This window comes from Ostrea edulis, chromosome 1, assembly GCF_947568905.1.
Source record: "Ostrea edulis chromosome 1, xbOstEdul1.1, whole genome shotgun sequence".
Lineage (NCBI taxonomy): Eukaryota > Metazoa > Mollusca > Bivalvia > Ostreida > Ostreidae > Ostrea > Ostrea edulis.
This window is the reverse complement of record NC_079164.1, coordinates 76,208,163-76,260,085: the sequence shown is the minus strand read 5'-3', so window position 1 is coordinate 76,260,085 and position 51,923 is coordinate 76,208,163. Positions and strand designations below refer to the sequence as shown.

At 35.4% G+C, this 51,923-nt stretch overlaps 3 protein-coding genes and 1 long non-coding RNA gene across 4 annotated transcripts in view; 1 reads left to right on the top strand and 3 right to left on the bottom strand.

The window, feature by feature from the left end:
• LOC130053726 (uncharacterized) overlaps positions 1–1,954 on the bottom strand; it is a 3,866-nt gene extending 1,912 nt beyond the window's left edge. Inside the window, exons 1-3 of the mRNA XM_056161168.1 lie at positions 1,817–1,954; positions 1,583–1,669; positions 1,206–1,253 (exon numbers count right to left, since the gene is read on the bottom strand). The gene's annotated coding sequence lies outside the window, so the exon portion shown is untranslated. The remainder of the gene's footprint in view (positions 1–1,205; positions 1,254–1,582; positions 1,670–1,816) is intronic.
• Positions 1–7,427, bottom strand: part of LOC125676242 (uncharacterized) — a 7,918-nt gene extending 491 nt beyond the window's left edge. Inside the window, exons 1-3 of the mRNA XM_056144456.1 lie at positions 7,346–7,427; positions 1,206–1,253; positions 1–493 (exon numbers count right to left, since the gene is read on the bottom strand). The exon at positions 1–493 is cut by the window's left edge and continues 491 nt beyond it. Coding sequence (XP_056000431.1) covers positions 1–493; positions 1,206–1,253; positions 7,346–7,427 — 623 coding nt within the window. The remainder of the gene's footprint in view (positions 494–1,205; positions 1,254–7,345) is intronic.
• Positions 7,428–10,821: 3,394 nt separating this feature from the next.
• Positions 10,822–24,587, bottom strand: LOC125681618 (beta-1,3-galactosyl-O-glycosyl-glycoprotein beta-1,6-N-acetylglucosaminyltransferase 3-like). Its single transcript, XM_048921779.2, has 5 exons — positions 24,255–24,587; positions 19,768–19,881; positions 12,369–13,475; positions 11,490–11,617; positions 10,822–10,935 (listed from the first exon to the last, which is right to left on the bottom strand). The coding sequence occupies exons 2-4, from the start codon at positions 19,778–19,780 to the stop codon at positions 11,529–11,531; spliced, it is 1,209 nt and encodes a 402-aa protein (XP_048777736.2). The 5' UTR covers positions 19,781–19,881; positions 24,255–24,587; the 3' UTR covers positions 10,822–10,935; positions 11,490–11,528.
• Positions 22,402–25,484, top strand: LOC130053753 (uncharacterized). The gene is made up of 2 exons (XR_008802110.1): positions 22,402–23,237; positions 23,977–25,484. It is a non-coding gene; the product is annotated as an uncharacterized LOC130053753 (long non-coding RNA).
• Positions 25,485–51,923: the final 26,439 nt, after the last annotated feature.

Sequence of the window (51,923 nt, the reverse complement as noted above, 5' to 3'; positions counted from 1 at the left end):
CCTAACTCTGTTTCACAAAAGTCATTAATAATGTTGACACAGTTTTCTCTTCCATGACCTCTATACTCTGCGAGTCCAAAAAAGAGCAAGTTGTCCCTCATGCTACGTGCCTGGAGATCTGTAATTTTACTTTGTAACTGTTCGTTAACAAGTCTCAATTCTTTAACCTCTTTCATTGTATCTTTCATATCAACTTTTAGGTGATCTTGTGCTTTTCTGATTTCCCCTATCGTGTTCCCCATATTTCCTGTGAATTTCTCCAAATGACTGACCCTATTCTGAACAGTTTCGATCTTGTCACATAAATAACTCAAATCGTTACTTACTTTGTCAATTTTAGAGATTTTTACGTCGAGATCATTTATACGGATCATCAATTGGTCCACCCAAGCAGGCTGTGCCGTGTTCGAATGGGCTGGCGGTGGCGCATTGTTGAACTTGTTTCGTTCGGCGGTATCACCATTTCCATTGTTCACCGACTTTGCTGACTTTGCTTACTTATTGTTTGGCTTGGGAGTAGATCCATCTGAAGACAAACGTCTCTTATTGTCGTCCGACATGTCTGATATGTCCATGCGTGTTCACAAGTCATCAAAATTACACACAACACTTTCCAAATAGAAGAAATGTAAAACTTGTAGCTTTTCAAAAATATCGACCGTCCATTTAAACAAGAGATGTTTGTAATGAATATATGCCCCCATGGTGCAAAACTGAAAAGGGTTATACACACATCATTTAATTGATAGTAGTATCATCAATTCAAAATACTGAGCAAACAATATCTTTCTATGTCCAGAGTAGATTGACCATGTGACCTAAAAATCAATAGGGTCATCTACTCCTTATGCTGTACCAGTGTACCCTTGACCATGTGACCTCAAAATCAATAGGGGTCATTTACTCTTTGGGCTGTACCAGGGTACCAAGTTTGATGTCTGTCAAGCAAAGGATTCTAAAGATATTGAGTGGACAAAGTCTTCCTATGTCCATAGTAGATTGACATTTTGACAATAGAGGTCCACATATGAAATATCATTACGATCAAGTGAATGGTTCTCAATATATTGAGTGGACAACATGTGGTCTATCGGCCGATAGGTGCAAAGCAATATGCCCCCTTCTTTGAAGGGGGGGGGTAAATATAATTATGTATATCAATATCATTCCCTTTTTCTCATCCCAAGCAAAATACCCATACATACCTGTAGATGGAATAAAAGTTTCCTCTGCAGTTATGTCCACAACAGATTCTGAAATTTTCAAGATCATTATAATACATAGCATATATATGGATACATATAAAATTTGCACATGAACATGTAGATTTCAGTTACAAGTAATCTGACTTTAAATATTTTGTAATTGTGTAAGAAAAAGTACACCAACTTTTCTCAAACTGCCGAATTTTCATATGGTGAGTTGAAATATAATAACATGTCAAATAATATGCTAAGTTAATCATGTGTATTTATTTGTCAGCAGATGTTCTATACAAATTGCCATATGTGTATTTTAAAGTATAGCTAATAGGTTCAACTCGAAAACGAAGTAGCTACATGTAGTTGATAAATATATTTACCAGAAATACATTGTGGTGTCACAACACAATCTCCTGTTGCTCCAGGACAACTGTCAGTGGAAGTGGAAGATTTCTCCAGTGTATAACCTGTATGTCATATATTTTCATAATATTAACATGGCTAGCTAGAACAAAATTTCGAAATGCATGTATCATTATCATCATGATCTTGGCATACATATATGGAGAAGTCACAGTCTGGTTAACACAATTTATATATAAAAAGAAATTTACATTTATTTTCCTCTCGTCCTGTATCCACTCCACCTTCCAGACCATGTATGGCTTCTTTGAGAATGGTACCAAGTAGCTAAGAGAAATGAATAAAATGAATTTAGTATGGAATATGTGTTGCTTCCAAAAAAAAAAAAAAAATCAAGTCACTAAAGTGTCTATATCAGTTTTGCATATAATAAAACATTTGACAAGGAAACTTTGTTCTGTTGTTTTTCATATAACAACCTATTGTGTTTTTGATGCGAAGGGGATTGTACGACGATGGCTTGTAATAATTAGACATGATTCCGTTGCAATCATCGAGGAGGTCGTCCGTCTGACTTTTGGATTTGATTACAGTGTATAAGATAAGATCTGAAAATCAAATGTTGATCAGATGAGCGATGCATGTCATAGTCTTCTTCCTTGACATTTGATGAAAAACCTCACTGTATTTGCTCACAGAAATGTCATGAGAACAAAACTGTTAATCATGGATCTAAAATTGTTGTTCAGGTGCACCATGCTGCTCATGGACCTCTTTTTTAAATATCGTCCCGCAGTTCTTTGTAAATTTCTGTTTTGCATGTTTCTCAAATGTTTCGGTAGAAAAAAGTTTTTATTTGCGATACTACTGCGGTTGTTCGGGTAATCCATAGAAACCATTGGAATTCTATTATATTGTTCTAAGGCTCGCATTGATCTTTTCGAAATTATTTCGAAAAGTTTCTATTGAAAAGAGTTATTAGTTGCGATAATAAGTCTGATGTTCAGGCTAGCAATTCATAATTAGACGATAAAATATGATAAATCGTAATAAACTAAACAATTTTTTGTTTAACATGACATATGAAAGCTTTGTTCAAAAAAGTGATAAGTGGTGGCACAAATACGTCTCTACAGGTGAGCCATGTTTGCCCGTGGGTATTTTTTTAACGATATCACATGATATGCCTTGATAAAATAAACAAATTTTGTTCAAAATGTTATTGCAAAGAATGTCCTGAAAGAAAAAAAAATAGTTGGGACAATAATAGTAGTGTGAAAACCAGAGTTCTGGCGCCGACTTTACTATAGCGCCACCCTGAGCGGGTGGCGTCGGAAATGACGTCACAATTGGTCAAGACTGACTAATCAGTTCAATGAAGAGCTAGATGTCATGAATAAACAATTGACCCATTGTTCTCCCTATTGTTCTCAAGAACAAAAGAGAGGATCATATGACAATCTAGACCTACTTAAGGAAGTACTCTACATCGTCATAATGGCTGACTTCCTTTGGAAACATGGTGGAAAATATGAATATCAGCAATATTTGTCTATTCATTTAAAACATTCTCGCCTAGCCGAGTAGCTCAGTAGGTTAGCACGTTGACTCCTGAACTGTAGATCGCCTGTTCGATTCCAACAGGGGTTTAAAAATTTTCTTAGATTGCTTTCAACTAAAACTGTGTTTTTGACTAAGCAAAGTAAATTTGAAAGTTTTCAATTTCAAAATATTGTTGTACATATCCCCCACTTTTTATCCATATCAAATTTCTCTGGTGTAGCATATATGTACCTCCTTAAGAACCGAAGATGAAAGGGATCATACGATACAATCGATTGATCAAAGGGGGCCATATGATATGACCAAAATGAGCTCATATAATAGGCGTTGAAAGGTTCTGTTGTTGTGGTGATCAATGGTTCAAATCATTCGCAACACAACTAAAAATAGAAAACGCCAATCCATCTAAAAATAGATCAATTGTTGTCAACACAATAATGATGACTTTGTGTTAATCATATGACACGAACTGGAAGGTTTGTCCTGAACAATAGAACAAATAAAGATTGTTAAAATTCAAAAGAACTAATAAGATGCAAGATCTAGGAACGCCAATTATTACTGGAAATTCCATGACATCATACCTCCGGGAAACAATAAGAATAATTGATCCACCAGCGCACCCCTTTTTGTAACATCAACTTTTCACTCGTTTGTAAACAATTAAGGTCTAGATTGAGAACACACGTTCAGAAGATTTAATGGCAACTTAGTCATCAGACATTATACAGGTAAGGACATGTTTGAATCGAATGAGTAAACACGGGTCTTTTAAACCCTCAATGCAGTTAGTTTTATGTGACATATCAAATTGAAGGTCTTGACGAAGCCCACGGACATCATGAAATTTAATGTTTTATTGCTAATCGTAATGTATCGTGTGACTTCTTTTTTATACCAATGTTACTCTTTGTATTCATAATATATACATGTATATCAAATTTTAAAATGCTTTCAATATCGTTTGTTTAACAAGTTCCCCCCGGGGGGCGGGGGAGGAGGGGTCTGCCGCACGGAATCAAAGTTTCCGATAACTCAAGATGCCGGAGGAATTGGTTTCCGAATACATAAGGTTATGGAAACAAAAGGCACCGGAACTCTATAGCCGGAAAACCATAAGATTCTAAATTTGAAAAATGAGTCGTTGTCGTTGATGTTGTTGCTGTTGTTTTTGTCGTTGTTGCTAATCGTAATGTACTTCTTTATTATACCCGTGTTACTCTTTGTATTCATAATTAATATATATATATATATATATATATATATATATATATATATATATATATATAAAATTTTAAAATGCTTCAATATCATTAGTTTAACAAGTCCCCCCGGGGGCGGGGGAGGAGGGGGTCTGCCGCGTGGAATCAAAGTTTCCGATGACTCAAGATGCTGGAGTCATTGGTTTCCGGAGACAAAAGGTACCAGGATGAGTGAGAATTCCGGAAAAATAGTGGTATGAATTACCCCAGTGGTCACAGGAACTCTTAGAAACCGGGTATAATTCAATGCTTCATGTACGTGAGAAAACAGCCATTTTACTCTATTGTTATAATAATAACAACAGTGGTTTTCTTTTTCTAAAATATTTATTACTATGTCATGCAAATAATGTAGATATACAGACTGACGTTGATATAATATATACAAGAAACCAAGTTTAAAATTCTACACCACTGGCATTGACTAATGAATTCAACTTTGAAGGACAGCAGAACCATTTTACAAGGCATTGCTTATTACATCGACGACCTTTTGTTCTTGATATTCTTTCCACTTTGAATACGTAATCCTCACGAACATCCACATATATAAGTTCGTTGGTAAAGGGTTTGTATGAATTATCGTTGATTCTGTATACGGACAGTCTTCCTCACAAATGTGTTCAGCTTTGAAATATTCCACATTGCATTTCTCCTTACAGCTTCTATTCATACTCTGATGGTATGATTTGCTGCATTTCGAACTTTTCTTTTTTCTTCTTGGAGATTGTAGTATCTCAAATTGGTGTTCGTCTTCCGCTTTCAGTGGATTGTTATGATTGAATGGTCATGTTTGTGGGTCGAAAAATCAGAGTCAGGCTTATTTCGCCGTTCGAGAAGGTTGCAGGCTGATTGTCTTTATCTCTTATCTCCAGGCGTATCTTTTCCAACTCTTGGATTCGTAACAGTACTGGGTACGGTCTCATGAAGATTGGATTCTTGTTAGATTCCAAAAACGACACGCCTCAGCATTGGTCTGTATTGTTCGCCCACCACAGACGTGTCCCATGCATCACAGTAATGGTACCTTCACATTCACGGATTTTTCTTACGAATCCTTATGTATTCCACAAATCCGTAAAAGTACACGGATTGTTACGATATAGACACTTTAAAAACCTATTTAAGAACGTTTTAAGAGTATATACGAGTATTTACTGGCCATTTACGGTTTATTACGAGTTCTTGCGATGCATTTACGGCAAACATTTACGATTTGTTCCGACTGAACACGGATAAATACGATCAATTTATGACATTTTACGAGCTTTTTAGGGATTGTTGCGAGTAATTTTACGGAAATTTACAATTTAGCTTAGCTGTTACGTGTAAATCACGACCTGTTAACGTGTTGATAACGTCCTGTTACGAATAGTTAGGGGCTAGTTACGATTGTTTGCGTTTTTGACTCAAAAGTGTTCGCAATTGGCTTTGTATCATCATTCGACAACTGACATTAATGTGTATCTTCGTTGATGTCTTGATAACAACTGAAAGAAACTGTCAGATTTTGCGTCTTTTATACCTTTCCTTAATCGTAAAGTTTAAGTACGTACTTGTAAAGTAATCGTGTCTATGCATAAAGCGCTCGTAATGACTCTGAACAATCCGTAAAGCGATTGTAACACGACGTGAATGAAGTCGTAAATATAATTTAGGTATTCGTAATAATCCATAAACAACTCGTAAAATATCTGTAACATATCGTAAACTAACTGCAAAGATTTCTTGGAAACCTTTTTTACGAGTGTTTAATTTACGGATTCTTACGAGAGGTTTACATGTTCTTGCGACCAGTTTACGATACTTGTGGATTGTTACAAGTTATTGAATGTATTTTGGACATGTCAAAAAATTTGCCCCTACTTTCAAGGATCCTTACGAGTATGTGCGAGTTGTGATGAATTATTAACGTATACCGACGAGTGATTTACGAATGCTTGCGATTGAGTACGAGTCGGAGATCCGTAAGAACTCGTAAGAAAAATCCGTGAGTGTGAAGGTGGTATAAATGTAAAGCTCCTTCTTTGTAGTCTTGGCAGTGCATTCACTTAGTTCTAGTGTCCATTGTTCCTTAAACGTCAACCTTTTGGGCAATGTGACCGTAAAGTCGTAAGGCCTGTTGCTTGGGAACAGGTGTTTGCTTTCGGAGAATCGAAGAACTAACGTTGTTGCCATTCTGTTTGATAATGAAGAGATTTATGAGTGTTTAGAGTATTTATACTATCAGTCAAAGGAAACTACACTTCATATGCAATGCACTGAAAGTGACTTATAAAATAGTGAGACAAAACCACCACCACCACGGACATCAACAGCAACACCACAAACTACAACGACAACAACAACGATAAAAACAATAACAACAACAACGCCAACAACAGCGATGACGACAACAACAACGGTGACCACTGGAGTAATTTATACTGTAGTTTTCCCGCGTTTCGGAGAATCGCATGAAAACGTTGTATGATAGGAACGTGTTCGAATGCCTATGCTTAGTAATACAAGGCGTGTCCATAAGAAGGCCTATATAAAGTGTCGATATCACGAGTAAGGTCATTCTAAGCCAGTCTCACGAAGTGCACGTACTGTAACACAAGTTTTTATTATTATTATATTTAATCATGAATGAGGTCCAATATTCACACTTAGACGTTGCATGTACACTTGCTTTCGGACACAGGTTTCCATAGTTTTTTTCAAATATTTTATCTATGGTTTTTCCTGGGCGGTTTTTAACGTCAATGATGTTTTCTTTCTTTCTTGACACTTTATTTAATTCAATACTTGCATAAAACTTGTTCAAGTCAGTTACCATGTAGTATATTTGTTGTAAAGTTATTGAACACCGGCTGCCCGACAAGCTTGCCTGGCTTACACCAAACTTGTGCTTTGTTGTCATGTGCGCAAAAGGGTTGTATTCACAGAAGTGTATATTATACCACTATTTACCGGAATTTTCGCTCATCCCGGTACCTTTTGTTTCCATAACCTTATGTATCCGGAAACCAATGCCTCCGGCATCTTGAGTCATCGGAAACTTTGATTCCGCGCGGCAGACCCCCTCCTCCCCCTCCCCCCGGGGGACTTGTTAAGCAAACGATATTGAAAGCATTTTAAAATTTCATATACATGTATATATTATGAATACAAAGAGTTACATGGGTATAAAAAAGAAGTCACACGATACATTACGATTAGCAATAAAACATTAAATTTCATGATGTCCGTGGGCTTCGTCAAGACCTTCAATTTGATATGTCACATAAAACTAACTGCATTGAGGGTTTAAAAGACCCGTGTTTACTCATTCAATTCAAACATGTCCTTACCTGTATAATGTCTGATGACTAAGTTGCCATTAAATCTTCTGAACGTGTGTTCTCAATCTTGACCTCAATTGTTTACAAACGATTGAAAGGTCGATGTTACAAAAAGGGGCGCGCTGGTGAATCCATTATTATACCCCCCGAACGAAGTTAAGGGGGTATATAGGAATCACTCTGTCTGTCCGTCCGTCTCTCCGTCCGTCTGTCTGTCTGTTTGTGCAGATTCGTGTCCGGGCCATAACTTCTTTGTTCTTTGACTTATGCATACCATATTTGGCACACAGTTGGATCACCATGAGACGATGTGTCGAGTACCTTCATGACCTCTATATGATCTTGACTCTTGACCTCAAGGTCGAAATTAAAGTTTTTTTTTGTTTTTTTTTTTACAATGGATTCGTGTCCGGGCGATAACTTCTTTGTTCTTTGACATAGACATACCATATTTGACACATGAGTGTATCACCATGAGGCAATGTGTCATGTACCTTCATGACGTCGATATGACCTTGACCTCAAGGTCAAATTTAAAGGCTTTTACAATGGATTCGTGTCAGGACCATGAATTCTTTGTTCTTTGACATAGGCATACCATATTTGACACATAAGTGTATCACCATGAGACGATGTGTCGGGTACCTTCATGACCTATATATGACCTTAAACTTTGATCTCAAGGTCAAAATTGATTATAGGGATTTGACATAGTCATGCCATATGACATGGGTGTATCACCATGAGACTATGTGTCATGTACATTCATTATCTCTTTATGACGTTGACCTTTGATCTCAAGGTCAAAATTATAGGTTGATGCCATGGGTTTGTGTTCGGACTATATCTTCCATTTTCTTCTACAAAGGCATGCCATATTTTTACACTCAGGAAAGAGGTAATCTATACCTATTAACAACACCCTTTGGGAGATTGGGGTAAACGGGCGTATTCTTAGTGAGCATTGCTCACAGTACCTCTTGTTCTTATTGTTTCCCGCAGGTATGATGTCATGGAATTTCCAGTAATAATTGGCATTCCTAGATCTTGCATCTTATTAGTTCTTTTGAATTTTAACAATCTTTATTTGTTCTATTGTTCAGGACAAACCTTCCAGTTCGTGTCATATGATTAACACAAAGTCATCATTATTGTGTTGACAACAATTGATCTTCTATTTTAGATGGATTGGCGTTTTCTACTTTTAGTTGTGTTGCGAATGATTTGAACCATTGATCACCACAACAACAGAACCTTTCAACACCTGTCATATGAGCTCATTTTGGTCATATCTTATGGCCCCCTTTGATCAATCGATTGTATCCTATGATCCCTTTCATCTTCGGTTCTTAAGGAGGTACATATATGCTACACAAGAGAAATTTGATATGGATAAAAAGTAGGGGATATGTACAACAATATTTTGAAATTGAAAACTTTCAAATTTACTTTGCTTAGTCAAAAACACAGTTTTAGTTGAAAGCAATCTGAGAAAAAATTAAAACCCCTGTTGGAATCGAACAGACGATCTACAGTTCAGCAGTGGACGTGCTAACCTACTGAGCTACTCGCCTAGGCGAGAATTTTTTAATGAATATACAAATATTGCTGATATTCATATTTTCCACCATGTTTCAAAAGGAAGTCAACCATTATGACGATGTAGAGTACTTCCTTAAGTAGGTCTAGATTGTCATATGATCCTCTCTTTTGTTCTTGAGAACAATAGGGAGAACAATAGGTCTATTGTTTATTCATGTCATCTAGCTCTTCATTGAACTGATTAGTCAGTCTGGACCAATTGTGACGTCGTTTCCGACGCCACCCGCTCAGGGTGACGCTATAGTAAAGTCTGCACCAGAACTACTGCTAATAGAGTTATTCAGGTGAGCAACGTGGCCCATGGGCCTATTGTTTGACCTTGTATGATATGTATATCATTAAAATGGACAACATTTACTTTTGTTCAAAATATCTTTACCAATGCTTCGCGACAAAATATTATCAACTGCTCATTTGAGTGATAAGGCCCGCGGGCCTATTATCTGATCTTACAAAATCAAATACCTGTTGTTCATTATGTTGTATTAAAAGAAAACATTAGTGCAACACTTATTTGGTTAATCGGATTACCATTTGGCCTGTAGACATACATGTATGACCTCATTTAACTTAACATCGCCGTTCGGACTTGCCATCAGGCCCGTGAACCTATTATTTGTTCTAAAGCACACACCAACATATATATATATATATATGTGTGTGTGTGTGTGTGTGTGTGTGTGTGTGTGTGTGTGTGTGTTTTGTGTGTGTGTGTGTGTGTGTGTGTATGTTTGTGTCAAATATAAAGCATAAAAATGTCCTAAGTACATTTGTAGGACTGATTAGTTCAGTTTAGTCTTGACACTCGATGGGAACAAATTTTTCACATTTGGACATAAGTTTACTATACCCTGTTACTTGTGTCAGTTACTACTTATTCCCAGTTTTGAAAATCCGTTTTGGCTTTGATTTTGCTCCCCTGGAGATAAATGTCGGTAATTTCAATTGATTTCAAATGAGGGAATAACGCGATATTTCACTATGTCGTTGATTCAACGAACGCAGATTCCCCTATAATTTAAGTTCCTGAGACTCCTTGTTACAACTGTCGGTAAAGAAGAGTAATTAGGTTCCAAGAATCACATGATTCATAACTGAAGAAAATGCATGCGATCTAATGAAAAAGTCGCGATAATAAACAGTGATCAATCTCATAATTCCTATAAAGAAAAAGAATTGAGATTAGGGCAATCACGGGACCCTGGACACACCAGAAGTGGAATAGGTGCATAATTTGTCGAAAAGTTGATAAAAATTTATCTAACTTTATGTAGGGGAAAACACTCCAAATTTCAGCAATAAAGCTATGTTTTCCATAGCTTTATTAATTTAAAAGATACACATAAAGGGTCGATTTTATTAAATTTCTATAATAATATGTTTGTACAGGTATAGTATTCATCGTCTTATTATATATCCATTCTTCCATGCATTGCAATGCAAGAGGCTGGTAGTCATGGTGAAACTTGTTGGCGAAAAGTTCCCTCTCCGACACCAATCTATTCAAATCACCAAGGCCGAAAACGCAAATGTCCCGAACATACTTCCCGTGGCAATCTCCATGATCCAAGTACCATAAGATGTTAACGGCTATCCAAAGTTCCCTGGTTCGATTGCCTAAAATGAATTTGATAGGAACGTTAGCCGTCAAATTGTGTTCATAGCGTGCAAAAATGTCTTTACAAACAAAAGAAAATTTGGAATCAACCCAGCTACTGCAAATATAGTTCAGTGGGAAATCGGTTTCTTTATATGAGTCTTTGGCGTATCATACTAAATACGCAGAACTAATAAGACTCCCTCCACTGCAAAATGTTTTTGATCCTCAATACTAAAAACGTACTTGCAATTTTATTGTTGCAATGTGGTCGAGGAGTAACTTTTGAAATCGTGAGCATGGTCCATAAGTTGTATTGTGCCACATAAGTAGTAAGAGGGGAAAAGTTCATAACAAACGTCTCAGTATATTAGGGAACAGCTGTGGAATGACTGAGACGGGTATAAGTATATCAGCACCAAATGTCTCCACAGATACGCCTTTACAAAGCTGTGGGGAAACCTATTCTGAATACAAGCTAACACACTTTTGTTTCGAAATTAAAAGATACGGTGACAGTTGTGTCATTGTAGACTAACTGAAACGATTGTGAAATGTCGAGTACACCAATTACTTCTCCTTTGTCATACACGACAGACGACAGTACTGGATCCTAGTGATCCTTTCTTCTCCGAAATCCACTGATCGGACGTTGCACAGAACGAAACGGAACGCTGGAGGTGTAGTAGTACGCTTCAAGGTCTGTACAAATGCAATACAATATTATATCAGGCTTTGTTATCTGATCCCAGTACATATTCCTTATGTAACCTACCGTGTTGTATTTTGTTAATTGCATCTGATTTACTAAATGCAAAAAGATGGATATGCCATTTTTAATGTGCCTAATAAGTTCATAAAGTGTCTATATTTTACTATTGATATTTCTTCCACCATCTGACATGATCTTTGATTACATGAGGCTCTGTTACCAACTGAAAGATCTAGGTTCCCTGAGTTTCAGATCTTTTCGAACGATTTATTTCAGGTCTTCATTTTCAGTTAGTTCTATTTTCTATTAACATCACTAGTAATGAATTCCCAGCTGGACTATAGTTGAAAGAAAGTGGTAAATTGTTTGATATGGTCAATATCTAGGTACTGTAAAGTTCGTGTATAGCCTAAAAGTTTGGATGCAAATGAAGAAGTTCATTGTTGGAAATACTGGTGTAAACTTGAAATACTAGTATATGGCATACACGACTGAGTTATATTTTTGATGAAGAGCGTTGCTTATATTAACGGGATCGATATTTAAGATAGGATGAGTGTAACCTGATGTCATACAATAAGTATACTTTTGTCCCTAGTGTAGAATCGAATGTTAACTACTGGAACGTTCCTCAATTCGTCTGTGAACTTTTAGTATTGCAAAACCACATTTCTTTCCTTGCATTAATCAGGATCTCAATTGCAATAAAGATGATACTCTAGGTGTAACTATTCTACTCACCACTGTCATTAACACCCGGCACATTAAGATGCTTGTTAAATACTAGCGTGGCCCAGAAGGACTCATCAGGACTGTACGTATCTTCTAACCATTTCAAAATACCCTGGGCTTTGGCGTCGTTTATTGAATAATTCACGAAGTCCCTACTGAACACACCGTATGCAATCCCTTTTCCTATGATGATGTCATAAGGGGGAGGATCCTTCTTTTTTCCCGTCGACTCCAATTTGCCATGTTTGACAGTATATGTTTCTTTGTAGCGATATAATGTATTTTTATCGTAGTCACTGTCTACGCTACTTGTCCCATTAAATATTTTGAGAATTTTGACGATTTCTAAGTTCGTTTTTAAAGGGAACTCCTGGGAAGGGAGATTAATGACATATCGCCATTTAACGTCAGTATTATTCAATAAATCAGACATACAGTTCAAATCTGCTTTAAGTCGAGAAAATTCGGCGTATATGACATCCTCTAATTTTGAAGCAATGAAGACATTCGGTAAACAGTTAGCTATGGATTTCATGGCGTAAAGTAACCATCCCGTATCTGGACTCTTGTCTACGTGTATGCAATATAAATTGTGTGGACGATAAATAGCACGAAGGAGTTTCTCTGTCTGAAAAGCATCTTTATAAGTTAATATTGAATAGGCGATGGGAAAACCACGTTCTTCAGGCGATACGAAGAAATATTTATAATTGTACACACCTAAGAATTTCTCACAATTCTGTGCAATATCTCCTATGTCCTTGTCTGTGGGAAATGTATAATTCTGTTTATACATCGTTGCATTGGCAAGTAATATGTACTCTTCATCACCGTCGATTATTTGTTGGCAATCTACCTTATGAACAATACGTTTAAGCTGGGAACGTCGGTGATTTTCAGACGCCATATTGAATCTGTCATCAGGGATCCTTCCTGAATCTGTAACAACGATATTTGCAATATCATATCGCTGATTTGGTGTCATCACTTTCTTTGATGATGCTGATATTTGGAATAATCTAAGAAGATCCATGACATAAATTAGGATTACGAAGGATGTCAGAATTAACAGGAGTTTACGAACGTCCATTTTCGACAATTCAGTAGTGTGTTGATCTACAATAGAACAAAATCGTCTAATAGAAAATATGAAATAATGTGATCGTTAGTATACTAGTATATACTTTGAAAAGAGATTTCAGTTTATTGATAATGATGCAGTCATTCTACATAGACAAGGCTTTAACTATTCGCGGCAAATTAAAGTATAATTACGCACTACACTGAATCATAGGTCAATATAAAGTCATCATGTCGCAAAGTCAAGAAATTATATTTACTTTCATAATACTTTCTCTGAGTGATTAATGAATATGTAACTAAATACGAGTGCCTATAATCCAAACTTTTTATGTATTATTCTTCGTTACATTCTAAAACCACAATTCAATATGAATTGCCTACGCTTAACTAAATTCCTGTCATATATCAAATAATTAACCATCATATGCAGAGTATACGGATAAATAATGCATTTATACACATGCAAAAAGGTATTGCAACACCAAAGTTACTCCTTCATAACGTTTTAATACAGCGTGATGGTTTTGAGTTATAACGACCACAGAATTTGCGAAATGCTGACTTCAATCGAGACTGTTGAAACCCCTGTACGATCAACTTTTTTGTCAGTAGCTTGCCTCGAATTCCAAACTGACTATACGCAGAACAAGCTCTTGCGTATCTAATTAGTTGAGAAATATAAACACCATATGCAGGTGATAATGGAATATTGCTACATAAATATGGGAAGTTGACGATGGAGAAGCTGAAATCATCCCGTTTGTAATACAGATGAGTTGTCAGTTTGCCGTTAATGTCTACTTTCAATAAAATATCTAAGTATGAAGCAGAAGTGGACGACTCCGTGGTGTACTTTATTTCGAGCTCTCAGGGATATATCAAATTGACATATGAATCAGTGCACCAAGAACGGCATAAGAACCGGCATGTAACGTGTCAGACAGCATTTAAAACAATGAGAGGTTGTATTGGCAAATTAGATTATTATAACGACCATAGAATTTGCAAAGACGAAATTGTTGAAACCCCTGTAACATCAACTTGTTTGTCAGTAGTCTGCCTCGACTGAAAAACTGATATACGCAGAAGTTCTTGCGTATCGAACCAGTTGAAAGATATAAATATCACATGCAAGTGATAATAGAATATGCTACATAAATACATGTATAAGAATTTGACGATGGAGAAGCTTGTCATATTGTTAGTTTGCCGTTAATATACATTTTCAATAATATATATATATTTCCCAGCATATTGGCTGATATTTACAAGAGCGATTATTGTATTCCCTTCCAACAGATTTGTGAGTTTGTATATAATGCGTTTGACAAATTGGATTAACTTTTCTAGGACATCAAAGTTATAATCCTTACGCAAGTCTCAAATGCAATCCAATGGCAGATTGTTGGAATGAGGATCACAGTTATTCTATTGAGAGAAATTGACTAGTCCATAAGGAAATAACGTGAATGTAATGGGACTCTTTCCCAATACTCAAAGACGGAAACGCAGTTATGGACATCATTCATATAAAAGACCATATATAAATGATGTCGCGTTTGGTTCACTTTTACCTTACATGTACGTCAACAGACAATTAGTTCCACATCATATTCGCACAAAACTCTACTCTGTTCTATTGAGAGTTTTACTAACGTTATTTCGAGAAGTACAGCTAGTCTATACTTGGATTTTTCAACACATGAAAATATTCTTCGTCATAAAAAAGTTCAGTCATGTCTTCCAACTTATTTCAAGTTCAAAGTTTTGCAGTGCCTTGACATAGACAATTGTATACGTTTTCCACCTTGTTCTTCATCTTCTTTCAACTATAGTCCAGCTGGACATGTCATTACTGGTGATGTTGATATAGTTGAAAATGAGGACATCAAGTCACTTATTCTGAAAGGTCCTAAATACAGAGAACCTCGGTCTTTCACTTGGCGTCAGAACTTCATTTCTATTATGAATTTTGTCGAGGATTACGCCAGACGATAGGCTAAATATGAAAAAGAACTTCATACATTGTCAGATTGGATCAAAAGTATCAGAGGAATATTCCAATCCCGCATTAGACATATGAAAACAAAAGTACGTACTATCTATCCTTCTGTGTTTAGTAAAGCAGAATTGATAAAATAATTAGATAGATTACATGAGGAATATCTTTTGGTTCCAGCTAAATGTTATAACAACATTGTCTTTGTTTGTAAGGTTCATTATTACAGCTGTATTTTAAACGAACTTGGTATTACTTTCACTTTTGGTAATCATACCTATATTCCAACTGCCCTTTCAAAAGACGACCATGCTTCAGATTTACACACATTTGATATCCCAGTCAATGAGTCGGATGAATATGAGTTACCGTACCTATACTGGATTCCTATCCTTCATAAAAACCCTTACAAACAAAAATACATTACTGGATCTAGTAAGTGCTCTACCAAGCCCCTATCTTTGCTCATCACGAAACTATTAACAGCTGTGAAGGAGAGACTTCAAACTTACTGTGCGACTACATACTAGTATGCCAGAAGTGGTGTAAATCAAATGTGGATTCTAAAATATTCTAAAGAACTTTTGGTAAACTTGAAATCACAAAACTTTTCTCAAATCAACAAGATCAAAACGTATGACTTTTCAACTCTTTACACGACTATTCCTCATCTTAAATTAAAAACTAGACTTTTTGACATCATAGACAGTTGCTTCTTCAACAAAAATGGAAAACGCAAATATTCCTATCTAGTGATCAGTATCCAAAAAAAACTTTGTTAAACGCCACTCTGACTCCACGAACAAGTAGTCTGAAGTTGAAATAAAAAAATATGTTGGAATTCCTCATTGACAATCTCTTCGTGGTCTTTGGTGATCAGGTCTTCCAACAGTCTGTTGGAATCCCCATGGCCACGAATTGTGCTCCTTTGTTAGCTGACCTGATTTTATATTCCAATGAAGCAGAATTTATTCAAAAACTTCTACTTGAGAAGAAAAAATATCTTGCTATGGCCTTCAATTTGAAATTTATATATAGCGACGATGTATTATCTATTAACAATAATAATTTTCATTCATATGTCGATTCAATATATCCCAGTGAACTCGATATAATACACACCACAGAGTCGTCCACTTCTGCTTCATGCTTAGATATTTTATTGAAAGTAGATATTAACGGTAAACTAAAAACTCAACTTTATGAGAAACGGGATTATTTCAACTTCTCCATCGTCAATTTTCCATATATATGTAGCAATATTCCATTATCACCTGCTTATGGTGTTTATATCTCTCAACTGATTCGATACGCAAGAGCTTGTTCTGAGTATGGTCAGTTTTGAAATCGAAGTAGGCTACTGACAAACAAGATGATGGTGCAGGGGTTCCAACAATCTTGTTTAAAATCAGCATATTCTGTGGTCGTTATAACGATCTAGTTTGCCAATACAACCTATCATGGGGTCAAATGCTGTCTGACGTGTTTCATGCCGATTGTTAGGCCGTTCTTGGTAGACGGATTTTGACTACTGATAACTCTGTTTACCTGATCAAGATATAGGGCTCATGGCGGGTGTGACCGGTCGACAGGGGATGCTTACTCCTCCTAGACACGTGATCCCACCTCTGGTATATCCAGGAGTCCGTGTTTGCCCAACTCTTTATTTTGCATTGCTTATACATATAGGAGTTATGAGATTGATCACTGTTCGTTATATTCGCCTTTCATTGGTCATCCAGTGGGTCATCACTACTGAATCATATGTAGAAATGTTAGAAAGTCCCAGGTATCAAAGGACGGCAAAGATCGCACAAAACCCGAAAAACTCAATAAAACATCTGTTCAGGAGGACAGTTTGCTAAGAAGGATAAATAAATACCAATAGTTCAAATTCAAAAGAGGGGATTGTTTCATATTTGTTGCTTTCAAAGAGAACTGTGCGAAATCAACTGACGTAATTCAGTTATCACGAGAAAATATCATTAAACAGACCAATGCTTATATTCGACCACAAAGCAGGATGTATGCTGACAACAGGACATAGCCTCTTGGGGGAACGTGAATTCATCTGACCGGTGTCGCTTTTTGATATATATCACAAATGGAAGAACGCATGTATGGCGATAATCTAGAATTGCAAGTGTATGTACCGTCAATCCTTCTGTGTTTAGTAAACCAAAAGTGATAAAAGAATTAAATATGTTACAGGAGGAATATGTTTTGGATCCAGCTGACAAAGTTGGTAACAACATTGTATTTTTAAGGATCATTATTACAAATGTAATTTAAACTAACTTGACATTAATTCCACTTTTGGTAATCGTATTTTAACTAACCTTTTAAGATATGAAATTCTTCAAAAGCATGCTTCAGTTTTAGACACATGTAATATCCCAGTCAGCCTTTATTGGATTCCTAAACTTCATAAAACTCTTATAAACAAAGATACATTCCTGGATGCAGTAAATGTTCTACCAAGCCCCTATCTTTGCTCCTTACGAAAATATTGACAGCTGTGAAGGAGAAACTTCTAATATTACTGTGCCACTACATATACTAGAAGTGGTGTAAATCAAATGCAGATTCTAAAAATAATTCTATAGAAGGTTTAGTAAACTTGAAATCACATTGCTTTTCGCAAATTAACAACATCAAAACGTATGACTTTCAACTCTTTACACGACCATTCCTCGCAATAAATTAAAGACAAGACCTTTTCACATCATAGGCGGTTGATTCTTAAACAAAATTGGAAAACAAAAATATTCATATCTAGTGATCAGTTGTCCAAAAAAATTATTTTGTTAAACACCACCTTTTGATGCAGAATCTATTTAAGAAGTTCTACGTGAGTAGATAAAAGGTGTTGTTGTGGCCTTGACTACGATATTTAGATATATTGACGACGTTTTATCTATCAACAATAATAAGTTTCATTCATATGTCGATTCGACATATACTTGTAAACTTGAATAAAAGACTTCACAGTGTCGTCCACTTCTGCTTCATACTTAGATATTTTATTGAAAATAGATATTAACGGCAAACTAGTAACTCACAACTTTATGACAAACGATTTGATTTCAGCTTCTCCATCGTCAACGTCCAATATTCATTTAGTAATATTCCATTATCATCTGCATATGGTGTTTTTATCTCTTAAATGGTTCGATAAGCAAGAGCTGTATGGTCAGTCTTTGAATGGAGACATGCTACTGACAAACAAGTTGATGGTGCAGGGGTTTCAACAGTTTCGTTTAAAGTCAGCATTTTGCAAATTCTATGACTGTTATAACAATCTAGTTTGCCAATACAACCTATCATTGGGTCAAATGCTTTCTGACGTGTTTCACGCCGATTGATAGGCCGTTCTTTGGCACACTGATTTTGACTACGGATAACTCCGTTTACCTGATCAAGATATATGGGTCATGACGGATATGACCGGTGAACAGGGGATGGTTACTCCCCCTCGGCACCTGATCCTTATCTCACCTTTGATATGTCCATTGGTCCGTGTTTGCCCAACTCTACATTTTTTTTTATTGCTTATAAGAGTTATTAGATTTATCACTGATCGTTCTTTTCACCTTTCATATGCTGAACGAATTATTGTAGAGATGATTCCGTTTGGTAGAAAATCAGTTATGGCATGGGCTGTGTTTCCTCCGACTGTAACTGGATCTTATCACATTAAAGCTGACATGAATTAATAAATACGTACACCTTTCTCATCTTATCCGCCATATTTCTCTCAGGTAGCCTAATTTGCTCTACCCGTATATACCCCAAATGTGATTGTCATACCTGAGTGATTTTTCTAGGTGGACTCGACCAGTGCACATCTCCGATAGCAATATATAGGGAATGAGAAACAAATAAAATAACATTTTAAAACATTATGCTTTGCTCAAAATTACAAAATATTGATTGTATAATAATGCAACATTCTGAAAGTTTAGATAAGTTAGACAAAAATGCAAAAAAAAGCTTTTCTTGCATACTTGCAAGTATTTACATTTTCTTATAAAGTAAATGCTGGTAAATCATTTGCCAATTACATATTGATAGAATGGAATAGGGAAAGAGCATAAAATATGTTATTTATATCAATTCTTGCAAAAGAAAGGTTCAGGCTATATGCATAATATGCAATGAACAAGGTATAATCGCCAAAACAAACCCCCAAAAATCGTATCAAATACGGGCGTCTATTCAACAGGTATCGGAGATGTGCACTTACCGAAAATATTAGATTCTCTTTATTCTGATAAATCCACGAAAGAAAATGATAAACTGCATTTGTATCTCGTTAGAACTTACAACACGTTGTCATTCCACTAGACAGACTGTGATACACTTCACCCGTGCCAAACAGGGTGTCTTCAATCGGGGGAGATGTCAGAGTCGAAAAATGTTCCTGTATTGAATGCCTGTCTGGTCGAGGTTTTGCAATGTATAGAAATCGGGAATCTAATATCTGGTTGGATATATTGCGTGCACAATTCAAAATTTCTCGATGATCATATACAAACTTGGATATACAAATAAGGGAATAATTATCGAAAATATACATCTGTGTGCAAATGCGTGTATTACATTTGCAATCCATAATAAACAGTTGATTACACAAAGACACATAACATTGCTGTTATAAAATTTAGAAATTCATTTCAAAATTAAGGATTATCTCCTTCATGCATAGCTCTTATCCTTGGACGAATTTGGCTCCACTTTTTTGGCACGCTGTTTTTGGCTATATTTAGCTCTAAAAATTCATACTTATTTCGGATTTCAAACATTTCGGTTGAGCATCACTGAAGAGACATTATTTGTTGAAATGCGCATCTCAACAGTTAAAATAGGCTAGGACTGTCTGTGGGTCAGTTGATAAACATGACATAACAACATAACTATGACAATGCAAACTTTGATAAGTTATGAAAGCTTGACAATTTCATCCCATATTTTGATTAATTCCATATGTATTGACTATTGAAGAATCCAGACTCGTTTTCCCTGAAATTCAGACAATATTTTACAACACTTTTTGAATTATAACAAAATCAATAATGAAAGTAAAATGTTGAAATCAATTTACAATCCAGTCATCAAAAACGAAAACAAGACCTAGGAATATTCACTGTCTTACAATTACAGTCTGATTATAGCCACCCCTCCATTACAGTCGCGTCGTCGTAACGAGTGACGACGGAGGGAGGGGAGGGGTGCTGGTAGCAATCGCGTTCATTCATATTTTGACGACCTTGGTTAACTCTAAAATTAATTTTTGAATGACATCTGAAATATATTTTTGTACCATACTTTGTTTATATATTGATGACTCAAATTTCCCCTGTTCGATTATAGATCTAGTGTAGAAAGGAGGGGGTGGTCATAGAATTATAAGATCATTGATGACTGTATCACTAAGGATAGATAAAATTTCAGCATAAAACATTCATGCAGAATATTACGATCTACAGAGCAAATGTTTAACCCCCGTAAATACTTTCTGCAATAAAGTCGTCGTCATCTGATATATGTGTAGTCAGACGTGGACTGAACTGAAGGCTGAAGTTTATAGCGCACAACGCTGAGTGGAACTTAAAACGATCGTTGTCGCTGTCACATATGATGGCAATGAACCAATTGAATTTTTTAAAAGCTTATTATCTCGGTAATTCTACCCCCGCTCCCTATTTGCAAAACAAAAACCTTACAATCTCTCATAAACCTTATGTACACCGGAAGTCAACAAGGACGTAAACGAGTCTTGCGCCACCTATGTTGGAAATAGGGGAAACAACTGACAAATATTCGCAATTGCAGATGGTGTCCGCCATTTTGAATCATGAAGGCGAATCGATAAAAGTAAATATTTTCACTACATATATGTTTTTATTCATTTATCCAATTATGGGTCCTGTAGGACATACAAAGCATACAAATTACAAAGAAAGAGATAGACAAAATTGACAAAATAAGAAGTGAGAGCGACAAAGAAAAATATTTTAAGAAGATTCAGAGTTATACGTGTACATTTTACGTCTTACACTGTATATTATTTCTCATTTTGAAAATTGTACTCTAATGTTGATAAAACATTTTACCTAATAATAGTAAATTAAAAAAGATTAGGCCTATTTGATAGGGAAAAAATCATTAAAATACAGCAGTCGTACATGCTAAACACTCTACACCTTTTTTATTGCTTTACCCGCAAACGCAACTAAATTCATAAAATTTTATGCTTTTAGCATGAGTGCACTTCAGGAAGTAGTCCCACTTACCATCATGTAAAACTTATACGTATCAATTTTGATGCACCAGATGCGCATTTCGACAAATAATGTCTCTTCAGTGATGCTCAACCGAAATGTTTGAAATCCGAAATAACTATAAAATCCATCAAATACTTCCTTGTAAACTATTGATTATGTCTAAAGATTACAAAATAAATTCTAATGAAGGGTTCAAAAATTGAGAGAAACGAATAAGATGAAATGAGAAAAATCGCGCATGATTTTTTTTAAATATATGAAAGTACCATACACTAAGTTTATTTGTCTTTTTATTGGACGATAATTACATCTACCGATTTGCTATCTTAATACTACATGTAAAAGGGTGAATTACTCAATCTTTCAACTTTCTATGAAAGAAAATTCAACTTGTTAGATATAAAAATGACATTTAATGGAAACAGAAACGCTGTTAATTCCAGTCACATTACTTTTAATGTATTTTTCACATAGGTAAAAGCGCATGACATGACTTGTAAATATCGATCAAATGTGGAAGACCCATGCAACGTGCATCAACCGGGTGAAAATAATTTTACCAAGAATTGATGAAAATTAAATGAAAGGCTAAGTTTAAGTTATTGAAAACTTGATCGAGTTTAGTTCATTGTGATTATGTTACAAACATACCATCTTTTAGCATAAACTATCCTGATGTATACGTAATGTGAGATGTAAACATTCATTTTCATTTTTTTAAACAGACGATAATAGTCTTTGATTAAGAATAATGTTTTTAAAATATCTAATTTTATTACTCTTTCTTCGAGAAAAAAAAACAACGTATGGAGGAATAAAATATGGTATCTCATGATAGTTCTGTCGAAACCATAAAATATTTGTATAAAGTCAGTAAAACTGTTTAGTTCAATGTTGTACGAACAACCATGATGTATTGATACCGTATCGGTTTTTGCCGAAAATATGCGAAGTTTGACCTGTTTATGCACAAAAAAAATAAATGTGAGTTAATAAATAAAAGTTCCCTTTATTTTTATTGGGTGTAGGATGAGATATACCCTGACGCATTTCATTGAAATGGTAAAAGGTATTTATATATTGCATTAAATCCCTTTGCTAAAAAAAGTATGTTGAAATAGTTTTCTTGCTTTCCAAGTTGTTGTTTATAAACGTCGACTTCATGACGTTATTGCGGTTTTTTGTAAGAAAGAACGTTGTGTTTAACTAACTCTCACAACGCTATGTTTAACTTAACTCTCACAATGCTATATTAACGACATGAGATATCAGGAAAAATTAATTTTTTCTGAGAATTGCATATTGTGGACATCTTATGTATCTGATATTGCTGCAAGACGCACCTAGCTATGTTGTGGCAATAAGCATCTAACACTACGGAATTCACTTATTCTGTATGACTTTGGACTGATTTAAGGTTGAACAGCCGTTTTGTGAGAGATTACATTTTCGTGTGGGAATTCAGCTTGGCATTAAACCTGCATCCGACACACATATTGTATACGTATTGTAAGTTAGTACTTTGTTGTTGATAGATTTGTCTTTCAATAATTGTAAATTAATTGTATTAAACATTCGAATGTCTTTTTGTAAAATTGGGATTACAAATATGGGACGACTTTTCAGAAATATGGTGTTTAGGACTCAAAATAACAGCTTTCTTCTCAATTAATGTTCTAAAGTTTTTACATGTGTTTTGGGATATATTAAAATATCAAAAATGAAAATAACATTTTCTTGCAATTAGTTCCCATTTCCAAGAAAATATATATTTGAGAAAGAAGTCAAAGAGAATTTTTTACATGTGTTTTGGGATATATTAAAATATCAAAAATGAAAATAACATTTTCTTGCAATTAGTTCCCATTTCCAAGAAAATATATATTTGAGAAAGAAGTCAAAGAGAATTTTTTATATCTTTTTATTTTTTTGCAAACTTAACAGTATTCCTTTTATATCAGGTTATGTAATTATATATATTCCCTAGCTTACCGACTTTATTTTATTGTAGGTACATTTGTATGCTATCACAAAGATTTTTCTCAAATCATTTTTTAAAAATTCTGTTTCAGTTCACCAATGTAACACATGTGACACATTTAAAGCTAGGAGATATACGTGCAAAGGGACAAACCTATTTTATAGAAGAATTTACACAATCGTCCTTATACGTCATTATTCGTGTAAACAATATTTTATCCCTTTGTGATAATTTCTATTGAATTTGTGGTTCATACTTTTGTTGTAGAATCAGAAAACATGATGAACATCCCCTCCCGCCTTAATCCAATTTGATCTTGACCTGAAAGAAACCGCTTTTGATTGTTTATCTTTTTTCCACAAAATGGACATACAATCAGTGAATTAGGATATTGGGATTGCATATGTATTTATGTGGAAATGTGGCATGCTTTTGATTCGGAAGTGCTGTGTCCAAGTTAATCACCTAACTGAAGTAGAAGGCAAAATAATTCACAAAATTGAAACATGAAACATTGAAACTTGTACCAAAAGATTGATCCTTACCTTACAAAAATAGATTCCCTAAGGTTAGCCTTTATAGATGTCACGGTGACCTATGTGAATCCCAGACAATATGGTGGAAATGAACATACTAGTCTACTTTTCGGTAAAGGATTATCTCATATTCACAGTGAGCGAGCTGGTGCGCTACTCAGAATTGTTTTGTATGTACCCGTCAATAAAGCACACCTGATCTCAATTGGCTGGCAGACTGCAACTCATAAATATTCATAACATGATATATTCGTGCATTTTCATTGCCATACCTTTGGTAAACTACCGACAATCTTAGACAAAGAAAACATTCCGTCATTGTGTAAGTCTGGTTTCTTTCATAAATAAAACGTACAAATGGTTGTATATTATTTCCATTTTCATACTACGTTAATATTCAACATGTCTGTGGATAACTGATTTTTGAATGAATTATTTATATCAAATAGTCCGTATTAATTTTGATACACCCTGTAGGTCGGGTCTACGTGACTTTAGCGGCTAGATGGTACAAGTTAATTTGTATGCACTACGTCACACTCGGTACTCCCTGTGATCGAACCCATTCATTACACTTTTTCCAACCGAAGCACCCATCCACCCTCCCCCAATTTTAATTTGTATATACATGTTCTTTCCTTTTGGTTCTGCTGTTTCCATCTCTTTCATAGGTTTCGCAACAGACGAAGACTCCCAACAGGTTACCTGGATAAAGTAAATGGTAAAGCCTGGACCACACCAAGTGTGACTGCATTGCCATTCCGGATGGAGTGCCTTAATAACAACTTTTTAAATGTTAAAGGGGAATTTTTAATTTTAAGGCAAATTGTTGATACAGTGTATTTGAGTCTAATTAATTAGACAGTCGCATGTTTAAGGGGGAGTTGGGGACTGGGGAGTCGGTAATGGTATGTGATGACTGTTTCTGCACCAAAACCTGGTTGTTTCCCCCACCTGCTTCTAAAGCAGGGGGCAATTTACAGTACTAAAAGTCGTACAAGTTAAAAGAAGTAAACTAATAGTGGGGCCACCATCGGGGACGGTTGGGGCCACATCCACCTCACTTCAGTAAGGGGATGCTACAGTCTGATGCATGTTTGGGGCTTATGTCCAACATGATAATGTACATACCAGGTAGCACTGCAGGAAACAGGGTGAGAAAGGCGGGTCTCGCTTATTGTCCATTTCTATATATCCCGAATGTGTCATTGCTGTTATATGAATAAATTGGTAAACGTTGCTTGTGTCTGTTATTCACTGCAATGAGCCATGGACTGTTATTACAGCCAGTTTTTTTTTTGGTTTTATCTATCAGGCGGATTCTTTAATTAATAATGATCAGTAAAATATAATGTTATCAAAATCTTTTCAGATTTAGTTATAACTCATAGCTAAAGTGAAATGGTTTCAAAAATGCAAATGGAAGTTAAAAGAAAAAGTGTGGATAACGAAGTGATCGATCCATAACCTATAAGGAATACAAAGTTAAGTGTTGAGCAAACACGGACCCCTGGATATACTAGAGGTGGGATCTGGGGCGCGGTTTACAAAAGAACTTACGACCAACTTTACATACTGGAATTTTCTAGTTTAGCGTAAGATAATTCATTCCAAATGCAAATATTTTTAACTGTTGAAAATTAGGCCTCAGAAAAGTTTTACGTCATTCATTCAAAGTAATAACTGTGTAATGCAATTTAAGACTTGCGACATTGATGTAAGTTGTCTTACAAAGTTGCCTAGGGGGAGCAAGCATCCCTAGTCGACCGGTCATACCCTCCCCGAACCCTATATCTATACAGCTAAAACTTAATTGATTATTGATGGAGAAACTAATTACAAAATGCCAAATCATCAAGATACCGATTAACTATTTTCCTTTTACTTTGGGGTTACTTGGACTGATGCATGTTGATAAGATACCATTCCATAGACTGAATGATATACAATTGAATACTCTGTCTCCATATGTTTTTGAACAAACCTATTTACTATTCTTAAATCGTAGGGATCTATCGATCTCTTGATAGTGATAAGTTATTTTAGATGGTTTGGATTGGTCTTTTGTAATACTGGGTAAGTATAAACAAGGATTTTGTAGTTGGGAAGGAATCCAACTGTGCTCCAGTGCAACTCTGCAAGGGTTCTATAGCGTCGCCTACATTTCATTATCAAGTGGTCAGGGATGGTTATGTATTTATCCTTTTTACACCTAGTCATTTAGCATGAATAAATAATAAATACATAAATAAATGTTTATACGGTATATACATACATACATCTATACAGGGAAATTACACATTCTATGGTATACTTTGATTTGTAGGATGTCAATCCTGTAAACAAAGGAATGAAACATTTCATAACAACTGTCACTGTCAATATCTCCAGCCTTTATTACATAATGGAGCAACATGAGACCCATGCTTACCCTTAAAAAGCCCAGGGAATAGTTTTAAACATCATCATTGATATGAACAGGACTCCCTGCTTCATGTGGTACATCTGTTCTAACTTTGTCTCCTGTAGTAAGAGGAAAAAAATCTTAGTTAAATGTTGCACAATTCCCTGCACAAATGTGTGGTAAATAATGTTTACCATAGATAAAAAAGATCAATAATCATTAGGACAATGGACCCCTCTGTATAATCAAAATTGTCATTTATTAATTATGTTCACTTCTGTAGTCTTCAAACCACCTTGGTACATGACATATCCTTACATCACTCATGTATGGGGCCTTGTAGATGTACATGATGATATCTACAATTTGGCTCACCAAAATGGTCTAACCAGTCAATCTTTTTGGCTGTTTTTCATACTTTGATATGCTCTGGCATCTGAATATCCGAAGTTATATTCTGTACTTGAAGCTTTTCACATGCCAGTTCCACTATCATTACTCTGAAAGTTAACAAACAAATCTTAATTTATCTATTGTATGCGAATCTAAACCTTTAGTGCAACATACATCGATTTCATAACTCAAACCATATTTCATTAGATTTCATACAGATTGCACAGGGTCACTGCCCCTGCAGCAGGAAGGTAGTAGGAATGGGTATCAACACACAAAAACATATCATGATATATCCATTTTTGTTTCGTGCATTATGATACGTATTGATATTCATCATAAAAAGTAAATTCAGTACCATATATACGTATTCACTGTAATATTGTCAGGAACAATTTTACTCTTCAATCAACATACACTGTCATACATATTTCCAGCCATGCTATTTTTCTATGACCGGAATAAAGTGCATATGATACCACTGTGCATCTCTTATGTTTGTAAAGCACTTAAAAGACATATTATAATATACTACAATATCGTTACACCTCTAGAACTACATGTACATGTATTAACTTCATAATTGGCAATCTGTAATCCATAACGTTGATCAAAGTTAGTTTGACAGACACATATAATGACCTTGCAATTGCTATTCATTCCAGTATGTAAAACAATTTGGGTATTTCCTATGCTCATCTCAAACAAAATTCTTTGTAGAAGGAAAAATAGGGGGAATAAAAAGGGGGAGCTAAAGGTATCCTGTATGAAAGGTGAAGATAACGAACAGTGATCAATTTCATAACTCCTACAAGCAATACAAAATAGATAGTTGGGCAAACACGGACCCCTGGACTTACCAGAGGTGGGATCAGGTGCCTAGGAGGAGTAAGCATCCCCTGTCGACCGGTCACACCCGCCGTGAGCCCTATATCCTGATTAGGTAAACGCAGTTATCCGTAGTCAAAATCAGTGTGCCAAGAACGACCTAACAATCGGTATGAAACACGTCAAACAGCATTTGACCCAATGATAGGTTGTATTGACGAACTAAATCGTTATAACGACCATAGAATTTGCGAAATGCTGACTTCAATCGAGACTGTTGAAACCCCTGTACCATCAACTTGTTTGTCAGTAGCTTGCCTCGATTCAAATACGGACTATACCCAGAACAAGCTCTTACAAGATTTTGCGTATTGAATCAGTTGAGAGATATAAACACCATATGCAGGTGATAATGGAATATTGCTACATAAGTATGGGAAGTTGACGATGGAGAAGCTGATATCATCCCGTTTGTCATACAGTTGAGTGGTCAATGTGTCGTTAATGTCTACTTTCAATAAAATATTTAAGTATGAAGCAGAAGTTGACGAATCTGTGGTGTCTTTTATTTCAAGCTCATGGGGATATATCGAATCGACATATGAATGAAAGTTATTATTGTTGATTAACAAACCGTCGTCGATATATCTAAATGTGGAATTGAAGGCCACAGCGAGAGATTTTTTCTTCTCACGTAGAAGTTTTTTTTAAAATAAATTTTGCTTCATAGGAATATAAAAACAGGTCAGCTAACAAAGGAGCACAATTCGTACCCATGGGAATTCCAACAGACTGTTGGAAGACCTGATCACCAAAGACCACTAAGATATTGTCAATGAGGAACTCTAGCATATTTTTATTTCAACTTTAGAGTACTTGTGCGTGGAATCAGAGTGGTTTTTAACAAAGTAAGTTTTTGGATGACTGATCACTAGATATGAATATTTCTTTTTTTCCATTTTTGTTGAATAGGCAACTGTCTATGATGCCAAAAAGTCTAGTCTTTAATTCATCGTGAGAAATGGTCGTGTATAGTGTTGAAAAGTGATAGGTTTTGATGTTATTGATTTGGGAAAAGTTTTGCGATTTCAAGTTTACTAAAAGTAATTTAGAATTTTTTATAATCCACATTTGATTAACACCACTTCTGGCATATGTAGTCAGTAAGTTTGAAGTTTCTCCTTCACAGCTGTTAATATTTTCGTAAGGAGCAAAGATAGGGGCTTGGTGATGTACATGGCCACTTGTTTAGCTTAACTTGCAATTGTGTGTATAAAATCTTTATGAGGTTCAAACTCATTTGTGGACTTGACTTGGCCATTTACGATTGTTCTGAGTAGGATTGCCTTACAATTTAACAAAGTTCCTACTTCCCTTGAAGACTTGCTTGAAAAGAAGTGGTTTACAATTTTCTGCAAAATAAATCCATGTATGGCATACGAACATACGTATACACCACAATATATACACACATACATTCCTCTTTCAAGCAAACCTGAATGCAGATGTATTTTTCAGGTTTGCTTTAAAAGAACAATGAATAGCAGCGCAGGAATAGATCCTGCTTCAAGTTACTTCTGTGACACATCATGTATGTGGCCAGGAAAAGAAATCAATTAATTTGCCTCTTAGGGAGAGATCAAAAGTTCGAAAACTTACCAAAAAAAACTACATTCACATGGTTTTAATCACTCCAACCTTTCCAAATTTAATATGATGAATGTTAGGTTTGTTTAAGAAATAAATTTAATTTTGACCAATGTTATACAATATATCATAACTTGGGTCAGTGTATGCTTTATAAACTGCGAAGTGAAATGGTTTATAAAAAAAATATGCTATATGCTTATAACATAGGTCAAAATTAGATTAATCCCTTATTATCTAATTTTACAGCATAAAGTACAGAAAATAAATGACGTTTACTTGGACAAAATTTAAATGTGACATCAAAAGGATTAATACATTAAGCACGTAATTCATACTGGTGTAGCTATACTATATAAACAAATTTGTTGAACCATTTAAATAGCGTGTTTTAACCATAATTAAATCATTACACTATAAGTAACTTGTATTTCTTTGGGGTTTTTTCCATAAAAAGAAACATTTCAAATACCAGATACATGTATGTATAGTCCAATTTCGATATGATGTGCACAATTTCATGTAACTATAGTTATCAGAGAAAAACTTGTGGGACTCTTTACAAACAACAACCTCACTATATGAATAGATGAACGGGTTGTTGGTTTTTTTTTAATTATCAGACATCGATATTTTGATGTCATTCTTAACCCTTCTTAAGTTTTTAAAGCATTAAACTAAATTTTATTTTTGTTTAAGGGGAGTGGAGTTCCGAAATGATTTTTTCAGAATAGGGGAAAATTTACTGTCAAGATTTACAGAGATCCCTGTAATAATGTTTACTGCCACTGCCCCTCCAAAGGCACAAAAACAAATCCCCAGATAATTTCCATTAACCCCAACAGACCAAACATAAAATACAACAAAACTATGCGATCAACATCTAGCAAGACTGAGGAACATTTGGAAGAGATTTTAATACCAATTATGGAAAGGTTTGCCTCTGAGAAGTGGCATTACCCATTAAGTGTCATGCAGAGAGATACAAGTGTTATAAGCTTCTGTTATGCATATCTAGATAGGAATTTTGGCTATAGACAGTACCTTGGAGACCCTATTTCTGAGAACAGAATCTTCGCTTAATACTAACAAACCAATGAAACTTGGTAGTACACCCATGCATTTGTTTCCTAAAAGTTTATAGTGTATGAAAGTCATTTACAGTGACAAGTTCTCTGTGCTAACTAAATGTATTAGAATTTCAATGGTCTGAACACTGCATCTTTTAAATTTCCCCACCTCAAAAGAAAAAATATAATTCTGAATTTACTTAAGAATGGTATGCTACTCAGCTGACAAAAAGAAAATGTTTGGGTCTAGTCCATCAAATGGTATGACCTTGGACTGTCTGCTGAGTTCTGGAACATCTATGGGTAGTAACCTGTCCACAAGTTTAATCCAGTGTGTATTATGGTAGTCTTTATTACCACTGCCTAAGCAAACCTTCAATTAAAAAGTTTACATAAGAAATAACCAATACCTGATATTTTTCTTCATTAGTAAACTGAACATTACAGTTACAAAAAATTGATAAGTGGTAATACCTGGTTAGCTTTAATCCTGTCATCTAAGTTGTCCACTGTGACTTTAATTGTTCTACCATTTGTGAGAGCTGCACATACACCTTTCTCATTAATTTGACCAATATCAGAGAGCATGGGTAATTTGCTCCTCTCAAGAAGGGAAATGCCCATTCTGCATAATAGGTGAAACAACTGAAAAAAAGAAAAGATTTGTTAAAAGTTGCTACGCATAACACAAAACATTATGTCAATATGTAAACCTGTCACAAATAATAATGCCTTGCAATTATATCTGTTAATAAATTATCTACTAACCACATATCCAGTACCATATCTGATGCATACATCAGACAATATATTTAACTTTTGCATGAGATTCATTTGATTCTACCTTGCATTTAAAGCAATGCCGTACATTGCAGCAACAGCAGGATTCTTGTGTGTTAATTTGATGTGCACTGGTGTGCACAGACTGACAAGAATATCAAATACGTTGGGGCATCTTTGGTCTATTTCTCTGAATACATTTACAATAAACAGCTCTGGTGAAATGTCAACAATGTTCTCCCTCAAAATACTTTTTTCACTGGTGACACACATTCTGTCCATTTAAGAATTTATATCCATCACGAATTTCGACCAAAATGCATTACGGGCATCAGGAATTGTCAACAATTTTTGTACAAAGTCTTGCAAATCAATAAAGGAAAGAATTTCCTTTATCTTTATGGTCCCAAAGTAATTTTACTGCACGCGATGCAGGATTTCAACTGCTTAATTGGTGTCACAATATTCATTATCAATTTGTCATAAGATGATATATAAAACGTTTACTTTACCCACAATAAACACTACCAGTATGCCATCTTTGTTTATATCTCGTGAAAAGTAGTCCTTACTCAGCATACCAAGCGCGATGTTACACAGGTTAATGTGGGTAGCACGTGACCTGTGTGTACACATTGAAGCATTCACTAGAGTCTTGCATGGTACATGTGTTAAAAGGGATGCATCTTATATTGTTAAGATGGTTGTGACAGGATTTAATGACATGACAGGGGATGCTTACTCCTCCTAGGTACCTGATCCCACCCCTGGTAGTCTGTGTTTGCCCAACTATCTATTTTGTATTGCTTAAAGGAGTTATGAGATTAATCACTGTTCGCTATCTTCGCCTTTCATGTGACTTGCTTCTCAGTGGTGACACATAAGCACCAATATTGTTAAGTCGATGGTATTTTCTAATTTCGCGTGGGCTCATGTTTCGATGTGAACCTGACCAGTTCTTTTTCTTGGTAGTTGAGTTTCAGATGGTTGTGTGGAGGTTTTGGACTTTTGTAATGGCCACATGTCAGGTGGTTCGAATGTCATGTATATTTGGATGATACCGGGATGATACCGGTATGATTTGGATGATACCAATAAGGAGATTATTAATTTCAGATAGGGAACAGCGATCAATTCCATAAATCCCAGAATAATACAAAATTAAGAGTGGGACAAACGCTGATTCAAATACAACCTATTGTTAGGTCAAATGCTGTCTGGCATGTTTCATACCAATTGTTAGGCCGTTCTTTACACATTGATTTTGACTTCGGATTCATACGCTTACCTGATCAAGATATAGGGCTCCCGGGGGATGCTTGCTCCTTCTAGGCACCTGACCCCACCTCTGTTATGTCTTCGGGTGTGGGGTGTTGTTGTGGGGTGTATTGAAAGCGTGCATTTGAAACATTTATATTATCGTTGAATCGTGAATATTACTGAACGCTTGATACATTGAACGTTTGCCATGATGTATCAGATATTTTTCTCAGTGACATAGATATATTGTCCAACTGAGCTAGGATCAGGATATACCCCTCAGTAGTGCCCAGGCGTCCTGTTTGTTTTATATCTTTATAAGATTTATGATATTGATCACTGTTCGTTATCTTCATTTGTTCATTATCTTTTTCATCAGTATTGATATGATGGTGGCAGTAGTTGTAAATGTTTCGCTTTGTAATAGGGAGGTTTCGGGTTCAATTCTCATCAAACCTAAGACATTTGATACAATCAGTGACTGCTCTTTCGCTAAGCTCCGAACGTTAGAAGTGAAGGTCATAGGTCCTTCGAATATGAACTTAAAGTATGTGTTGTATCGGTCAGAATGTGAGGTACTTCACCAACATCTGATGATGCATAGAAAGTGGCATAAATATACCTTTGTATGAGATTGAACAATGTTCGTTACCTTCACTTTTTATTTATAACTACACATTTAGTCACGTAATGTATGGGTGTTTTTGTTTTACATTCTATGCATTCTGCAATTATATTTGAACATATTTTAAATGTTTGAAGATAATTTGAATTATTTTCAGAAATGTATTATCATGAAATTATAGTATCACGAAATCACCAGTCAATATTGGAGGATATATTATTTCAGGTTCTTTCATTTCAAAAGTTTATTTTCCTTCCACCACTTTACAAAAATCAATACCATGTGGGAGACACATCTTAAATGAATTTCAGATGTTTGTCGGCTCATCTGAAAGCATGCAGCTTTAATACAATTCGATACTCTAAATCCAACAGGTAGTTTTACCTTTAAATTTGTTTGCATTTGTAAGTCTACAGCCAGTTTTTATAAACGTTTAGACAGATTTTCCTATTTATTTCTGCTTTTTCTTTCCCCCTTGTCCCAATATCTATGGTTTCATGATGAAATCAAGGTCAACTGCGGTTTTAAATATCATTGATAGTACGCCCTTTACAAACGATATACATGATGAACCCCCCCCCCCCCCCCCGACAACTGATTTAATTTTGTCCAGAAAAAAGGTTTGAGTGTCTGCGGGACATATGTACCTGGATGTGAACTGAAACTTGAGCAGAATAAGACGGAGATGATCAAATCAAAGGCAAAACATGAATATACAGTAGGTTAATAAAAATTGAAAATTGTTGAAAATGTCATTAACGATGTTTCCATTTTGTATGAACCCTTTTATTTATTTTGATAATAATTAACAACAAAGAGAGAAATAAAATCTATCATTAAAGTATACCATCATTATCTCAGCAACATACATGTAGGCAGCACATGTCGATTTGATATACCTGAAATATGCAAGGCTTTAGTGAATTTATTAGTCACAACCACGTTGGACTACAACAACTGGCTGCTTTTTGGTTTACCAGAACAGGTTGTGGACAGTTCGAAATATCACTGTCCGTCTTATAACTAAATCAAGAAAATTACACACTTGATAGACCACGGGGTAATAATACATTACTTTCCCTCTAGGGATTTTTCTACCATATGATTTTTGAAAGCGTGTATAAATTATAGGTCAGCTAAGATTGTTTTACAAATTTATATTTGGGCGTTTTCAAGATCAAAGGTGAAGATAACGAACAGTCATCAATCTCATAACTCCTATAAACAATACGAAATAGAGTTGGACAAACACTGACCCCTGGATATACCAAAGGTGAGATCAGGTGATGAGGAGGAGTAAGCATCCCCTGTTGACATATCACACCCGCTGTGAGCCCTATATCTTGATAAGATAAACGGAGTTATCTGTAATCAAAATCAGTATGCCAAGAACGGCTTAACAATAGGTATGAAACACGTCAGACAGCATTCGACCCAATGATAGGTTGTATTGGCAAATTAAATCGTTATAAAGACCATAGAATTTGCAAAGTGCTGACTTTAAACGAGACCTTTGGAACCCCTGCAACATCAACTTGTTTGTCAGTAGCTTGCTTCGATTTAAAAACTGACCATAAGCAGAACAAGATTTTGCGTATCGAATCAGTTGAGAGATATCAACACCATATGCAGGTGATAATAGAGTATTGTCACATAAATATGGGAATTTGACGATGGAGAAGCTGAAATCATCCCGTTTGTCATAAAGTTGAGTTGTTAGTTTGCCGTTAATATTTACTTCCAATAAAATAACTAAGTATGAAGCAGAAGTGGACGACTCTTTTATTTCGAGTTCATTTATTGAGAGGTCACGTGTTGTTGTTTACGACAGAATCCTGTACGTTAAAATTCTTGTAAAAAGCCATTCCATCTGATTGGCCTGTGCTTCCGGTGGTATTCTAGGGTAACATGGTAACCATCTCGAACTTTCAAGCCGTTGTTTGAACAACGATAGTTTGGTTTTATGACTGCATAATATTTTCCATCCACCCGAGCGCTCGATTTTTCATGTACGAAGGCTGTACAATTACCATTGTACTTTTGTACAAATAGCTCATTTAAATGGCGTCTTCCAAGACGGCTACTTCATCAATTATGCAATTAAATTGAAAGACCCTTTGAGGAGGCGCAGGTGGATTAATTGCATTTGCATTGATATAATGCAAACGGAGGTTGAATAAACCTCCGAAGCGTGGCCAGATTTCAGAGAAAACATGCAAACTCTCTTCTTATATATCTACCCCGTCTCTCCCCTAACAAGCAGAATGTACATGTAGTTTTGATGTTAACTTATCCGGAAAAAAGGTATTTAGATGATTGTATCATTTGAAGGAAGAGTAATGAATATCTGACAACTTTTCGGGACGACCTGTCTTTTTTTTTAGGACAAACGAAAAGGATTACATGATGTGGCCAATATCAGTTTTCATGTTGAAAACTGTCACAGGATTTCCCTTAAGAAAGTACTACATGTACCACCCAATCTACCCTTTCAACTGAGTTAAATCAAAGATCATATTTTGATTTGGAACTTGAAAATCGGACAATCTGATTGAAACCAGATCCTGAGATCCGCTCACTTAGATCGCTACACTAGGATCTGACATAACCCCATATAGGGGCACGTCCTCATGACCTTTCGTTAAGCCAATCAAATTGACCCTGTCGATTTATACCAACGATAATTTTTCTCCCATGAACCTTTGCGTCATTATTTACGTTAGAGATGCAAAAAAAAGTTGGCTGCGTGTTTAACAGTCGACTGCACACCTTTCAAAACATGCGATTTAAACAACGTCTGTTTTCTCTGCGGGTTTTCTTTCATTCAAACGCTAAAAAATCCCGATGGAGTTCACAATTCAAGGAAAATGGCTGCGATTGTTTGGTTTGAAAGAAAACATCGCAGCTAGATGCGACGTCACAATGCACCATTTACATCGACTGGCGTTATATTCCTCGCGTTATTTAAGTAAACCATCTTGAAAACTATTCAATTCGTACCCGTCCCTATTCATACATAAATCTGAAGTCACAATTAATTTAATTTGGGTATATTTCATATTGTACGTTTTGTTGTTTGAATGAACGGAATAGATTAGGCATTATTGCGAAAGTTTAAAATTCGTTATGCGAGAATATACAAATTTACAGTGTGGAATAAACTTCATGGGAGAGAGATTACAGCAATTTGTTTACGAATTGCCAGGAACCGCCTAAATAGCCATCATTGTCTGTATGGCGCAATCTGACTGGCTGATAGTTCTCATGAATATTCCAAGCGAAAGGTCATGCGGACATGACCCCCTGTGGGGTTACGTCATATCCTAGTGTAGCGATCTAAGTGAGCGGATCTCAGGATCTGGTTTTAATCAGATTGAAAATGGGAGTGACTGTGTTTTTGATTATTTGACCTGTTTGAAAACTGGTTGTGGCATGATGTCTACCAGATATTCTTTGTTTTTGTTTCTAAATTTCGAGTCACTTTAATTTTATAATGTAACTAATCTGCATTCTGAAGACACTGTTCTGGTTTCCCGCCAACTTGCGATAAGCACGCTTAGAACGGAAAACAATCCACCACCATGCAAGCCTTGCACGAGCTATCGTCAACTCCTGACAATACACCAAGGTTCCGATGCCTCCCAAGTCTCGGGTTATCCTCTACGGAGCTACACCTTGCCCATCCATATTGTAGCAGAATATCCGCATTGGTTTCCATATATCCAAATCCCGTAACTCTCTGCCTGCCTTCGGGTTGAAATTGGTTTTTCTAAACACCCATGTACGCACGGCTAGGAAAAAGATGTGCCCTCCGAACAAACTCCTATTTCAGTAGTTATATTTCTCCAAATGTCCTACATAGAATCTGACAGGAAATAACTATCCCCTGAACTTCTAGGACCTGTCAACGTGGCACCCGGCTGATGTCGTTGCCGTGCCCTATCTAACTTACAGCCAACCAAACCGGTCTCTTTTATACTAGCAACTAAAAATAACTCACACCCGACTCACTCTTACGATAACCCATTCGCATCAAAATCAAAACAAACGAAAAATACGAAATGCTAAATCAGCAAAACTTAATCAACTTCATTACAGAGGTATTGTTATATTATGCGAGTGACGTATTTGCAATGGTAAACACATTATAAAACGATGAACGGAGTTGAGATAAAGTGTATGCCATTGTTCACGGAATGACAAAAGCTTTCAATCCTATAAACGAAAGCGTACAGTGTCACCGAGAGAATACGTTTACTTGTGAAAGCGCTATATAGTTGTAATGGATTCAAATGACTACAGAACGAAAATCATGCAGATACTTACTAATACGGAATTCTATGCAGAAATTAACGAAAACCAAGCTAAAAAAAGTTTTACAGAACATTAAAAAATGTTGAACAAATATCCGTCGTCACTTACAGAAAATGAAGAAGATTTCGTAACAAACTTTGATTCTAGATAGTTTTTTTTATTCGTTACCGAAAGTTCATAAATCCGAAATTATAAAGATGCAATAAAAACTCAAAATTCCGAGTAATCCAAAGGAACTCAACGTCTTAGCAATCGTTTAGATATTGTTCTCAAATCTTTGTGCTGTGAAGTCAAAAGCTATTGTCTTGATGATCTGGACTTTTTACGGCATCTACCTAACAATGTGCGGATTAATGATGAATCAGTTCCTCTGGATGCCGTAAATTTATATTCCAACTTGGACTACGGGTATTAAATATTGGATAAATAAACAGAGGGGAAAAAATGATAGCCGTTGAAAAAATGATTAACTAAAATGAATTTCTATGAGAGGCAACACACAATAAGTTGAAAACCCAACACTTTCAACTTTGATGACAAATATTTTCAACAACTCAAATGTACCGCTATGGGCACAAAAATGGCCCCTACATACACTTACCCTAATCCTTGGGTTTTAGAGGAACTTATGCATGAGCAAATTGACGAAAAACATCAGCAAAAAACTTAGTGAAATTATCAAATTCACGGAAAAAGATATTTAGATGGTTGTATCATTTGGAGGAAGAGTGATGAATATCTGACAACTTTTCGAGACGATCTGTCTTTTATTTTTAGGACAAACGAAAAGGATTACATGATGTGGCCAATATCAACAGAGAATAATCTATGTTAATATTGGCCACCTTATTTAATTTTCTCTCTCTCTCTCTCATCCCGTGGTTTATCCTTGCTTGTCGTAAGAGGTGACTAAATGGGGAGGTCCTTCGGTTGAGAGCGCAACAGCAGGTGTGGCAGATAAAGACCCCTCCCTGCTCAAAAGCCGTAAACGTCGAACATAGGCCTAAATTTTGCAGCCCTTCATCGGCAATGGTGTCGTCTCCATATGAGTGAAAAATTTAACAACACTCAACATCTAAAACCCTCTTCATTTCTAGAGAGCAAGGAGGCAAAAATATTTGCATTATTATAATGAGTCATCTACTAGAGTTGTGAAATTTTTCGACTCTAGGGTTCAGGCTCCATTACATTTATATGAGTAAGTAAGCATGGAGTTTTCTACTGAATATTGGACTTTTGTGAGATGGGCTGACTTTTACAGTCAACGGCTGACTTTGACACGAGCATATAATACGGAAACCTTTTCGTGACATATCTGTATACACGAATAAGTGATGTACAGAAATGGTCAAGTTGTCCAAACATTATAGAGTTGTTCCGGTTCATTTCCATACTCGTACCGTTTCTGAAACAGTAAAGACTATGTGACTTAATATCCCCATAAATATTTTGGTCACCTGACCTAATGCAATTGGTCAGCATTTGTCGCCGTCCACCGTGCGTGAACACTTGACCATTCTTAACTTCTTCCTGATACTGTAACTGCCATTTAAAAAATTTCAAATCTGGTATGAAACATCTTTGGGACAAGGGGGTATAAAGTATAAATTTCAGGACTTCTGCACTCCCGGGGCCTTAAGGATGGAGCATATATTGACCAATGTTAAAAATCTTCCTTACATTTGTAAGAAAATCTGGTCATGTAGAGCTGGAGGGCCTCTACCGAAATTGTAAATTTCATGATATCCGGGGTAGACGCTCTGAATCCAGGTCGGGGCCAAAATAGGTACTAGTATTTAGTGTTTATGTGTAAACCATTTAAAAATAGCATAGATCTTCTTCAATGCTATGCCGTGGGCCTCTTGTTAGTTAAATATTTTAGATGAAACAATTCCAGTTCCATCCCCGACAAGTTCTGTTTTTATATATCAATATTGAAAAGATTAATTGGAGACGGGGACCAGACTCATGACTTTCATAACGTACTAGGGTTACTTTTCAATATTTACGTACTTCATATTGGACAGAATGAATAGATATAAGAATCAACGGGGTTCGAATTGACTACTGCCTAACATGGCTACCTCTACAAACAGATGCGTTTTTGGTTCACACGCGGCTTTAATAAATGTTTGGACAAAAATACGGTATACTGGAAAAATATGTTAGGAATTTTTTTATATTATTATGCGACCTACGCCGTAAATCGAAGGTTTTCATAATGGGTGGATTTGCAGCTCTCTGGTATGTCCAAATATTTCCCCAGAGAGCTACATATCTGCATTAGTGCAGATGCACATGTAATTCCGAATTAGGGAGAGAACTGAAATAGGCTATGCCTGCTGCCCAATCCCATTCACTTCTTAGTGAACACAATATTGTTAAATAAAAATTCCGAATTGTAGGTATGTTTATCATGTTCTGTGTTGTACCTGTGTGTTTGATTGAATAAAGTTGTATAACAACGTCATGTATTTGCACGATAAAGTAAAATGCAAAACTCTTGCATGATAAACTTACATTTGATTTATCATGTTGCAATGACTTTCTGTAAAGTTTTAACAAGGTATATGTGCGAGTTGAAATCTTGCACCCAGGTATGCATGCAAAAATGAAATGAATCAATAGCCTTATGTGAAATATGTTTTGATAATTGTCAGATAAATAAAAGAAGTTCAAATGGTTTGAAACGTAACAGGCCTACCATAATAATATTGTAACGTGCTGTGATCTGAACACGCTCGCCGTTGCTTAGAGAGAGAATCTAACATATCACTAGAAAAAACTACCTCACTAGCGAGGCCGTAGAAAATCCCTACATACTGTCTGCTACACTTCTCCCGCTGAGGGAGGCTTCGTCCCGAAGCTTAGCATGGGTCTTCTCTGATTTTTGGCACCTCTTTAGCAAAAGCATTTGTCGTTCACGACAACAACCACCGTCGCCCCAGGACGAAACAACGTGCGAACATGGACACACAGTCCCAGAGCTCCAAACATACTCTACCTGAAGCAAGCCTCTGGACAGCCAAACACCAGAGTCACTACACTGTCACCATTTTGTAACGTGCAGCGGTTTGAACACGCTCGTCTTTGCTTAATTTGCGTAATCAAGAGAAATCACTAAATAGGAGTTATGAGATTGATCACCGTTCGTTATCTTCACCTTGCATATAGCTAGCTCAAGAGCGAGGTAAAAGTTCCCTATATTCTGTTCAACAAATCGACATTGCATATATTTAACGATTCCGTGCTTCCATACAATACGCAGGTTTAAATGTCCAAGTCAGCCGTTGACTGTGAAAGTCAGTCGTTCTCGCAAAAGTCCATTCTTAGAGTAGGCGTTTTAAACCCTATGACAAATTACTTTTAAAATGACATGCTAACAATGTTTGTGTATTAATGATTTTTAAAATTTCAAAACAATACCTTCTTTCTCTTTTTTTAGTTTAGTCTATGAAGCTTAATCACAAAATTTCTTACTTTCATATACTCCTTAGGAAAATTGCTTCATGATAATTTGTCATCAGTATGTGTAGAGATGTGTGTGTGTGTGTGTGTGTGTGTGTGTGTGTGTGTGTGTGAGCCCTGTCAATTGAACCAGTGAATAAGAAGGCACACGTGTAAATTAGCACGTGGTAGGCCAAAGGAACACGAAAATGATGGTGTTCAGTTGGATTTCTATAGAAATCAGCATAAAGTCATTAAATAATTCATCAATCTTATTAAAATTAGCTGTTTTGAATCCGCTACCGTTTCTCAAACAACAATAACGGAGCGGATCTCAAGATATTATTTTAATCAGACTGATAATTCATCTAATATCAAAACCCTGAAGTGTTTACTTAACAGGATTTATGAGATGTGTGTAACAGGTGTTTAAAGATTTAGAACTCGGTCATCTTTTTCCCTTGCGAGCATGGCTTACACACATTCGAAGTGCGCATGCTCTGTTTTAAATGATGTAATTTGTGATATCATCATAATGGAGTTTTCCGGGGAAAGAAGAAGTTGGCCCATCTGAGGAAAGTAAACATGGTTGAAAGAAAATGTGTGCATATTAACAATGAGTTTCCTATTAGATAGACTGATTACATGGTGTTTAATACCGACTGTGTTACGTACAAGCGTCAGAGTACCCGAGTTACATTTATATAATACAAGTTCTAGGCATAATTGAGAAATTGTTTGAGAAAACTTTTCCCAAATCAATAACATAAAAATTTATGACTTTTCAACACTACATACCGACCATTCCTCACGATAAATTAAAGACTAGACTTTTTGACATCATAGAGAGTGCTTCTTCAACAAAAATGGAAAAAGGAAATATTCATATCTAGTGATCACTCATCCAAAAACTTACTTTGTTAAAGGCCGGCAATTGGGTATAAAAGCAGCCAATCGGTGAAAATGGTGGAATATATGAATTTTCTGGTCACATTCAGATTGCAGCACTTATTTTGCAAAAATAAAGATTAAGCTGTTGTACTGAAATTTTAAAATAGGTATGCTTGTTCCCCTCATAACTGTGCATATATTGGCCATATCTATTTTAGATATAAATTCTCATGAAGTTTTAATTTTGGCCTCAAAAATCTGAAGCAGGGCTAAATTTGTATTTCAAACTAGAGATTGACAGCTTGTGGGTGTGATTATCTTTTGTTATTGTTTACACCGGATGTTGACTCACATATTGCAGGAGCATGCTTGTCTAGTTCTAGATAAGAGGGATTGCACCAAAGGCAACATGTAATCAAATCACTGTATAACGTGGAAAAAAAGTACTTACTCATATATCATTGGTAAATCCAAATTTTATTTTTTAATTATATATAATCACATTCCATTAAAAAAATTGGTTAACTTTATGAAAATAACTCATTAGGACTGTTCAGTCTGATCACTGTTTCAGAGTTTTGCAGGATTGCTGGTACCTTTTCTCGAATAATGTCAAGCATGATGTTTGTCTGATTAAGCAACAATCTCCTAGGCCAGTTGTGTAACTCCCATTAATTGTCTCTCACCAATGATGACAAATGTCCAATTGATCAACCATCACTCTAAAATTACTCTCAATCTGGACTCTTAGATGTGAACATTACAATGTCAAAAGAGACAATCACAGATAGTAGGTCTCCAAATATCATAATGGACAAAATGTTTCTTAATAACCCTTCAATGCACATGTCCTCCATTGCACAGCTACAATTTCCCCCCAAATTCTTCTCATAATTGAAAGGTACCAAAAGGAAAATCATAAGTATTAGTATATCATATATACCAATATTTGTGTATATAATAAAAAAAAAACTACATGTTTTAAAAGACATGGATAAAACAATGATGAATTCATTTTGTAGTTCCTAGGGTGAAGTTTTGTTAAAGTAAAAACATAGCCTTTCAGTGCCTCACAGATCGAGCAGAGTGGTAGAAAAATGCGGGAAAACTTTAGTTACTTTGATAAATCATGCCAGTCTCCCTGTGCAAAATATCGTCTGCTACAGAGCACGTGTAGAGTCAAGCATCAGATTGCTGCTTATTCTGATAACACTGCTAAGCCCTGCCCTCTTGCCATATATGCTTAATTGCTGTAGGGGTGTAAAATTTTCTAGGTTACTCCCGGCCTTTAAACATCACTCTGATTCCACACACAAGTATTCTGAAGTTGAAATAAAAAATATGCTAGAGTTCCTCATTGACAATATTTTCGTGGTCTTTGGTGATCAGGTCTTCCAACAGTCTGTTGGAATTCCCATGGGCACGAATTGTGCTCCTTTGTTAGCTGACCTGTTTCTATATTCATATGAAGCAGAATTTATTCAAAAACTTATACGCGAGAAGAAAAACCCTCTTGCTGTGGCCTTCAATTTGACATTTAGATACACCACAGAGTCGTCCACTTTTGCTTCATACTTAGATATTTTATTGAAAGTAGACATTAACGGCAAACTGACAACTCAACTGTATGACAAACGGGATGATTTCAGCTTCTCCATCGTCAACTTCCCATATTTATGTAGCAATATTCCATTGTCACCTGCATATGTTTCTATCTCTCAACTGATTCGATACGCAATAGCTTGTTCTGCGTATAGTCAGTTTTTAAATCGAAGCAACCTACTGACAAACAAGTTAATGGTACAGGGGTTTCAACAGTCTCGATTGAAGTCAGCATTTTGCAAATTCTATGGTCGTTATAACGATCTGCTTCGTCAATACAGCCTATCATTGGGTTAAATGCTGTCTGACATGTTTCATACCGATTGTTAGGCCGTTAATGATACACTGATTTTGACTACGGATAACTCCGTTTACCTGATCAGAAAAGAGGGTTCACGGCGGGTGTGACCGGTCGACATGGGATGCTTACTCTTCCTAGTCACCTGATTCCACCTCTGGTGTGTCCAGGGGTCCGTGTTTGCCCAACTATCTATTTTGTATTGCTTATAGGAGTTATGAGATTGATCACTGTACGTTATCTTCACCTTTCATGTGTTAAGAAGTTTGATACTAACAGATGAAAAATTATGAATAGTTTTAAAAAAAAATAATACAAGATCAATTCTGTAAAATTATTTTGGGTTAATAGTTTTTAATGTTTCTATTAGTGGTATTGTGTGCTAACATTGAGTTGAGGAAAAACCAAATATTCTTTTTAGATGTCATTTAATAAAAGGTAATACTTTTTACATATGAAAACGAGTTTGTAATTTATCCCAGCAAGTATTTTATTCATATTATGTATAACACTGCAAAATGCGGCCATTTCATTAATTTTACAGTTCCATTACGTTATAAATCATTTTTACAGTAAGTATGGAACTAAATCGATCAACAATATGAATTAGCATAAAACGTTTTCATTTTTCCATTTCATAAAAAATATTTCATAAGAAAATCCCCATCTTAAATACTAGTACAGCATGTATTTATAATTGTTTAGAAAAGTGTTCCAAACTTCCAATATTTTATTATTTCCTTTACTTAGCAAATTATTGAACATTTTGTTTTGATACGTTAACTTAATAGTACTATCATAAATTGTATATCCATACAGCATCATTACAAGGCAAGCCTAGCGATTCTCGGCACTTTCAGTACTTTGATTAAGTTTGTTAATGAAATATATATCAGCCGCTTTTGAAAAACGAAATGTTTGGCTTTCCATGAAATGCTTGATGTTTACTGATTTTGACGCCGTGACCGAGTGGTTAGAGCATTGCACTCAAAATCACACGGCATCTCACCTCTGTTCGAATCCCGCTCGCGCCGGTAAGTGAGAAAGTTTCCCAGTTTACTTTCGGAAGGTTGGTGGTCTCTTCCCAGGTACATTGTATCTGGGCTCTCTCTTCCACCAATAAAAACTGTGCCACCATATAACTGAAAAATTGTTGAGTGTGGCGGAAAACATCAAACAATCAATCAATCAATAGAATATGGCAGTCGCGGATTAAAACCCTCCCCTTCCTCCTAATATGAATTTCAGGATCTTCCCCTGTCTGCAGTTTTACATACCAATTGAATATACTACCGTAAATCTGGTTATTTTTGCTGTCGATTAATTTTTAGCGATTTTGCGAGTCAGTTGGATTCGCAAAAATAATGTTTCACACGTTTTTTAATATGGTTTTAGATAAATTCGCAAAAATAAGAAACACAAAAATAAATACATAGGCTTTTTACTCAAATTCGCAAATATAAATCGACGCAAAAATATCCAGATTTACGGTATAATATTAGTACTGCATCTAAATGGTGAAAACAAAACTTACTCGTTGGACTTTCATTTGTCATTGGTATCGAACTGTTTTCAGTTTCCATAAATATCTTTATGAAATAAGATTTAGATAAATTTCTAAATGAAACTCAGCTAAAACGTTCAAAGTCATAGAAAAAATATGACTATATCTCCATGTTATACACGACAAGAAATATGTTATTTTTTCTAGTGCTGCAGATTTTTAAGGAGGGATGACCACAGCATCAATCAAGAATCAGTTTAATCAAAATAACGCAAATGTGTATTGCTGAGATTTTGATCGAGGACTTTCGGTATCTTGAACTAAACTCTGAAACATACATGTAGAATTATGGGTGTATGTATGATGTAAGCGACTGCATAGAACATATGATACATACGACTGTATAATGTAAACATACCTGAACATTGTTGCAAATGTCTCGTATTGACGCTTGAACAACTGCTGCAATTACATAGAGCTCGATATCTAGAACAAATTATCTAAACCCTGCTGTCATCCACAGCTCATTTGCTTTTTGTAAAAAGTTCTGTGTGGTTTTCAACGAAGCGAGTCTAACACATTATTGATAACCCATCCTGACAACTGCCCGGAAGTATCTTATCCTATTGAGCTATTTTATTGAACATAGGTGCTATCGACTAACTGACAGCTCAACTTTGTGATAAACGGGGATATTTTGGCTTCTCCATTGTCGACTTCCCATGTTTGTGTTGTGGTGTTCCATTGTCGCCTGCGTATGGTGTTTGTGTCTCTCAACTGATTCGGTACACAAGACCTTGTTCTGCGTATGGTCAGTTTTTGAATCTGGGAGAACTGTTGACAAACGGGTTGGTGTTTTGTGGGGTTCGGCGGCTTCGTTTAGGGTACGATTTTTGCTGATTATCTGGTCATTGTGGCCATCTGGTTTGCCAGTACGGCCTGTCATTGGGTGAAGTGTTTCGTTCCGCTTCTTGGGCCGTTCTTTATGCATTGATTTTGACTGAGAATTGCTCATTTACCTGATCAAGATAGAGGGTTTACAGTGGGTGTGTATTTTATCAATATACTCTTCACACAGCTATGGTTTTGGTATCCCAGTCATCAAATTTCTACGCATGATCAAAGAATTTTACTGTCTTATTATGATTCGACATAGGGATCAGTGTTTAAGTGGGAGTTATTTAAAAGGGCATTATCTGTAATTTTGTCACCAGAATTGAATTCAATGAAAATTGCCCTATATTATATATTTATGATAGCAATAATGATAAAATAAAACACAATTAAATGAAATTAAATGACTTTATGACATAAGATCTTATCTCTGTAAAATTATCCAAATGATACACTATAATTAAGATTTTAAAAATAACTAAAGGGATATTTGTCCTTTTTATGTGGAGCACTATGCAACGTATTAGAAATCAACGAAAAAAATATCAAGAAGATTTAGAAATTTGCATTGAAAACGATAATTGACAAAAATTGCACTATGTCAGGGAAAGCATGTTTTAAGAATCGGGGTTTTAACAGATTTTTGAAAAGTTGATGTTTTTGGCAGCTTTGAAATGTTGCGGAAGGTCATTCCACAATCAGGCTGCAGCCCAACTAAACGTGCGTTCTCCCAACAATAGGAATTTATGAGTGTCGTGATGTTTCCGATCTAAGTGAATGAGGTGGAGAATACACGTCAATGAGTTCTAGCAAATATCTGGGAACACATTTCGTCAGCGCGCAGAAGGTCATCAAGGTACATCAATAATTTGTATTGTAGACTGCATTGAAAGCTAATGCAGCTGCGATAAGACTGGGGAAATATGATCCCGTGTCGTTGTCCTCGACACAAGCCTGTCTGTGGTGTTCTAAACAGAAAAGAGTTTGCACAATCAAGTTTTGATGTAACGAGCAGGGTAAATCAACGAGCAGATTAACAAGAGTCTTACACGCTGTGGGTATGAAATGACAAATTCTACCAATATTGCTAATAAGAAAGTGGCATGCTATCACAGTAGATGACACATGATTCTCAAGAGTGAGATATGGATTGAAGAGCACAATGTTGGGGCTGGATGAAAGGTCAGAGCAACGGTTGTATGACGCCTTCCTATTGTTTAGAGAACAATAGATCCTTAACGAAGTTAGCGGCTTTCAGGTGTCAGATTTGTGACACAAGATGCAGCAAATATGCTCTCTCCAAAAGCGGTGTAATGGAATTTTTGCTGCAATATGATTTGGAAAGAAAATGATCAGCTCCGTTTTGTTCTGGTTCAGCTTCAACAAGTTTATCGCCTTCCATGAACAAATACCTGCTATACAAGTTTTTTGATTAGAAAACCCTGCCGGAATGAGAAAATATGGACCATTTTTCCGGTAAAATCATAGGTCGGAATGGAGGTAGTGATATGAATAAAAATCACAATATCTCCGTTGATATTTCATATATTTTCATTCGGTAAGGTTACACTACATCTGTGGAACCAGGGTTATTAAAATATATAAAACTCATTGAAATAAATTGATAAGGTATTTTCATAAATCTTGTCGAAATGGACCGAATTCAACAAAAAGCGTATCTAAAGTACGGCAAGGGATCTCAATAAAATGTAAATATCTCCTATTAGTACTTTAAATGCTTTCGTTTTGGTAAAGTTTCCACTCATGTATGGATCCAAAGTGTCAAGTAATTATAAAATGTGATATTTTGTGTGAATTTTTACAAGAATTCGTACCAGAATGAACAGAGGCATGTTTATTTTAACAAGAAATATAAGCAGCTTACTTCAATAAACTACGGTATTTCTTTTGTATTTGTTTATTCAAAAATGTTTTCCCTCATCTTTGATATTGTAACTTTCAGGTAAAATTGTACAAGTAATAAGAAATGGTCGATTACTCAGAATGAGCGGACTCAGTCGTTTCCTCGCTGAAATTATTAAATGGGAAAATGCAAATTTTCTATAAACTGAACGCGGCCAATAATGTTCCAAGTGGCGAATACATCGGTGTTATGAATGCGCGTGATGTGAACCAAATAAAGAACATTTCTAAACATGTGAGCGCTACTAAAAAACTGACTAAAGACGAAATTTATAATTTGGTGTTATTAGGTTATCATTTGGAGGGCTTCAAACACGAAATCAAAATTTTTCCTGATCTTGTTACTATTCTGGGTTTACCAGAAATGTTTGAGATTTTCAATCAGTTACTGGATGTTGATGATACTAGTAATTCTATATGTTTAGGGTACGATACCACATTTAATTTGGGTGATTTTTATATAACGCCTTTAATTTTCAGGCACATATTGTTCGAGAGCAAAACCAACAATCCCTTTAGCATTTCTAATCCACAAACGTAAGTATCAAAAATGTCACGAAAGGTTGATTACATTGCAGTTGAAAATTTTAGAAAACCAGCAACAAAATAATGGTTATGATTGTGGTTTATTCGCTATCGCCAACTAAGTAGAATTTTGTTTTAACGATGCGACATTTGAATTTAGAACCGAGTTTGTTGTAAATAAAATGCGGGAACATTTAATCAGTTGTTTAGAACATGGTCAATTTACTAAATTTCCACAAGAAACCATGAAGAATACTTCAACTTTAAAATACAAAACAATGAAAATTGGTTGTAATTGTTCTTGTAACTTTCCAGACTGGATTGATGAAATGATAGGCTGTGATTTTAAAGTAGGTAAAAAGCAATGCAATATATGGAAACATTGTAAATGTGCAAGGTTGCCTGATGATTGTAAAGACTGGATTTGTTCGGAGCATGATCGTGAATAAAAAAATGTTTCTGTTGATTTTGTGTTGTTTTTATATGGTAATTAGCTCAGTCCCTGTACACCTTGTTTTTCACACCTTTTGAGTTTTTAAGGTAGCTATTGATAGCTAGCCCCAAAAAAACCGCTCATTGAATTTTTTTCAATTTTATTTATTTTAATATTTTGACTTTATCCTAAAACATATCAAAAAATCAACAAAAGTAATCAGGTTAATTTTCGAGGAAAGCGAGATTGAAATCCCCTGTTTTGCAGCCCCAAAAGGCAAAAAATGCCAAAATTGAGCAAATTAACACAAAAGCCAATAAAAATTTTATTGACACCAGAAATATTGTTTGTCATATATAGTTATGTAAATTAAACACAAACAGATAAAAAATCAACATGGATTAGAAATTCAAAATGCATCTATTCTAAGGAAAACATTGGCATGATTCGACTTGGCAATTGGCCAAATTTACCCTAAATATGGCGTTTCTCAAATACTATCAGGCATACATTTTCTGACAACAACAAAATTCTGCTCATAAAATTTCTGATTTTATTTCATTTTTACAATAAGTCAAGTAGTATCTAAAATATTGAATAGAAACAAATATACCAAATGAGGTTTAATCTGAAACTATGTCAGATTTTGTAACCCTACCCCCTCCCTTCTAGAAATGAAGTTTAAGAGATACAGTCAGCAGAGATAAACTATTGACCTTAAATGATTAAGCATTCCCAAATTACCATATTGAGCATTCAAACTCACAATACTAGAAGTTTCTATGAGCCATTTAAGAATGATATATAGTGTGTGCTATTGCAGTTGACCTTTTCGCACTCACAATGATTGCCTAAATATTTAGTTATTTTTCATACAATTTCTTGTAATAACTGGACCAAATCTATTACCTATACATATTTTTTGATAGAAATTTATATCACTATACAGTATAATACACCAAATCTGTTTAAATAACCATTTCATATTTCAATAAATAATTAATATCAATGGAAAGAGACCCATGGACTGCCCATGGATCACTACATGTAAGTCCATCTGAGTCACCTTGCCCTCACAGATAGGTGTGTCTTTATAAGTTTAAGATTTCTAATTGTAGTTTCACATGGAACCAAAAACTCACTATTGGATAACTGAGAATGCATGTACATGTATATTGCATTAACTAACTGAAGTTTTCCCCAGGTGAAGGTCTATGTTCACTGTATGTATAAGGGGGTGGGGGTGGGGGGGGGGGGGGTGAATTAGTTCCATTATGAAACTTTTCTAAAAATTTGATATAATACATTAATGTATCTATGATGTATGTTTCAACTAAATTTTGAATTACAAGGAAAATTCAAACACATTGATTGAAGTTATAAAATTGATATTCTATCATGTGCACATTTTTTACTAATATATCTAAGAAAGAATAATCAACATTGAAATTTCCTTTACATCTATGCAATATTATTGTCTTTCAAAAGGCATGTACTTGTAATATACGAGTACATGTACTTGTTTTCCCTTAAATTCACAATTTAGGTTGTATAACATCCACTGCTCTGAGCTCATATAAGTGAATTAATGTTTTTCATCCAGTCCCAAATTTTGCAGTAGTTCTTTAATCTTCGGAACTTGATCAAACATTTTTAAATTTGTGGAGTTGTGGGGGTCCAGAGGATATGTCATCATCACTGTAAATGGAGTATCTGTTCAAAATATAGATAAATATATTTAGATATAGCAAAAAAGATGAATATCTGATATACTCAGAATTGTCTTTACAAATGTTTATCAAAAAAAATATAGTACCTCTCTTGCTGTTATACTTGTTGACTCGAAATCCACTTCAACCTGCAATGGTCCTATCTAACCTCCCTCGGTCTTCAGGCTGATGCCTAGAAAACAAAGATCATCATAACTGATATTTGCACAGTTAGGTCTATATTATACCATTGAGTAATTAGATTGCGTCAGACAATGTGAATTTTAAAACTGTGTCTCAACACATATTCAGTTAAAATTTAAATACTGATGTTTCAAAATTATAAATTGCAATGAGATGACATGTATATATGTTTTCATAAACTGCCATAGACTTATCATATCTGTTTTATTTACAAAATGTGGGTCAAGAGAAGGGCATACGTGTAGTATACATATCTTACTCATACATACAGTGCATACATTTGCCTATGAGAGGGCATATGCAGACTTGTGATTAATTTACATTATTTAAAAAGGTTTTGCCAACCTACATGTTTGTATGAAACACGAAACTTCAGGTTTGATATATTTCTTAGGTCACTGAAATTTCAAAGTAATAGTATATGTATACTATAGTCTAGGGAATTATAATTCAACACATGCCCCCCCCCCCCCTTTCCACTTTTTATCCGGTTCCCTCATACCCCTAGATAGTAGGTCTATACAGATATTTGTTTTTCATTACTTTTATACATGTAGTTCAAGGTATGTTCTTTTCGTAACGGTTATTTTCATAACGATATTATTATTTTCTTAATAAAAGAGTTGTGAGAGCCCATGTACGTTTACAAATGTGGTATACATTTACATGACATCCGTTCGTTTACAATCACATGCACAGGTGGGAGTTAAATTTTATGCACATATGGAATACATATATACATACAAAATAATACTTCTACTGTATGTCGTGTGTTTAAACTTACAGATGTTATTATAAATCGCGTTGTGAAATAGCAGAGGAAATGTGAGTTGAACTTTTGAATACAAATTTATGACATTTTTTTCACTCACCAAACGAAACTATGATTTCATTGTCCAAGTTGAATGCATCCACTGTAAATAAGCT

Excerpts from the sequence above, each read along its gene's own strand:
- LOC125681618 (XM_048921779.2), bottom strand. Across the intron at positions 11,618-12,368 it reads GCCGGGTGTTAATGACAGTG|ACCTTGAAGCGTACTACTAC; the intron begins GTGAGTAGAATA and ends GCATTTGTACAG.